The sequence below is a fragment of the Solea senegalensis genome, linkage group LG13 (assembly GCF_019176455.1).
Source record: "Solea senegalensis isolate Sse05_10M linkage group LG13, IFAPA_SoseM_1, whole genome shotgun sequence".
NCBI lineage: Eukaryota > Metazoa > Chordata > Actinopteri > Pleuronectiformes > Soleidae > Solea > Solea senegalensis.
The window spans coordinates 15,403,629-15,475,717 of record NC_058033.1 but is presented as its reverse complement, the minus strand read 5'-3'; positions in this window follow the sequence as shown (position 1 = coordinate 15,475,717).

Below are 72,089 nucleotides of genomic sequence, written 5' to 3'. Positions count from 1 at the left end.
AGCTCACCGTGTCTGTGACAAAAGGACCAGCAGGTTGACATTTAAACAAAATACTGTTCAGATTTCAATAAAAGTCTATAAAGCTTTTAATAAAACAGAACTATAAATATTAGATTAGAGAGCTGGTCAATCATTGGCTGATCTGATGACTGGACAAATTAAGATTCATCACAGAGCATTTAATCAATTCCTGAAACAAAAGTCTGATAAATGTATACAACAGATGTTTAGAGCAGATCATATACTTCATGCATGACAAATTATGAGAGATGATTTAACGACATTGTTTATGTTGATTAAAGGATAATTGGCCAGAAATGGCTCTTCTGACAATCATGGAGGAGTTCTGATTTTAGACTGATTTTAACAGATTATCTGTCCAGATGATCATGTAGTGTGAGGGATTAACAGTCGTGATTTTAATGTCAATAACCAATGAAAGCGAGTTAACCGGGAAACGGATGTTGCATACGTTTGTTTAGAACTGGAACTTGTACAACTGTCAATGAAAACATTCGCCTCTAGTATAATAGTTGGTATGGACCACTTGTTGCTTAAACTGACCCACATAATGTCTATTCTCAGCATTTCAACCTCTTCACAAAAGAGAGAAAACTGAACTGCACTGCACAGACTCAGGTTTTACTACAGAATTCAAACGAAATCGCTGAACCTGTGAACAACAGCTGTCCAGCCAAGTGGAAGCGGGCGCTATCAGTGTAAATTGGTGGCGCTGTGCCGATCATTGTAAATTGCAAATATCTGTGTGTGCCAGGAACATCTGTGCACTTGCGTTTCTGGTGAATATTATTAGAAATGAAGTTGGGCCGGTTTCCTTGACTATAATGTGTTAAACAATGATTACATTTAAGTTTAAGAGCTTCCTCCTGTTGTCAGTGTTTAGTCCATCCTACTCTACTGAGTGCTACACTTGCAACACTGTTAGCCAAGTAACAATGATTAAGATTGTTAATAAAGTAATACAAACTGTGATGTTTTGTTGTTGATGCTGTTTTTCATATTTATTGGAACAAATTTGCAGGTAATTTATTCAGTTTGGGTTTGTTCTTTTAAGTGGCAGCTGGATTTGATCATGGATGATCTACCTTGTGCAATATTAAAGTTAAAAAGAAGGAGGTTTTTTAACAAGAGAAACATATTTTATTGACTCTAATTATCCTCAAATAACATTGTAGCTTCTCCAGGCAAATGGCTTTAATTTAATCCGGTAACCTGGAGCTGTGAAATGAGCTTATGTCCTTAAAAAGTGCTCCTACTGCGCTTTTCTTTTCTTGTTTTCATAGAGCTTTTTTTTTTTGGTGCATTTAAAAGGTCTCCAGGCTAAGATACAAAACCAAAGTCCACAGCTCATGAAGAGCCTGAGACACCTTGTTTGCTTCCCTGACACCCACATTACGAAACCTAATCAGCCTTCAGTTCACTTTAAAACTCAAATATTTTCACATTTGAGCAGAAATTAAAAAAAATAAAAAATCTAACATCCCAGAATCATTGCAGTGAATCAGGGTCTATGTGCAGTCAGTGAGGCTTTTCTGTTGATATTCTGGCTTCACCTTCGCTTCAGTGAGACTGCAGATGAACTATAAATTACTAACTATGAGAGTGAACGGTTGTTTTGTTGTTTGTCTCTTGTTGTATTTTGACCCTGTGATTGACTGGCAGACCTGGTCAGGCCGTACCTTGGCTGCAGCTCTTCACTACCCCGGAAGAATAAGCTGTATAGATAATGGATGGAATGATGGGTCTAAAAAAACAAAGACTTCAAAACAATAAAGACTGCTTTTGTCAAACAAGAGCAGTGACGGTTCTCACAAACGCCCTGCTATTTCTTGTTGAGCACTACCAAACCGAAACTCATTCTTTTCTCTCACCTCACAAAATTCAGTGTGGATATAGTGCTCGACACAAAGGTCTAAAGTTCAAGTATATAAATAAAACAAAACAGCCAATGCCAATTTTACACTTACTACTTGTTTATAGCTTTTTATAGCTAATGTAATGCCAACAGTAGTTTGTGAATAAGCAAATATTTCTCTGCATTGCAATAAAAAGCAGAGAAATCCCAACTGGTTTGTGTGTTCACTATTGGTGTACATTTAATTACACGTAACAATCCCTATCTTGGATTGATATGTGTGAAAAATAAGAAATTAGAAGGTATATATTCTTAAAGTCAGCTTATCAATGTAAAGGAAGACTCATTTCATAAAAACATTCCTTACATGACGGTCTTAAATTTCAGTTTAGTCTAGTTTTGGACTGTTTTCCCTCATTTTAAGACACATAAAAGTTTGAAAGTAGTTCGTTTTATGTATTCTAACCAAGTAAAATGTGTTCACCCCATTGCCTGATTTGTTTTCTTAAAACAAGAAAATGTAAATCACTTTAATAATAATTGGCTTGTTTCTAGTAGGGCTGTTTTTGCAGTGTGATTATATACCTCCGTATGACTTTGTTGTAAGTTGAAAACAGCATTTTCAAACAACAACAATCTGCAAATGTGTCCCATTATCAGAAGTAATCTGCATCCATCTTGCAGAACTGTCAGTGTAAACAGCAAGCACGCTTTGTTCCTCTACAATTTGCTATTTTCATACATTGCTAATTGGAAAAAAAACATGGATTTTCTGGCATGGGACAAAATTCACTGATAAAAATAAAACTGAAAATTAAGTGTTGACAGCTATGTTTCTGTTTTCAACAGTCTCTATTTCTGTCAAAGGGCAGCGTTTTAAATAAAACAATAACAACGCTGGCACCTTTTTATACATGACCACTTTTGGAGCTCAAAAATACCATTGCAGAATTCATGCAACTTCTTTTTTTCTGTTTTTTTTTTTTTATCGCAGTAGTGTGCATGCAGCTTCTGTCCTGGCCCTCTGTCTAGCACACACCACATCATGTGCAGCAGTGAATATAAATTCACTAAGTTACAGTAGTAGATGTAGGTCCTGGCACAAAATCCTCACCGTGGGCAGAAAGGGATGCATCGTATCCATCAAAATTCAGAGCCAAGAAAGCACAGAACACAATGAGTCAGTAGCTTCATAGTTATCAAGGGAGAGTGAGAAATGGCACAAACTCAAGAGAGAGTCTTCGCTTCGCAGCCATCAGAGCCATGAATTGTTGAGAAAAATGGGCCAAGATCTTTTGCACATTGCTGTGCTATTCTGCAATTGCCAGTACGAGATGCTTTTTCCCCCCCAAGCTGCACTGTAAGTGTTGTACATCAGTACAACACAATACCAGGAGGCCATTGCCAAACCACAAATCTAGTGCAGCTTTACCTTTCCATGCCGACAAACAAGACTCAGAGCTACTGCAGCCAAATGACAAAGGTCATTGCTCTTACTCTGCAGTTTAGCTTTTGCAATGGACTTTTTCTTGGTTTGTTAAAATGAAAAACTAAACAAGCACATAAGTGTATATATGACATTTAAAACTAAACCTAAAACAGCCCAAGATACCAATGTTTCCCTTCAAGTGTCTTATCAGGCTCATAATCGGTTCAAAACTATTTTAAAAAACAAAACAAACATTCAGCTTTTTTTTTTTTAAGTTTGCTGGAAAGGTCATCACAATGCACTGATGGTTTGGTAAAGGAAGATCAGTTTTGAGAGTTAACAGTCATGATAGCAGTTCTTTATCAGCCGGTTAACATCACAGTGACAGTAGACATGATTAAAACCATAGTTTAATATGTTAGTTAGGGCTTGATGATATGGCCAAAACGTTTATTACCATTTTCTTTTAATGGAGCGGATTATATTGATAAACATCAGATAATTAAAGTTTGTTTTTTTCGGCCCAAAGCAAAATTTGAAGACACCAGATAAGTGACATTTGTTAAACAGAGAAAAAAAAACTAACACATAAAAAACAAACAAACACTCAAAGCCATACATGATATACCATATACATTGGCCTTGCTATTAAAGGAAGTTATATTGCTGAATTATTGCCAAGCGTTAAGATACTAACATTTGCACATTAACACTAAACACAAAACCGAGCTGAGGTCCATATTAGTGTAATTTGTTTTTGCAAGTATGAAGTTACAGTGCATATCAGATTATTGCACAGAGTGAAACTCGAACCTTGTGGCACTCGAGGAAACTCATTAGGATTCATCCCCTGGAGACCATGAATGTCTTTATAAGATGCTGTGGTTTCTGCTGGGTAGAGTGTGAGATACTTTACAGGATAAGGAAAAAGTCAGTGGATCACCACTCTCGTTGGAATTCATACAGTTGAGGCCATAAATGAGAGATCAAAATTTCAATCAGTCAAGCTGAATGGAATATTACAACACGGAAGAAAGTGGTTGACACACTGACATTGTCATCCACAGAGCGTTGATGAGGACATGGCTAAAAATACAAGTGTGATGTCATCATCATTTCATTGATGATATGCACTAGGAAATTGGTTGTCTCGACCAGAAGTCTTATCATTCACATCCTGATTAAAACAGTCAAACCATCCCTATCATCCTAACATCAAGTCAAACCCACATTGTAAATGCCAACTAAATCCCTATATAATAATAATAACAATGACAACATTATTATTATTATTATTGTTATTGTTATCATTACTACTGTCATATCCAACAGAGAGACATGATAGGGGGAGGTTACGATATCTCTCTGCCTAAAAGTCGACTTCCCAAAATGCTGAACTGAAAGACAAAGAAGAGACAGTTTAAATGTTTTAAGTTTCATCATCTAAATTTTAAAGACACTCTGCTACCAGCACCTCATTTGAACTGAGAGAATATGACGTGTAATGTGTTACCTCAGCGAAAAGTGCTGCAGGACTTAAACTTTTGCAGCATCAGGTAATGAGGCAGTCAGTTTCTTGCTGACAGAAAATTCAAATGGTGTGATATGCCAGTAACGTAGTCTGTTACGATCCATCACCTGAAAATTGCTTGTGGAAGAAAAGAAACAATTAAAAGAAACAATTTTGGCAGAAGCTAATGTAGGTACAGTGACAAAATGCTTGCCAAAAGCTATTTGTTATAACAATGTTGAAATTGATGCCTGTGGAGGTTAATATGACTCATTCTATAGTATACAATGTGAATATGGGCAAATATCTCAGTATATATATATATATATATACTGCATATATATATACATACACACATATATATATACACATATATATATATATATACACATATATACACATATATATACATATATACACATATATATACATATATACATATATATATATACACATACATATGTATGTGTGTCCAATTGTTTAAATGATCCCTATACAAACTAAATGTACTGTTATGTTTGTACATACTGGAAAACAACAGGAAACTGCATTGTGATATGTTTGCAAGAATCCATATTTTCGTTTTATCATGAACACCAGAATTACAATCATCAATCAGACACGGTTCTGATCATTAGAAAGACAGAACTGCAGGTAAAGTGGAGGATTGAGGATCTTCTGTCACCGGATATTCACTCTGCTAAAGGTCAATGAGCGAGGTGTCGACTATGTACGCCCCACCTCAGCTGCTGATATATATCTATCATTATACTGGAGGTTTTCTATAACTGCAATTTTTCCTGGTACACGCTTTTCCGTTGACACTGGAGAAAAAAGAGTGACAGAGTGATGTGTTGTCTTTGCCGTATTCCTTCAGTGTCTGCAGCAGTTCCATTGTTCTCTTCTATATTTATTTTGTGCTCTGCAGTTTGGGCACTGTTACTGCTTCTTGTTTAATACAGAGACATGTTTATGGCTTGGACACGACCAGTGTTTTCCCGACCTGTGCAATACAAAACAAACAAATCACAACATACTAGAACAAGTATTTGCAGAATAAGGTATATGTATTGTATTCACTCTGAAAATGTGAAGCTTAATTCTTTAAAAAATGGGAACCATGAGGATTCTATGCACTTTTCTGAAACACAAATTCATGGTAACAGCTGCACAATATGTTTTCAATTGCTCACAGTAATAATATTGTGTTTTTTTTTGTTTTTTTTTTCAGTATTGGGTTCATCACTTAAAATTAAATTAGTACAATAGTCACAGTCTCTTCTTCAGGTGACTGTTGTACATGAGGTGAAATAAGTATTTATGCTCAGTTGAGCATACATGTCACATACGTGAAGCATGTATACTTATTTGACGATGCCTAATTGGCTGGATTTAAATCAACACTTGGCCTCGTCCTTGACTGAGGCACTGCAGTGTGAATACCAACTCCATTGGTGTCACATAATTATTCATATTTTACAAAAATAAAATAACATTCTGGCCATATCACCGCCTTGCCAAACAAAAGCATACGCATTGTTAAAACTCGAGAAAGGCAGCTTAGTATCCCACTGTGTAAACCTTTATTTTGATATTTTAAATAGAATTTCAAAATAACACTGTTTTTTAGAAATGGATTGGTGCAGTTCACAATAAGAATTGAATTGGCTTGTATTCACCTTTAAAGGACATGAATGGCACACCGCTGTTACATCATGGCGGTATATGACTGTACGTAAGACAAGCACTGTGTCATCACAGTTGTATCGTTTGGCACAGCCCTAGACGAACCAATGTCGAGTACTATTACATGAATTTTTTTCAAAGCAAAACTGACATTTTTAGCACCATTAATAACAAACCTCACAAGGCTAACAATTGTTGAAAAAGAAACATCCTGAACCAAGATCGTAGACCGTTTATAAAAAGTGGATGAAGTGTTTGTGGTTCTACTAGGATCACCAAAATAAGCTCTGCTTGAATAGAAGTCTGTAGGAAAACTTCTCTATTTCAAAACATGTTACATGTTATTCTCAACCACTAGTTGCAGGTCTTCAATAGACAATGGTATAAATTGTGTAAATTATGCTCCCATTTAGAGGAAATAGATGATAAAGTTAGGCACATATGAGTGGGCCCATGTATGTATATTAATATACATATATATAAGTTACATTTTAACATTAACATTAAATTATATAGTCTGGTGTACTGTTTTAATTAGAAAAATAAAAAGGTCACTTAATTTTACAATTATTTCTGTGTATGTTTTCAGCGTGAAGTATACATTTTTCCATATGTAAAAACACTACTTTTACTTGAAAATTCTGTGAAATATCATCAAGAATATGCCTTATCATAATGGAATATTGTCTTGTAATTTTAAGGTCAAACCTGATACTGAACAGGTTCATTTTTCTCTAGATCGACCCCATCTTAACCAGATGCACAGACGCTCACTGGCCCCCCATCTCTTATGAGTTTGACACCCCTGGCTCAAATAATCAAACTGCATTTCACATTTTTTAACATTTTTCCCTCTACCTCATGTACATTACTTATGTGGAAATTGGGTGTCAACGTACAGTATGTACCTGTAAATGCCAATAACTTCATACAAAAGATTTGCAAAAGAGTTGCATTAAATAAATTAAATGCAACTCCATAGGCACAATCTATAATGATCAGTGAGGTCAGACAAAAAACAAAAAAACAACAACATGGTGAGAATAACAGCTGGTTAACATCTCTGTTCATACGATAAACAAATCATGAAGCATGACAGGACAGGAGGAGGCTGCTGCTCCTTCTTCTGAAGTGAACCAACGAGCACCTTGACATTCAACATCACTACTGGGAGAATGTTTAGTGGGATGATTAGACTGAGGCTTGTATGGATAAAAAGGCCACCGCATACCAACAACAAACAAAACATCATCAAAACAGTGAGCCACAGCCGAGTGAGCAGCTTGATTAGGGGCTACGCTGTATCTGGGCTCCCCGCCGCCGAATGGAAAATGAAATCTCAACGTTATCATGTTGGCTGTCTGCCAGCTAAAGCTCGGTAGAAGAATCTATTAAAGAACAAAAGGCTTCAAAGAAAGGAGAGATGCAGCTTTTGGGTGGAAAGCCCATAGTCAGAGCACAGACCTTAACCCAGACGAGATGTCGTTAAAATGAACTCTGAGCTGTTCGCACCATCAGACTTTCCACGACTGAGTCCAAGCACTTCTGTACCAAGGATGGTTCAAATGTCTGTCTGTGTAATGCGCGGGTCCAAATCACAGCCACTAGAAAGAGCTCGTTTGAGGTCACTGCCTTTATTTGAGGCTCCAGTCGTTATTCAATCCATGGGGTTTTTTTTTTCCAACAGCTCTGGTGTGCCCAGTAAACATGCTCGTACTGCTTTACACAAGTTCTGAAATACAGTAGTCCATAATGAGCCTGAAATGTGTCTCTAAATGTGAATGTAATTGTATTTTAAATGTATTGACAATGATACAGACAGTGGTAACTGTGAAGCAACCCTCGTGCTACCACTTTAATGTTCGGTACGACTGCTGTGTGCAAAACAATAATCATTCAATGCAATTGTTTTTTCTGTGCGCATACATTTTTAATTTTACACATTATAGCCTATTTTAAAACAAACTTCAACGAATAGAGACCTCCACAGTTTATAATCAAACGAAGTACGTAGAAACCCCTGAAACATCTAGACTTTCAGTCCTCCAACAGAGTATGATTTGTAGGAATCCCTTGATATAAAACGATCTCACCGCCACAGACGCACTGCTCTTCAGTGACATTTCGTCATCTCAAAGCAACCCACAAGTTTTGCTGAGCAGCAGCAGCAGCGGCGGCCCCTGCCACAACAAGTGGTGATTAATTCTGTTGGCCTCCGAGCGCCGAGTGGTTTTCGTGACAGAAAACAAAGACTATCAATCACTCGGTCAGAGCTCCAACTGTGAATTCCCACTGACTGAACTCAACGCAAGAGAAGAAGAGCCAAGAGATTCAGGTGTAGACTGGGAATGAAAGAGACATCGCTCTCTTTCCATCACAACTGTTCTGAATGTTCAAGGTAAAATAGTTGCTGTCGCTAAGGAAAGAAAAAAAAAAAAAAGAAAAAAAAGTTATATTTTGATCATTTGCAAAGTCGTCAAACAGTCTGGGTTGACTGTTGAAATAATGATGACTCACTTCCTTTACACAAACCCTTACATTTCTACAGGATGGTTGGAAGAGCCTGAGCTGTGTGTGACTCACGCTTCAATGTCACAAGTGTAAGAAGATCCTCACATGGTGAATTTAAATGTGAATTTAAAACCATACGCTGAGCTGCCGCTGTGTATTAGGCTGCAAGTCCTGTTCAATCAGCCTTTTTATCTGTGCTGGACTACGGTGACATTATTCATATGCATTCTTCAGTCTCCACACTGAAGCCACTTGGTGCAGTTTATCACTCTGCCCGTGAGCTTCATAACTGGTGACAGGTTTAGGACACGGCGTTGCACACTCTACAGCTAAGTTTGATGGCAGCCATTGGCAAAAAAAAAATAAAAATAAATAAATAAAGAGAACAACACTACATACTTTTCGTTTACAGGGCACTTCATGGCAATTACCAGATATAATTTTTCCCCTCCCGATACCGATTCGGATACTTGTGCTGTGGGTATCGGCCAATACAAAGTACCGATACCAGTGTGTTATAAAAAAACAAACTATATCATACTACGCCTGCATGACTGTGATATGATTATCATTGGTGGTAATGTTTGGCTCAGAGCTTCATGTTTCCATGACGACTGACCGGGAAAGGACGCGCGTGACATCATTTTTACATGACTCCAGATTGTTAAAATGAGTCTCTGCTAAACTTTAAAAACAGAGGCATACATACGCAGGACACAGGTACGCTGGTTAGTTGTCGCGCTGCTCTTTTCGTTTAATAAACGGGCCGCTCCAGTTTGACTGTAGGCCCGCTAACGGAGCTAGCGCAGCTAACAACGCTAACTGGTAAATACTGCCAAACCGCCGACACGACGAGCTAACGTTAGCTCCTTGTCTATAGGTGTCGGGTGATCAGTGATAAATTACGTGGTATCGGATCGGTGCATGGACTCCAGTACTCGCCCATACCGATGCCCACATTTTCGGCAGTATCGGAGGCATTTCCGATACTGATATCGGAATCGGAACAACTCTACAACATATCTGTCAGATCTAATTATCCCTACATTAACTTCTCAGTGCACCAGGTCACAAGATTACAAAATTTGGAACACTCAAAAAATGAACAAGTGGTATTAATTAATAAGCCCCACAACTGTCGCAATGTGACTGTGAGATTGTACTGGATGTGCTTCAGCAGACTTTTTTATTATCTATATATTTGACACCGAGGTAAATATCTTTTTTCTACTGTATTTATATTAGTCAGTATCTTACTATATGTATTTTAGTACAGGCAATGAATCTCTTTTATTTTCTGTTCTTGGTTGGCAGAGCTGTAATGAAAGCAGTTCCCCCCCGGAGATCAATTAAGTATTCTGACTATCATTCTGATTCTGATCTACCTGCTTTTTTTTTGCTGCTGTCTTTTACTACACTGAAAAAATTAAATGGCACACAACTCTGAAGCCCAAAAAAGTACTCATTTAGTTTAGGTTTATAAACCTTTTTCTTTATGTTATGCATAATGTTAACAGGGCAACCTTGACAAAGAGAGCTTGCCATCAAATCGATTCAGTTCAATTCAATTTAGCAACAAATCACAACATTATAGAGAGAAGAGAAACCCAACAGTTTACACAATGAACTATCACTAGGTATCAGTGTAGAGAAAGGAAACCTCCCTTTTAACAGGAAGAAATCTCTTACGGAACCAGACTCAAACATCTGCAGCCATCTGCCTCGACCGGTTGGGGTGAAAGGACAAATGGGGGACCGGGGAGAGAAAGGGAAAGAGGGATGTGAGGTATAGAGACCAGAAGCAGATACAGTGTATAACCCTTGTGTTAAGTTATAGGTTTAGACGGGACATTTCTGAATCGGTTGACATCAATGCCTCATTTTAAATAAAGTATGGTGACGTTGATTTACAAGACCTAAGGAACACAACTGTTCTGCAAGCATATAACTAAACATGCCGTTACGTCTGGATTAAACATTCACGTTAATAAACGTGAATCAAGTTTTGTTCAAGAATTGAATCCTGAGTTGAATTGTACATTGTTTTAAAGGCAAAAAGATCAGAGAGTATATTTCACTTTTTTTGATTTACCATACTTTTTTATGTGCGTAAGTTGTTAAACAGGTATTGGAATCATTAATCACTCCAAGAAATCATAATAAGAGGGCAACTAACATATTAAATTAGAGCTATAATTATGTTATTTTATTAAAAATATGAAAATATGAGCCATTTAAAACAGACAGAAAGATTTGGCAGTAATTGTTGATGGTTATATTTGGATTTGTTTTGTTTGTCGAGCACTTTGGTCTTAAGTACTATGGGAACAAAATGATAAAACGTCTTAATTAAAAATTATAAATGATATATAAGATAGAAATCCAGTATATTAGATTATAAGTATAGGATATATCATATTATATGAGTGAAAACATTATGGCACGGCTATACAGAGTGTAGAGAGATAGAATATTGCAATGCATCTGAACAAATCAATTAACAAAGATGTACTTACTTAAAGATGTGACGTTTGTGCAAAGTGATGAAGGTGCAGAGGTGCAGGTTATTTCGTTTACATAATAAAGACCCAACAATGTTCTCATTTGTTGTGTTTGAACACAGAACAAGAAGCGAAATATCCCTAAAGAATCTTAGAGGGACACTCAACATTTTGTTGTACGAGACAAACAGCAAACACTTCCAGTCAGGGGGGAGTTCCCAAAATGGTCATAAAAAGACTCTATGATGCAGTACAGAGTGTTTTGGAGCAGTAGATCTAAATTTTTACGACTTAGCCCAAAGAGCTCACAGTAAAAAGATGTGCGCTTTAGGCTTTAAGGCTTTGTTCCTCCGACACTTCTGATAGAAGCATAAACCAGCTTTGAAGACCCTTAAGATCTAGCGTCACATGAAATCATCAGCATCCAAACCTGAAGAATTCACTTACCTACTTAGATCATGTCTGGAACTTAATTAGCCTGTGCCTCTAAACCTTCCTCAACCCACTTTAACCTCTAAAAGTGTCATCATACCACTGCTTATGTTGTGATATTTTGCACATAATTACAGGCTCTGTTCTTGCCAGCTGTCACCTTTATAAGAAGTGTTTTGGTTTTTGGTTTTTTTTTCTTCCAGCCACTCATGCAATAAAAAACATACACAATGTTCTTGTCACTCAAAACGTTTTAGAACATTTTTTTTTGTGCACTAATGATTTTGTGGGTTGGTTTTGTCAGCTTTGAAGTGGGAAAAAAACAACTGCCAGTACTTCCGTTATCCATGAGGCGTGTATGTCTGTCTATACTACATCATCAGACAGTGAATTATGAAAACCTCCAGTAAAGATGTTAGTGATGTTCACAACATCTTTTTTTATTTAAAATGTATTTAAAACCTGGACCTGGAGTATATTTCACATGTTGTGTATTTAGATTATCCTCAACATTTCCAAAGATGATTGAATCTTAAAACACACAGTCAGAGACAAATGTGGCAAGATATTGTTCTTCTTCTTCTGACTTCTTCCTTTAGGGGGCGCTGTACATAAGTCAACACTAACCCACATACATATTTGACCGTTCTTCTCAATGTTAGACAACCTTCTCCAAGAGGAAGCGGAAGTTTGTTGTTCCGTTGTTGCCTCCATCAGTAAAATTTAAGTGACTTTCGGATTCACGTGACTCTACTTAGCAGTAGACCAACAGGTCCTGTGTCCCCGCTGAATTAAACAGGGTATGTCTAAGAACGGCGTAGGTTTGGTGGGGACACCGCAACCCCTAACCCTAACCCTAACCCAAAGGGGAAGGCAACAATATTAGCCTGTGTGCTTTAGGTATGGCCCTAAAAAGTCACCGCTGTGCTGTCAGAACAGCACATCGCCTGCTCACAGCGATATTTCTGTGATACATTCACTGACGCTCGTAAAATCTGCTCGCTCTCGTCTCCTCTCACAGCATTTGTGCACACGTACACACTGTCCTGTCTCTAATATTAGTAGGGACAAGCTGGCTGTCTCCAAATATTGGTGGGGACGTACGTCGTCCATACGCAAACCTACACCCTTGATGTCCAGGTGTTTTCAGGTGAAAGTTACAACTTCCCTAAAATTCCTATGCATTACCACATGTAATAAAATTAATAATGAATTTGAATAATGAATGTAATGAATTTTTTAGTCTCAATTCCTTACTGTGAAAAAAATATTTTTATTATGAGATATTTGCTGTTGTTGTTGTTGAAAAATGAGATTGTGTCCCTGCTTTTCATTCTAGTGAATATAAAAGTATGTATTTTCCATCACTTACTGTCACTGTTTACGTGACGGTAGATTGTGTTTGACTCGTGCAGATTATTAAAAAAGCTTTGTTAAAGGAATGAAAGAATAATCCAGCCTTTACATATTCAAATGTATTTTAAATTGAAAAGCTGTTTAGGGTTTATATATATATATATATGTATACATATATTTATTCAGCAGGAACAATTGAAAGTAAAGGCGATCTCGTTCTCGTTCCCGAATCTATTAATGAATATTCATAGGTTGGTAGAGTAGTTAGTATGCAAAAAGATAAGCTCATAATGCCATGCACTACACATCCCCTAGCAACAGGAATCCCCCTGGCAGCCACTAACCGAGGTGTCAACAAGCAGCTACTGATTGCCAGTTTGGTGCAGATACTGACTCAGTCAGGTCAGCCCGTAGCAAGGCTTTGCATAAGAGCAGGAAGCTGGGTGTGGGCAGGCACGGAAAGCGGAGTCTCGCTGTTCCAGGGAAAATGTTTTGGAACACGTTCACATATATGATGTCAAATACTTTGAACGATAATGCTTAGTTTGTCTCTCGCTCGTTCCCCGGTGTCTCCCTCCCCCTTTCTCAAAACATATTGTAACACACTGTGTCCCATATACAGTATATGTAGGCCTGCTCGAGCACGTGTCTCGCAAACGTGAATTTTTGAACAAATCGCATGCTCCGGTATTATATAATTGTATCATTACTGAATCTGTTATCTGGGTTGTGAAAGAAAGCCTCATTTACAAAGAATGGCAATCAGGAAAAGTAGACTATGAGTATGAGTAGGCACCAACTCAGTTCAGGCTTTTGTTCTGTCAGGAAGCTCGGTGCTCTCAGCGAACCAGCCCAAAATAAGCAGAACCACAGTTCCACGGCCCCCGTGTCGTCAACACAACAAGTGGAGGGCATTTCTAGCAAAACAGCTCTTTGAATATTCAATGGTATTATTCAACGTTGTACATCTTCCCATTGTGGGAGTAATAAAGGACTATCTTATCTTAAATGTCATCACTTCTGCAAACACACATGCAGTCCACTAAGTCAATTATTGCTGCTGCCACCACGTGATAATAGATGCACCACGGCATAGGTAGACACTCTGTTGCAGGCAATTAAAAGCTGGGGTAGGAAGGACACCTCGTGTGTCTGTGAGGTGACACTTTGACAGAGCGTGGCTTTATATGAGACTCTTTGATAAGAACGTGTCGGACCGCTGCATGGCCTTCATCAATTGTGCTGGTATATTAGGAAGAAGGAGAGACAACATTAGATTCAATCAAAAAAGTTAATGTTCCTCCTTCCTTCCTACCTCCTCTCGTCCACCGTGATGTCCCCCGGTGACATCACGGTGCACAAAGAATAAAAAACTAATTATTTTTTTCACTCTTCAGGTTATTGTGTGAACAAATTAGCAAATTCAAAGTTTGCTTTAGGAACTGAAAGTGTGCCGGGGCTACAATGATGACCAAGTACTGTAAATGAGTGTAATAAAATTACACTTGTTGAACACAGCAATGCTGCATTACTTATGTACGTACCACATAGTGATTCATATTCATGTCCTTTGCAGCAGTGCTTCCCAATGAGATGAGTTGTGGGGTGCTAGAGGGATTTTTCATTCTAATGATCCATCTTATTTCTGTGGCCCATGATATCTTGTGTGAATTGTGGCTGAAGCAGAAACCTTCCACGGTAACTGGATGCTAATCGCAGAGAGCTATTGTGAAATTTAACATGTGGGAAAATGAAGCTGCTACTCCTGAAAAAGGGATGATGAGATCATACGGTCTTCTTCTACACAGTAAATGTGGCAGAAAGTAACGCTAAAAGTGTGAAATTGACACCGAATATGATTAGAACAATCGGGATTGGTGTAAAATTTAACTCTAACAGTTAAATATAAAGAGTTTTACTGAGTTACTTTATACACTGCTAGACTGCTTTCCGGTGTATGAATATCACATTAGAATAATGTGACACTACAGTGTTTGTACTTATCAAATAATAATAAAAGCAAAGAATTACATTATCTCCATCGCAGCAGACTGTGTAGCCTCGAACAATCAGAAAAGCTCTGAGGAGTATCAGTATTTACACAGCAATAATATCCCTCGCGGTTTGTTAAAGGAGGTGGGACACATTCTTATTTATTTAATATTTAAAAGGCCAAGTCAGTGTCTTAGCGTCCACGTCGCCAAGCCTCGGTTTTAGTTTCACCATCAGATGGTTTACATACTGCAGAATACTCATGTATCGTAGGAACAGCGTGATCCTCAAGCCATGTTACTGCAGCAGCCGCCACCGTGTTTTTCCACCGGAAAGAACTCTTCATTCACAGACAATCATTTCTCCAGCAGGAATAAGGGGGATTGCATTAAAATTCCGTGTACGCGACGCTGGATAATGACCAGTATAAAGCTGCTGCCGCCGAGGACTGACGTAGACCTGGTCTGTTAATGAGGATTGGCTATTGTGATGGATCAGTGACGATGACCGCAGTTTAAGTCCTGCAGCAGCGATGACGCACGATGTCGAGCACAGCTGAAGGATAAAGTTATTCAGACATCTGCCCGCCGAAGAAGCTTCAAACTTTCCCGATGTTTTAATGGTCCACCGGATTCATGCTGACAGTGACAGAGAGTCGTATGTGTGTGTGTGTGTAAGAGCGAGAGAGAGAGCGATCACCACAGCTGCAAGTGTGTGATGAGGACATTTTCTGTTTTTTTAATTATTAATCAATTATTTTTGCTTATTTTTAAGCATAAAAGTTCTATTGGCCATTTTTCCAGGATAACTTTCAATATCTGGCAGATATTTACAATTTATTGCACTTTAAAATACTGTTTTAACACATTTAAAATCAACTGTCGTTGTACATTGAGATTTGAACGGTATAAAACACATTTACACTAAATAGTTTGAGTCTTTGTCTCAATGTCCAAAAACAGGCCAAACGTTGGAAACTATGTACAGACATTTTCCTCTCTTGCGACTAAGACTCTGATTCACCAGCATTCTGAAACAGCACGAGAGAAATTGCTATGATAACCATGGCTTAAAAGAGGAAGGAGATTGGATGAGGCTGCAGCAGAATGTAATTCTTACATCTAATGTCACTCAGTGTTTTTTTTAGTGGGAGGTTTTAAAGCAGAGATTTCAGTTTACAGTTTACACAAAAAATCGGATCCACAAAAAATCTTCGCAAAGAGATACAAGAAGCAAGGTTGTTTGAAATCCTGTCCATGTCAGGATAGGAATTAATAAATAAAGGTGTCTGGGGGGAAAAGGGAAAAAAAAGAAATGGTTTAGTATAGGAGTCTAGGAAAGGCCGCACTGCAAAGACACATGCAAACAATGTCACGTGTTATCATCATGAATTACAAGAGTATTTATTGTCATGGACTAAGTAACTAATGTAACATCATTACCACTAATGAAATTCTTTGTGAACATACCAATCCCATTGTAGAAATCACTGTACAGTAGTCAATACTAAATAAAGGCTTTATTTGGTTTGGAGCGTCTGCTTAAAGCTTTGCTTTGAAGTATTATTATACTATACTATAAGTATTATTGGTAAATACTATTATATTATAGTATGTATTATTGTGTATACTTTATATACTTATACAATAAACATACAAATCTAAGTTAAATTTCAGAACAGATAAAACCTGACAGCATAACAAACTTTATATGATGTGTGCAAATGAACATTGTGCATTATTACACTAAAAAAACAAAAAAAACAATTACTAAATAATAAATGAATGTATTTGTTTAATATTTACACAAAGTCCCATATGCAGCAAACGGTGTGATAAAATCAATATACGTGTACCTTAATTTCATACTTGTTTTGCAAGATGTGTATGTATCTCACGGGATTCCCATGAAGAATTAAAACTTAAACTTAACTTGTGTACAGTTTGTCATTGTGTAATTGGGGAAGGCAGTTTTTTAACGAGGATCTCATCGTTCAGTCGCTGTGTGGTTACATGTAAACAGTCATCAGTGAAGTCAGTGTGTAAACTAAACAGGTGGTGGTAGAACCAGGTAACACTTGTGAGGCTGTTTCCTCCACACAAGCTGTTTGTACTTTGTTGCTCTTGTTACGACTTTGAGGACGGCCTTGCGAGCGCGGAGAATAGCCGCCCTCGGGCTATACATTGTTTAACCAAGTATCGTTATCCAAATCATACTGTGAGGAGGCCATTCCGTTAATGTAGATTGTTCATCCTTGTTTAAACGTGATAATACAGTCTTTTTCTACCCAATAAATCAACATAAGCTCTGTAAGCACTCTAATAGTACTTAAAACTGCCCTTATTTCTTTTACAAAGAGTCAATATTTACACAAGCAGCACTGAACGGGCCTTCGCACCCCCATGTACAAGTACATTTTGAGTACTTTTTGTTTTTATATAGTTGGTGAAAATATGTTTGTTTTTTTTTGCTGCAAGTAGTAAAAGCTCTGTGTTCTAAGGGTTAACTGAACAAATGGAACAATGTGTGTTACTGAAAGTGTAGACACGGCAGAAGCCTGCTGTGTGCTATTCCTGCAAACATACCTTTTGGACATCACCATGGTTGTCAAGGTAACACGAATTACAGATCAAAGGAAGGTGAGGGTGTGGCGTCTGTCTGGGCAGAAGCGCTGCTGGCTAATGTGTTTTTAACGATACCTAGTTCCTGCAAAAATGAATAGATCGCCCTCAAACTCAGGCAGATCGAACTTTTTCTGACGCACAGCAAGTTCGGCCAATGGCAAGGCCCTGAAAGGTGAGCTAAAAAAGTAAAAGAACTAGACAAACATGATGAAAAATGAAAAATCAGAGTGGATACAATCGGGTCGGTGTTTGGGCCCTAATGAAAGAAGGTATGAAAAATTATAATAGTCTCCAAGTGTAGTAAAAACTCTGAATATTACCTCTTGGATTTTACAAAGAAGCAGTATTTACATAAAAGTGGTCATGAAAAAAGATCATTAAAGTATCTCCAAATGTAATAAAAACACCCAACGTGTTGCTTTTTCATTTTAGTTGCTGGTTCATTTGTCTGAAGTCGATGTCACTGCAGATTGTGATGTGGTGAACAACACCAGCACCTCTTTTCTTCTCCTTCCTCTCCCTCCACGGACGTCGCCTGCTACAAACTATTCCCTGATCTATAGGGACTGAGCCAATGCACTGGTAGAAGTAAATAATTAATCAGGGCTTCTCAAATGTTACATCTCACAGTTGAAGGAACATGTCCATGGATCCCGAACACTGATACTTTGTACACCAAACTGTGTAAAAAGGTCAGGGAATAAAGAAAAAGAAACCTGTGCAATGTCCAGTGCAGTCACAGCTGTGGATTTGCTGATGTTGCTAAATCAAGATTGTAACATTAGAAAAAAAAGAGATCATAGGGCACTGGATATCTGGAGCACCCGTGCCCATGCTACTCTGCCGATTCTAATAAAGGTGAAAAAACCCCAAAAACCATACAATGATCAGTGATCATGACCACTGATAACATAGTGGCAGTAGCTGCAAGTCATTTAACGCAATGCATACGGATTAGTGCAAATAACACAGGGAAAGGATAGTGGATCAGAGGAGTCCAGGTGAGGATGTGTGTGTCTTTAAGGTGTCCAGAAGATGGAATGTGTTTGTACATTGCCCAGGAAAGTGTTTTGTGTGTGTGTGTGTGTGTGATTAGATCAGAGGACACATTCAGGACAGATAGTGAGTATTCAGACCTGAACTTGGCACGAGCCGCATGCAGTTGGATGATGTTAATGCCAGATCCGAAGAGGGTCAGAGAAAGACGACATACAGTGACAATGGACAAAAATATCCATTGACACTGGTCCTGGTGTGCATTACTATACAGTAATACTCAAATGAACATATACATTGGTAAATAAAACAGGCAAAAAAATCAATAAATCAAATTACCTTAATTAAAAACAAATTAAAATTATGGATTAGATCAGGCCCATCTACTATTGGGTGTTAACATTTGGTGATGATCCCTGCTCTGCCCTTGTGTGCACATTTCTTGTATTTAGATTATTTTATGAATGCATTAATATCCAATATCAGTATTACATGCGTGCACGGCATGAATCGATAATATGTTAATAGAATTAAAAGTGGTAGGTGCTGTAGTCAGGACAACGGTGATGCGGGCCAGGTTTAGATACACAAACATGACATCGTGGCGACGGGCAGATGCACATGATATGGCTGAATCGCTCAAATGGGATTTGATGTGCTGAAATTTGTTCAGCTGCCAATGTGGAGGGAAGGTTGGCAGTGATTTGAAAGAAGCGAGAGATTTAGGAGCCAGAGAAGGACTGACGAAAGGGAAAGAGTGATGGATTGGTATAAAAGACTGCACGTACCCAGGTTCAAGTTTAACTTGCTAAAATGGAAGAGAAATAGAGTGATAAGAAAGATGAAGGCAGATATCAACAATTCAGTTAACAAATACTGTAGAAAGCGATCGCGGACTGCGACTGGAAAGAGTGAATTTAAAGCTGTAGTGTGTCGATTCAAACCATAGTCAAATGAGTTCACACAGTGCTGATCAATGCCTCCACATGACTCTCTGCAGTGTTTCTCAATATAGCAGTGTTTAGCTCTTGTGTCACCAAAACCAAGAAAATCAGAAATGTAGAGAAAATACATAACTACTTAGAACCATAATCCTGGACTTTCAATTCACAAGCTATACTTTATCTCCAAAACTGACACTTGTATTATTTGTTCTCACTTTGATAGTTTCAAGCACAAATAATCCACATAAATTATCATTTCCTTCTCTTAGTTTAAATGATGTCTGAATGCAAACAGGAAGGGTTTTATTCACCACACACAAAAAAAGGAATATACAATGTCTAGACATTTAAACTTGAACGATCCTGTTAAACACTGATTGGTGGATTCCAGAGATCCAATATTCTTTTCTTTTCTGAAGTTTAATTATAGGATCTAAGTTTGTTTTCCCAAATGTTGACACAGTATGACATATAAGGCACACTACAAGTGAACAGTACAATATCCTAAAGTAGTTTTTATTGAATAAATCCTTTGTTTTAGGAAGAATAGCAATAGATGTGTATGATTTACATTCAATGTGTGGTTTCCAACAAAGTTTGTAGTCTATGATGAAAAAAATCATACATTTTGTTTTACTTTAATTCAATGACAACTTCTTGAAGTCAAACCCCATTTTTAATTTGATGAACTCTTTTTCTAGTGTTACAAATAACTGCATTAATATACTAAATATATTAGTATCATAGGCAAACAACAATTTATCCGATTCCGTGCACATATAATTGAAATGAAGTATAAAAAATGTAGGTCCTGATACTGAACCCTGTGGCACTCCACAATGTCTTCACTACATCTACATTGTCTACAAATTCCATCCCTGCTCAAGATATTGAGCGATTACTCCCAAATCCACATTGATGATCATTCAATACATATTTAACAAAGACGTTGAGTCTATTTACGAGTATTTTTTTTTTCAATTATTTAAGAAAACTGAGGTAGCAAAGAAATAGGTCTGTAATACAGGGAAAGTAACTGATCTGTTACAATAAGTAAATGGTTCCAGGACACAATCAATGATTTATTTTATGAGCGACATATCAACATCATTAGAATCTTTAGATTTTTGTATTCTTAAGATTTCTCACTACTTCCAAAACGAGGGTTTTATCTTCAAACACGTTCCAAGGAACATTGAGTTGCAGTACATGTTGTTGATTATCTACTTGGAGGGATATCTTTTGCCAGAATTGGGAATCTGGCAAAAGATATGAAAGATGCAAAAGACGGTTCCCAAACATTTTTTTTAACTTATTAACCATGTTCTCAATATTTTCAGAAAGATAATTATCAGTTTTATCAATATATGATGGGAAATTTGTAATTTTGCGATGTTTAATCCATTCCTTTAGCACATACCTAGTTACCTTTATAATATGTATTAATAATATTAAAGTGACAAACAGGTTGGAGTCTGAAAACACAAAAAATGTTTCAGAAGTGTCTTCTACTGCTCAAAACAATTTCAAAACCGAACATCATCACCAACAACAGCAAACTCTTTTGGTTCTACACTGTATCTTTAAATGCAGGGAATCAGACAAGTCACTGTCCAGCATTTTGAATATTACTATTTCCAAGAAATTCAAGGGAGGATGTTCTCCATGTGACAACTGACAAAGCAAAGGCATGTGATATCAACCCCTGGTCCATTTTTGTAGAGCAGTAATTGCAGGCTTTGTCTCAGGCTTTTCTCTCCCACAAGAAGTGCTGCCTCCACTGCTGAGCAGAACACTCTCTTTCTGCTACCCTCAATCAACCAACAGGAAGGAAAGATGCCAGAGTGTGAAAAAGGTCAGGAGGAGCTGTCACCGTTCCTGTCCACCCTAGATGCTATCTTTTCCAAAGACTCCTCTGGGATTGAGGTCACACATCACGTCTAACCGTTTGTTCTCATGAGATATCACACTTCCTAAAAAAAATCACTTGTAAAACACTGCAATCTCTTGCTCCTCTGAGTTCCAACTCACTCTGTCTAAAAGCTTAAATGTCTCTTCTCACCACCGTTTTTGTGGGGTTCACAGTCAAAAGCAAAACTTAATCATCTTCAAATTCGTGTCCCGCATAAACTGTGACTATTACTTTGCGATGTGACGCGCTAAACCTGGATTCAGCTTGTCAGTTGAAATGTCACAGCGTCACCTTCAAACTACAGCTGTATAGCATCAACACAAGTCTGTAAAGTTATGAAGCATTTCTGAAGCACAGACAGTGTTACAATGCAGCAGCAGGAGACGGTCACTTGTAATGTCTTCTTGTATTTCAAGGACACGCTCGCTCACTCACTCACTCGCTCACTCACTCACTTTCTTCATCCTCAACATGTGGGTCGCGGGGGAGCTGGAGCCAATCTCAGCTGACATAGGTGGGGTCACAACCTGGACAGGTTGCCAGTCCATCAGCACATTTCCGGTGAGTATGAGCTGCAAGGGAGGGTTTTGTTGGCATATAAATTGGCGTTGAGAGTAGCTGTGCTGCATCATGACCAGTATGACAACACGTAACAGCTGAATTTAAAAAGACGTTCGCCATACTAGGAATACATGGTCTACACAGAGGGAGTTGATATGCCACCCTCCCATCACATACAAACTCAGAAGTGCATGCAAAGCTGTGCTCTGGTTTCTAGGCTGAGGCTTTGTAACGGTTGTTGAAGCATTGGATGTAAGACAAATACATGTGTGAAAGGACCACCACTGTCGCCTATATCTGCAGTGTTAACCGAAGACTAAGCTGCGAGTGAGGTTTCTGAGGAAGGGGATGACGAGGGGGACATTTCTGCAGTGAGGTCACATTATGTTATAATAATGCACTATGCTGGAGAGCTGCTGAGAGCAGAGTAGAGTGGTTGCACGTGAATGGTACATCAGGTATCGGAAGAGTCAAACAGAGCTTGGTTGGATGGAAATAGATGTATTTCCAAGCACAAGGACATATGCCAAATTTGCTTCTCACTATATGTGTATATATATAATACATAGCAATTTGCTATTGCTAATATAAGCAAATGTATATCTATATATATTGTGATTGGGGCCATCGTATTTAGCTATCGTTAAAACTGACCTAATCTGGATCCATCTAAATCCTCCAGCCCATTTTACTTAAGAACCAGAACCAGGACAATGCTGATAAACTTATCTGTCCAGACATCTACTCCATTTATAAATAACATTAAGTCTTAGACATAGAACTGGTGATATTTGCTATGGGTATATGGTTATGTGTTAATCTGATTTGATCATTATCTGTTCAGCAAGATCACGATATTGGATGATACATGATATTAAAAACTAGACTCTGGCTTCTGCGAGAGCTCATCAGAGGAGTCTACCCTGTTCAATTCTGTGTTAGCTATGTTTACATAAACATTTCTGTCTCATGTCGTGCAGCAGCACTGCATCAGCGGACTTAAACACAGCTGAAAGAGAGAAAATGGACATTGAGAGACGGGAAGAATACAGTCAGCAGAACAAAACGTGCTGCAAAGCTAATGTTTTGAGGGAAGAAAGTAACACTACAAAGTACAGCACCACTAAATGAAACACTGAAATAAGTATCAACAATGAAGGAGTGCATCTCTACTTCCATTTATAAGAAACCTAGTTTCTCTTCCTCTCATTTGCCTAAATTACTGTGAAATGACACACAAACAAGCACATTCTATGGCAAGCCAGGAAGACACTGACCCAGAATGAGGAATGGCATTGTTTATTTAGCGCTACGTCGCACTGCTTTGTCTAAATAAATGTAATGTTCTTTTTGAGAAAATATTTAAGGTACTATTTCCTATTAATCACATCCCACGTGTGAATGACATCTTTGCAAATGAGAAAATCATTAAAAGATGTTTATTTTTATGTTTATGCCCGCTGGATTTTTTTGTGTTCAGGGAATTTAATGTTGAATAAAAACATGTAAATGCACGACAGTGGGAATACTTTTCCATTTCTCTTTGAAAGAAATACAGCCGCACTGGTTTGTTCATATTAAACACCCACATTCAAATTTTATATTATTAGGAAAAAAAACAAACTGCACAACAAGGTCATAATATCTCTTCATTATGTTTTTTTTCCCCTCTGAAACTGAGCAATTCTTTATCAGTAGCACATGGGCCGTAATACTAATAATTTTTTTTTTTTGTCACTGTAAAACTGAAATGTTAAACAGATAAAAATACTCATGGCAAACAAGCTCGGAAACAACAACATTCATACAATTAGTAAAAGGATAAATCCTTAATTGGAACTTGTTTTGCAATTTGATAATAGTTTATGGTAATATTCAAAATCAAAAATGTTTCTTTATACATAGCAGTTTGCAGATCAAGAATAGTAGAGGCAAAACTTTGACTAATTTAACCAATATATAAAAAGTACAATTTCTGCATTAAAATATCCTAAAATGACAAGGTGAATGTAATGTGTTTTTGAGTTTCCATGACTTCTGAATTCCACAGAAGGTATACTGATCATTTAATTGGATGCCTTTTAATCGTATCGTCAACTTTATGGAGCGGCTGCAATGTTTTACATAAAGTTTGTCTCTTTACAAATCTGAATACTAAATATTGAATATTTTGCAATTGTAACATATTAATACTACTCAAAGTAGTGATCTCACAATAGAAGAAATACTCTCAGCATCTTTCAAATACCAGTATTGACATAATTTGTATGCGTTTAATTTAGTAATATAGACCACATTTATTATGAGCATTCAGATGTACTTCTTTTTTTCGCATGCCTCTGCTTTCCTCAAACTCCTCTGCAACATCCTACATTCCATATTCTCATGGGTTTGCAGTTATCACACACAGAAAGTACAAGATTCTGGGTAAACAGTTGTTCCACCAGCTGTCTCCGACTCCTCCTGTCTGTCAGCGGGCTCACAGTCAAGTAGACACGTGGACAGTAATGTGATTCTCACTGTTAAGAATTGCCTCTGTAATGAGGAAGTTATGAATAATACAGTAACCGAGTACTAACGTGGCCATTATTAAGCCCTAATGTGCTCTTATAGTTCCAGCACTGAGCAAGGCGTGCAGCTAACAGTGACCACACATCGGCCTGACCTGCTTTCCCCTTTTCATAGAAATATAGGCTTGATTCTATCCACTTTCTCTGATGGAGATATGGCATCGTCATATGCAGTTTTTCCAACCTTCATTGTTGCCAGACATACTGTGATTGATGACACCCGTTGTTTTTCAGTTTTTCTCATCTAACCAAATGGAATCTGTGCATAATTGCTCTACAATACAACTCCAAACGTAAAGAAAATACTCAAGAAGAATTATGTTTTTTGACAGGCAGATTCTCCCAGCGGAAGCAATGACTGCTGTTATCGCCACTTAATAACTTCTTCAGAGTTGAGGCAGAAAAGGACTGGGTTTTTAAGAGCAACGTGGGATTGAACAGTGACTCCTTATGACAAACGTGGTTTCTGACCTCTCAGATAGAGCACTCGCGTCTGCTGTCATGGATACTGGTATCACATCCAACCTTAGATCAATATAATTCAGTTTCCAGCACTGAGTCAGTCATTAATCTTAACATCAAACATGTCACACGCTGTGCAGCCGCTGCAGTGACATTATCCAATGAGCCAAGGCCTAATGAACAGAGGTATAATGATAGAGAAAACATTCCTCCCACCATCTTATACAAGATTCATCGACATTTCAGAGACTTTGGTATGAATCGCTTCAGTAGAACATTTTTAGTTTTGAACTTTCGACAGTCCTGGAGGTAAAAGCAAACCTCCTTTGTGCTGCTTCCAGTGAATGATGCTCATTAAAAAAGTGGTGTCTTGATGCTAAGACATGTCACAGATGTAAGTGTGCTTTTCAGACTATAGTTAATGCATTACATTTTTGAAACAATATTAAAACTGTAGTACAGTGTTACTTGAACTTGATGTCCGACGTGTTCACATAATGCCGAGTAAACCCATCAGCGCCATTTAGATCTGGTGTCACCTACGCTGCACACAGGAAGTGATTCGTTTGAACAGCAGCGCTGCCTCATATGGGTCTCAAAACATCCCGTCACTCAGCGGCTTGACGCCCCGCCCACCCCTGCACTGCTGCTGTATACAGACAAATGCTCCCTCAGTCAGGTCTGATAATAATGTTACTTTACACAGACAGAATAAGTCAGTCAGTCATCATCTAACCGCTTTATCCTGCGCCAGAGGGTCGCGGGGGGTGCTGTGCCAATCTCAGCTACATCGGGCGATAGGCGGGGTACACCCTGGACAGTTCGCCAGTCCATCGCAGGGCCACACACAACTAGAGACAAACAACCATTCACTCTCACACTCACTCCTACGGTCAATTTAGAGTGTCCAATTTACCTATTCCCCACATTGCATGTTTTTGGACTGTGGGAGGAAGCCGGAGAACCCGGAGAGAACCCACGCACACACGGGGAGAACATGCAAACTCCATGCAGAAAGGTCCTTGTTCCAACCGGGGCTCGAACCCGGGTCTTCTCGCTGCAAGGCGAGAGTGCTAACCACTATACCACCGTGTGGCCCCCACAGACAGAATAAGGTACAACAAAAATCACCAAAAAGTTACGCACTGTAGCTTTGAGTTTTGGTGGTGGACTATTCAAATTGACTGGTATGCTTTAGTAGATCGTAACGTATTTTTCATGATTTGAAAAATCATGGGTTTGACAGATTTGACACCAAATAATAGGTATATATGCAGAACAACTTTGACTTTATCGGGCAGAATGAGCTCCACCAATCAAATCTGGAGAATAATGAGGCACAAAAGAGAGTGTAATTAAGAATTTAGGTGAGGTTGTTACTGGAAAACTGTCAGCAATGGCAAATGGAATTGCAGTTATAAACAGAGCTCCTTCAGCTGCGCTACACTCTTTCCACATCTGTGAATGAACGTTTTAATCGTGTATAGTGAGGGTTTGCGTTACAGACTTAACTCAGTTTCTTCAGACAACACCAAACCACACACACACACACACACGATCAGACCTACCGTTGGTTATGCTGAAAATGGAGCGACCGCATGGTTCACCTGCTCCCATGTGAACGCGCGAGTATTGCATTAGAAAGAGCAACGGTGAAACAATCACAGTGGCACAAAAATGATATCTGGTCTCCAGTGAAATTGTTCCCAAATTTAAAACTCATGCACATATGTTTCCATTCACTGCTGTTGAGCAACCCAACAAATCACACAATCAGCAAACACTAGGCATAAGTCTAAAGAAAATTCTCTGAAAATCTCTCAGAAAGAGAGCTGACGAATCACAGCCCATATGAGTGGGCAGCAGTGTGACTGGCGGCTCGTGTCGTTCAATTTGGTGCCTGTTTGCAGGTGACGTCTGTGAACTTTGAAAAGTGATTAGGAACTGGTTCAAATTGCAAATCTTGAGGTTTCACAGCCGGGAGACTGTGTCTGGGCCGTTTTCACTTTGTCCATCATTCACCGGATCTGTAAATGTCATTCTCACCCACTCATTGTCCACCCCTCTATCCTCCACATGAGGGTCGTGAGGGGGCTGGAGCCAATCCCAGCCGACAAGACCGTGGACAGGTCACCGGTCCATCACAAGAGCGACATACAGAGAATAACAACCATTCACACACATTCAAATCTACACTCAACATAACATGTCCAATTAACCTCTGCATGTTTCTGGACTGTGGGAATTCATCCAGAGGACCCTCGTGCGAACTGGAAGAAAATTATTCCTTGGCCGAACTTGGATTCAAACCAGTGACCTTCTTGCGGTGGGGCAACAATGCTAGCCACTGCACACGCCACGTGATTTGTCATCACATTTGCTTAATCTGCTTCCTCTCGGCTCCTCTACATTAACATTTTATCCATGCACCATCTTTTCCACAGCAACAAGCATAAACCTTGTAATGCAATATTTCAAGACTCTTTCATATTTTCTGTTTCCATTCAGGGTTTTTTTTTTTTTTGCAAATCAAAATGATGGAAAATCCACCAAGTGTTTCAGAGCAATTGGTTGTTATTTAGTACCAATTTTCTTTATGTGAAAGCGTGGCATTCAAACCTTAAATGATGCAAGCTGTTTAAGAGATGCTCACTTGCCATCGCCATCAGTAGCTAGATTTTCTTCCCGTCAGTAAAGTGCACTCTCTTCTACACATGCATTGTTCAGTGAAATGTCCTGAGAGTGTCTCACTCGTGCTCGTCTCTGTCTCAGGGAGCTCTTGGCATACTTTTCCCAAACAAAACGTAAACACCTTCATCACTGCTGCGCTCCCACTAATTAAAAGTCTTGTCTGTCTAATGAGAGTCGTGCCTGTCAGGTTCCACCACACACTCCATAAATCACCGTTCGTCGGGCCTGCTTTATTCCGCCGTACATACAGAGGAGGTGAAAGATGTGCCGCATGCACCTCAGATTTGTCCCGCCGTCGTCTGTGTTCTCAGCATTCTGCATGAGAATTCATTGTCCTCTCACATCTGCCGAGTCATGACGTGAGTAATGTCTCGAGGCAGCTTGAGCTAAATCATCTCCTTTAGTGACAGTGTTTGCTGAGCATTATTTCTCCTGGATACAACGAGGCAACGGCAGTAATCAAATTATACCGCCCCCATGTAAAGTACACTAGGTGAGATTAGTGTGGAAAAAGTCTCAGTGATCAATGGTGAATCCAAATCAATACAGATGATACCCACCCACCCTCCTCCTCCTCCTCTCTCAACAACATTTTTGAGCCAAACACAAATATATCAATTCTCAGATGGTTCAAGACGGCACAGAAGTAAATGTTTTACAGCAAACTGAGCCACCAAACAAACAGACATCCATTCACATTCCACTGAAACTGTGCTATGATGAAACTACAGTCATTTAACTTGTCACTTAAGGCCCTGGTGTTCACAGACCCAATGCGCGCCATGCCAATTACGCACATTGCATCATCAAGGCGCAGACTTTTGCTTTGGGTGACCAAACTGAACTTCCGCCCCACCTGTAGGTCATCTGGCCTCGACCTGTGACCCTCGAACCGGCTGACACCCCGACTCCCCTGCCTGATGGACCTGATGGAGGGAGCTGTAGCTCTTATGTGGTCTCTTCTTCTGCGTCCTATACCCTGCGTCCACACTTGTATCGCCACCCGATGGTGAAGTGAGATACCACAGGACCCGTGAGTACACCAGGGTCCGCGATATGTGCCGCACACTGCACCAGGGCCTTTAAACTGTGGCACGTACTGTTTTTCCCCAGGTGTGTGTGTCAGTGGCCCAGCTTGGTCAATTTTGATTACGATTTTTGATGCTGCGTCCTTCAAATGAAAAGAGACACTGTCAACCAAAACTAAAATAAACCAACAATTAAACAAAAACAATTATCTGTTCTCTTCGTTGCACATATGGTCAAAATTTGACACACCAATTTCCACTTCCTATGACATATCAGTCATATTATACTATATGTTATACATTTTACCATAGTATAAAATGACCTTTTAGATGTAATAGATCCTAGCAGATTTATTTTTTTTTAAGTACTGTAAGCTTCTCAAGATGATATTTGATTATAAATTCTGAACCTGTGGTCAAGGGAGACACAACAAAGATTCACAGACCAAACTCTATCCTTTATTTCAAAGAGAGCAGTTATTTTTGAGTCATATTTACTATGAATTTGGGGAAGATATGCTGTTGAGTGTTGACAGTCTTCATCAGAAATATTATAAAAAAAATATTTATGATAACAATATAGGATGAATGCACATTTTAATGATTTCTTTCCACATTTTGCAAATTTCCTCTTGTCAGTTTTGTCAGCGACCATGTTTTTTTGTGTCACGTCCAGCATCATCATTACGGTTATTTTCTTGCCATTATACTGCATAAAGGAGAGAACCATTCTTTGCAGAAATAATTTAGTGTGGAGAATATTTCTAGTGTGAACAGTGGAGGCGGTTGTATGTATTTTTTAGACTTGGCAGAGTAAAACTTGCAAAGATGCAGTACATCACTCCGCATTAAGATTCATGGCTGGATAAAGTTATGGGACACAGTACTGCAAACAGTATACGTAATATAAAAACTGACCAGTGAGGAAAGATAAGTATTTCCTCTTATTTATTTATAGAGCTATTTTTGCAAAACTCTCCATATGTTTCTCTGCTCTGCTTCCCTGAAATATGAGCATGCCTCAGTTTTGCCGTTGTTTTATTTTACACGTCTTGCAGTCGTCACTTTTACTGTTTTAATTAATTGAGCTATGCACTAATCTGTTAACTGGTATATGATTTTATGAAAATTCATGAAAAGGAATGCTTTGTTGTGACTGTCTGCTGAGGAGGACGGTTTCATTTGCTTTTGTCCCCTATTTTCACATCAAATCAGTAGCATTCTTATTTTGCGTATAAGTATAATTACTTCAGACAGTGTGATGAGCTTCTAGGCTTCCTATTTCTTTTTTACTTTTTCAAGGTTTGAGTTTGAAATGTCCCTTGCCAAAATTCAAACAGATTTTTCAGAATTTCAGAATAAAAGCGACAGCCTGACATCGGCTGCAACACACAAACAAAGTCTTACATGTTGCTAATGGTTGTGTGGTGGACTCTAACGGTGCCTCAACACATGCTGTGTAGCTACTGACGATAGTGTGAAGAGACAATCCCACGTCGAGTGTGTAGACACAGTTATAGAGAAATAAAAGCCCAGTGAGTGATTACTGTAGAGATATGACAGTTGGAGAGAAGATAAGACAGCCAGCCAAGGACAAGCAAAGAAAGCTGGTGAGAAAAAAATGATAGAGATCTTCAGAGGTGTGCTCATAAAATTAAAAGGTTATTTTAATTTTATTAAAATACGTTATTTTTTATAGTATTTTTTTATTTCGTTTTTATTCTCATTATTAATATTGTTACTTGTTTCTTGTCAGTATTTAAAAATAAATAAATAAATAAAATCATGGATGAGTTGCCAGATATTTTCACTTGTTTTCCCTGGAGCACATTATCTTGCTGCCTCATTGCGTTTATTATCACCTGCTTAATTTAATTGTAGGTAGACCTGCTAACTCGAGTGTGCAAAGGACATGCTTATCTTTTCTGAGACGCAGCATCACCAGTGATGTTCATTGAATACAAGGAATATGAATATTTCGGCACAAAGTCCACAGAGACACTTCTGCAAGTGGCTGTGAAGCAAAACGCAGGCAGACCCAGAGATGTGCTGCCAGCAACTCATAGACAGAGACATGGAGCCAACAAAAAAGATGCTAAAAGAGACAAGACAAAACTGTCTGGAAACACAGAGGTTGGACAAATGAAACTAAAATTAAGGAATAATAATGAAAGCAATAAGACATAACAGATAAAGGTGATGTCACTGAAATAAGAGTAAAAACAGATGAATGAAAAACAGTATAAACTACTGGACTGTTCATTTGTTTTCCGCCACTGTCACGCAGCAGCTTCATCAGTCATGAATTACACCAGACATATGAGATGAGACAAGGTTCACCATCTATAGAGCGCCGGACGTCATGTGGCTCAGTTTGTTTACGCCACCACGGTGGCAGGAAATGCTTCTGTAAACGTGAACAGTGCCAGTTTCAAGCTGTCAGAGTTCACTGCCCACTTTAAAGCCACGTACATCATAATAACGTAAAATAATATAATATAATACATGGCAGAGATTGAAACACTGATTATATATAAGCCTTACAATGACCTGCAGTAACCTGACATTTTCAACTTCATGATATACTTTCCCCTTTCCTACTCTGGATTATGCATACTGTATATATCACATTAAAAATGTTAAATATTAGATTATGTACCTGATATGAACTGATCATTACACAAGTAACTGTTGCCTGTTGGTTCAAAGATCCACCTGTGACGACAACAGCATTCCACTAACAAAACACAGTTTGACTTTTATTTTGAAGCAGGCACAGGAAGTGCAATGGGCCAGTGAGTTAACTTGTTAACGCTAAATAATAATGTCTACTTAGTGATAGTGAACTTGACCTCTGCATTTATCACAGAGTTGCAATCGAGATTGGGTGCCTTGCTCGCGGGTTACCCCAGCCCTTGACCTGTCCCCGGATTTAAACCGGTGAACCTCCAGTTATGAGGGCAACTCCTTTCCACTTGGACGCATTTATTGTGTGGCCCCTCACTCAGTATATCCAAGTCAGTTATGGCCCTGTCGAAAATAAATGAATAAAATACCTCACACTTAAAGACAAATATAAGATTGTGTTGTAAGTTTAAAGAAAAAATAAAACAACAAAACTTAACTGAAGAGACTGGAGTGACTCTGTTATTATAAAACCTTAGAAAGTACGACGACTCCTCTTTGACTCATTAACATGACTTGGGTGCAGGATTACTGCAAAGTAGTGATTAATTATGCATCCAAATCACTGACTGACTGTTCGGTTAATGCTGCACAGATGGAAATGAAGCTTAGAGCCATTTTCTTTGGCTTAAAGATTTCCTTCCATATGTGTGTTCAAGTCTAGGATACACCTGTGAGAAAGAGAAGCCACTAATAATTGAGCCTGTCTTACAAAACTAAACACTGCAGTAGACTTATGAGGATAAGAATTCAGCTTTATGTGAATAACATAGCCATCATCCATAGACCTGGGCCGCTATCGCTGCAGCAAGTTACAAAATCGTTGGTCTGTGTCAGCTTTGTGTTTCTTTCATTAACAAACGGAAAGTCAACAGTCTATTGCCACTGCAGCTTATTGTGCAGGGCCTCATTTACGGTACAGAAAGCAGGACGTTATTGGCATTTCTGATCAATAATTCCACAATAACCTTTCAGCATAATGTTAATCAAGTGATCTAGGAGAGAGAACGACTTCAGCTTTTCTTTCGGGTTCAGTTTACAGCCTCACAACTGAATATGCCGCATCACAGGAGGCTTATTACAGGACAGTTCAGAGAGAAGAGCGGGAGCTACTTTGTTCCACGACAACAACTCTACATACAAGGTCATTCAGTGGAATGTCTGCTACTCCAGTCCTGGCAAATATTCTTCAAAGAAACTTCAACAAAATTAAAGCATCAAAAAGCGAGACAATAAATGCAATAATGTTTGTATCATCAAAGAGTTTTAATAAACTGCTGATGAAACTCAACAATTACTGTAGCAATCCTGCCTACAGAATCAGAGTGAGATGGAATAGTATTAACTTTACATCATCATTTTGAAATGTATTTACTGTAGATTATGCTTTTTTTGACTTGGTGAAGCCAAAATTATTGGAGACATATCAAACAAACTCATAACAAGCACTTGCCTTCCATTCTTCTTCAGTGATAATAGAAAGGTGATGCACTATAAAGAAAAAGGAACAAGTTCTTAAAGATCCTGTAAAGTTTTTCAAAATGTTTTAGGTCTGTCTAAAATTAGAACTTCATGAGGAGCCCTAGTCCTCAAACATGGTGTTGCTATATAAACTCTCCTGCACTACTGACTTTGTTTTACTAACTAGCTGAGATGTCTTTGTCCTGTAAATGTGTCCTGGATGTTAAAACCCACAGACAATCTCTGATGTATCTAAAACTCCTAAAGATGAGGAAATTAAGTAGACAAGAACAGACAGAGGAGCAGAGTCCTGCTGTGAGGCTGCAGGTGCTGCTGATAAAGAGGAAGAGGGAGAGAGAGAGGGTGGACGACTGCGGCTCAAATGCCTGTGATTATGTGCAATATGCCGTTAAACTGACACCACGTTGGTGAAAATGTCAGTTATCTACAGGTTATCAGAGCGGTTACAATAATATTCTTCCTGAAAAGTTGCCGTACGTACAGTTAGTGCTTACGTACAAAAATATTCAGGTATATATATATACATATACATATATATATATATATACATACATACATACATATATATATATACATATACATATATACATATATAGATATATAGATATATATATAGGGTCAGGGTTATCAGTCAAACTAATAGTTGTTTATTTATTTAAAAATATATCTTGTGTGCAAACACAATCTTGTTGTGGGCAGTAATAATTGAATTTATTTTACATATGATTTGAAACCTAATATATTAGTCACTAAAATGTGATAAGGATAATAGGATCACCAACAATTTTGAGGATCCAATAACCATATAAAATTGTGTGTTAAATAAACACGTCCTATAGCTTGGCAAGTGGCAGTCATAAGTATTTAACAGCTCCAACTTGACAGATCAAAAACGCCACTATGCTGGACATTCAAACCACAATGAAGGTTTAACCCAAACCAAGCCAGTATGTGTCCACTGACCCTGCACTTACAGTCAAACTACACAAACCACGGCATAAATAAAGACAAAAAAAAGAGCCAGAGCATCAGAGCAATATTATGTCTGTCAATCACACAGCATGGTGTTCAGTCCAGACTGGGTTTAATAAAGTCCAACGACTTGTTTAATGAATGGGATGCGACTCCAGTGGAGGGTCTGTTATGGATTACCAGGCTTTGTTCCAAAGGTATATACAGTGAGAGACTTTACTGGATAAATCATTTTGCTGTAAACCTGCTTTGGGGAAAAAACAGTAGCCATAGATGATAAGTTGTGTTTATTTTACAATACTTTTCTTGCATGCATTATTATATATTATAATATATAGTATAGATTAAGTTCTTAGGTAAGCATATTTACAAATTTAAGATAAATTATTTTGGTATCACACTACAGACTCTCATATTTTTTTAATTTGTAAAATGATGACCTGGAGCTTTTTTTTAATCAAATTCCACATTTCAACCCTTACGTGCTACTACCTGCTAAGTATAGCCTTACAACATTTTCTGCTTGTTTCATTTGACTGATGTTACTAATTTACCAGAGTTAAGATACAGTTTGGTTTGGAGAGTGGAAAGCTTTCTTATTAAAGTTTGCTCCCGAGTCCTTACAGTTAGGTTAAAATATGTGCCAGTCACTGAAAGAACAAAACTTACATAATTACCACAAGTCAATATACCCTATGCAATATTAATGATACTATTGCTGGCTCTCACTTGGACTCCTGGAGAACTGCACTGTTGGAGGTAAAAAAAAAAAAAAAATTGTATAAGGTGTAGAAAAAGGTCAGTTTAAAATGAAACTATCAACGATAGCCGGTTCAGGGTTCAGGGCTTTCCTGTGAATCACTTCTGCAGTTACCCTGACACTTATAAAGTGCATTATGCCATTGGAAATACCAATATTGAATAAATGAACAAACTACAAGAGGACTTTTGATATTCATGCATGACCTACGGAAGCAACTTATATAATGAAATGCCATGCAGATTTATATAATTTAAATATATTATTTTACGCAATTCATCCTAAGATCAGTGGCTTTATCACATTCCACCAATTGCATGTATTTTCCTTCAGACTTGGATGTCAATTAATAAAGTGCCATTACTGAAGCCTGCACTTTGTAAAATATACTTTGTTAGTTCTGACCTTGTCGCTGTCATCAGCAGATCCAACAGCACTGCAGAATCGTCTTCATAAAACTCTTATCAAACTCAAACTTAATCAGTAAGGAAGTGAACGTTGTTACTGCCCCTTTTTTTATTGGGACTTAAGAGTAATGGTCCCAGGACAGTTTAGTGTGACTGATAAATCTAATGCATTTCTAAGTGTTCTATGGTGTTTTAACTGCCTGTTATCAAGTCAGTGTGATGACAGCGCATAGTGTTCCACCAGCCAACTTGTGTTAGCTCTTAATTAACAGCTATAGCACAAGCCAGTGTGTTATAAAGTCAATCACAGTTTTGCTTACAGGTTTGTGATTGCTGAATAAACTATACTATATATAGATTAATCTCTAAGTAAAACAGAATGTCTAGAAATGTGCATTATTTTTCTCTTTTAAATTAGCTGTTCATTGAAATAACATATTTAGTGACAAGATCGTTTTAGCTTCTTGAGACATGAGGAAAAAATGATGAACAGCTATGAAATAGAGGCAAAGTTAATGATGCACTCATATATGAGGTATAAACAAGGGTACATATGTTAGCCGTTCTTAGTCACATATTCCTTGAACAATTGTGTCCCAGTTAATTCATGGTATTTTTCTGTTTTCTTTTTGTCAGCACTGCTGCATTAGCAGTTTGTATTTAATGGCGCATTTTGGTAGTTAAGGTAATAATGAAACATTCACAGAGTGTAGTAAAAAGTAAGGGTGTTGGGGTCAGGGAGGCGGTTGGATCGAAAGTAATTTGTCCTCAAAACTGACACCCTCGGTTTATGTACCTCTTGCTCTACTTGTCTGGGTTTAAGTTTTAGTAAAGGAAATGCATGCTCCTTCTCAATTACCATTCCTGGGAGCACTGCAGTCAGTAAATGTGACCATGTAGACTTCCATCAGCTTCAACAATAGTTTCTGACATTACAAAAGATGAAGGGGGATGGGTTGAAAGAATCTTTTCATATCAATTGCTCTAGATCTACTATTTGAAAACATGTTCAGATAAAACGCAGACGTATCAAGTAATTTACAACTGACAACAGTACATAGTGTGCAAATGTACACATATACCGACTACAAAAGGTCCTGGATACACGTTAAACATAATTTATTTATTTACAACTTGCACTCAAGCAATTCCTTTTTGGCAAATAAAAATGAGCTAATAAATAAAATTCATCATATGAGCTCTGTTTTTGTAGATGTGTGCTGGAGGTTTAGCAACCCATGACACATTTAATGTATCTTTTTTACACAACATGCTTGACTGTATTACTTTACTAGCATTGCAAGCTAACGCATCATAGTTATAGTTGAAACATAGTACCAAGGTGGACTGAAACAAACCAAGCAACTCCTTTTGAACATTTTCAACCTGTCTATGTTTGTGCCATTGTTCTCAATCACTGTGTTTGTTACGGTTGTTGTGACTTTTTGATAACTCATTGTAAGTGGCTAACTAAGTTGCAAAGCTAGCAGGCTAACGCTATTGAGAGCAGTGCACCCAGATTCTTGTTATTTATATTTTTCACAATGATTTTCCAATACCTTTTCTATGGAGAAGTACTAATAATGACAAACAACAATGGTAAGATTTTTATAATGCGACCAGTGATAAGGTGACAGTGAAAACGCACTAAAATGCAGCCATGCAGTTTTTAAACAAACACATTTTCCTTTCGAAAACATGGGTAATGTTAATGACAGGATTCATGGATGTGGATGTGGCCTAAAAATACAAAGATTAGATAAATCTGAGGTTTTCAAAGTGAGAGGGTGGTTGTCCCCCAGGCGGCTACTAACATTTTCTAGAGTCTCGGTGAATGGATTTAAAAAATGATGCTAATTACTGTATAACAAATGATATGCGTAATGTTATGTAACACATTACACATATTACACGTATTCTATGGAGGTTTGTAGTTTTTTCCACTTAACCAGATTCACAAACTAATTAAAGCCTAAGGACAGACTCTTTTTTTTGTATCTCATGTTTGAAGTCATGTCAAACAGCAATATTAGATCCTCTGAGCATGATTGCATATGTATGCATATGAAATGCTATTTTTTTTCCACGCATTTTGTCTCAGTGGAGCCCCACAGTGTCAGACTTTGAAAAAACCCCTGAAGTAGATTCTCACTTCAGTTCAAAGATAATCAACTAAGACAAGTGTTTGAGGAGCAAACAAGAAACATGTCAGAATGAAATGAACTGTGGTGTGTTGATTAAATCATTGGTTCATGTTTACTAGATATGCCTCCAAGAAGGTTCTGATGAAAGAAATGAGCATGCTGGTCAAACAAGAAGAAGATTTTCTAAACAGTAATTCAGATGTTATCAGTTTCTATCAGTGTTCCTTGCCACGAGATGTGGAGAAGAAAAAAAGCATCACTTGGGTAGAAGCAGAAGGACATTTGAAGGAAGGTAAAGGACAAGTTTCTCAGTCTTAATGTGAATAAACAGGTTTTCATCAGTGTGTCATTGTGCACACTTTTGTTTGAGAAAACCACAACATTCCTCCACCAAAAAGAAAATACCACAACAATAATACATGGACAGCAGCAACAGCGAGCACTTGTTAATCACACACTTATTGATTTTGGTTTTGTGCTCTTTATTCAACAAGTGGCTCTTTCTTATTCGGCTTCTGCGGTGACCTGGACGTTTGTGCCACCTGTTGTTTGCAAACTCACAATATAAATCTTATTTGAGATTGAGTATGAGTCTGAAAAGGGTCTAGTCACCTCCCACTTTCAAGAGGCAGGACCAACAGACGTAGATGAAAATGCCTCCGTATGCAACAGAGCAAGTCACTTAAAATGGAAGCAACAGCCATATCCATAAGACAGCTGCTCTTCGGTGGCCACCCGCCATCTTGAATGTATATACATATATACATATACATACACACACACATATATATATATATATATATATATATATATATATATATATATATATATATATATATATATATACAGTGCTCAGCGTAAATGAGTACACCCCCTTCGAAAAGTACCATTTTAAACAATATCTCAATGAAAACAAAAACAATTTCCAAAATGTTGACAAGACTAAGTTTTTTTAACATCTGTTTAACTTATAACATAAAAGTAAGGTTAATAATATAACTTAGAGAACAAAATGTATAGTTTTACTCAAATTGGGGTGATGCAGAAATGAGTACACCCCACTGAAAGTCTCTGGAGCAAGGCTAAATCTTAGACTACAAATGTCCAATTTAACAATAATCAACCACAGGTGAGTCTCATTATTCATCACACAGGTGTCCAGCAGACAGTTGACTATAAACCCCTTTCCATTTCATGTTGTTAGCAATGGTACCACATGGAAGAGAAATGTCTCAAGACCTGAGAAAGAAAATAATTTCTTTACACCGCAAAAGTGAAGGCTACAAGAAGATCAGCAAAGCTTTACTTATCAGTCAGAATACTGTAGCAAAAGTGGTACAAAAATTTAAAAAAGATGGAACTGCAACCGTCTCACAGAGACGTCCAGGTCGTCCACGGAAGTTAACACCTCGACAGGAGCGTCTCCTGATGAGAAGGGTCAAAGAAAATCGGCATTCAAGTTCACTGCAGTTATCCAAGGAAGTAGAAAGCCAAACTGGGGTGACTATTTCCCGTGACACAATATGGCATACACTGCAGAGGAATGGCATGCATGGGTGCTGTCCCAACGGAAGCCTCTCCTAAAGCCCAGGCACAAAAAAGCCCGCCTAGAGTTTGCCAGGGCCCATGCTGACAAAGATGAAGACTACTGGGACTCTGTACTTTGGAGTGATGAGACCAAGATAAATGTTTTTGGAACTGATGGCTTCAAAACTGTATGGCGTCGCAAAGGTGAGAAATTCAAAGAAAAATGCATGGTGCCTACAGTGAAACATGGTGGTAGCAGTGTCCTTATGTGGGGCTGCATGAGTGCTGCTGGTGTCGGGGAGCTGCATTTCATTGATGGCATCATGAATTCACAGATGTTTTGCTCTATACTGAAAGAAAAGATGCTGCCATCACTCCGTGTCTTTGGTCGTCGTGCACTTTTCCAACATGACAATGATCCTAAACACACATCTAAGGCCACTGTTGGATTTCTGAAGAAGAACAGGTGAAAAGTGATTCAGCGGCCAAGTATGTCTCCTGATCTGAACCCAATTGAACACCTATGGGGAATTCTGAAGAGTTGATGATCACTCTCCATCCAGCATCCAGTCTCTGAAAGAGCTAATTCTTGAATGGAAAAAGATTGATGTAGCAAAACGTTTCCAACTTGTTCATTCCATGCATAGAAGACTTGGTGCCGTCATTAAAAATCATGGAGGCCATAAAAGTACTAGATTTAGTAGTTTTTGTTGTGGGGTGTACTCATTTTTGCATGGCCCTTATTTCACTGAAATTGAAAAATGTGTAATCTAAGTTATGTTATTGACCTTACTTTCATGTTATAAGTTTAACAGATGTTATATAAACTTATATATATTCAACATTTTGAAAATAGTTTTTGTGTTCATTGACATATTGTTTAAAATGGTACTTCTCAAAGGGGGTGTACTCATTTACGCTGAGCACTGTATATATACACATATATATATATATATATATATATATATATATACACATATATATACATATACATATATATATATATATATATATACACATATATATATATATACATACATACATATATATATATATATATACATACATACATATATATACATGCACACATATATATATGTATATATATATATATTTATATATATATATTTCCTTTATATTTCCTTTATTATTATTTTGTTGAAGTTCTTGGTTTCCTGTGTTGTGAGTTCTGCTTTAGTGGCTGGCTGGTCCATGGGGCGGAGCTTCTGAGCTACTCACCTGCAACTCATCTCCTTGTTTCCTTCAGCTATATATATACACATTGGTTTCTGAATCCATTTATTCTTTTATTCTATCTATTCCGTGTGGTAATGACCCTATTTCCGTGATTTTCAGAGACATTTGTTTTGTGCATTTTTATTCCTTTGACAATATTTCTAATTGCCCGTTTTTTTCCCTCTTTTTCACTTCCCCAGAGTTGTATTTTCGTATTTTCTCCTTTTTTTCCCAAAAACTTTCTGGATTTCTGTTATTTTGGGTTCAGTCAGTTTATCGTTTACATGTCATCATTTATAATACATTTATCATCAGTTTTTGCTCATTACCAACCAGGGAATTATCCTTTTTTAATGCCTCAACCTTTTCTTTGTGTTTCCATAAAATGTATTTTTTGGATATTTTAACAGAAACCAAGCTGATGTTATTCATTTACAACATTAAAATATGTATTATTAGGTTCCTTAGTTGAAGTAATAATGACAAGTTTCTCAGTTGGCAAGTTTTTCACTAAAACAATGTTTTTCACAGTGGTTGACAAATACGATTTGTAATAAACAATTATTGAATGATGCACATACAGAACATTTCTCATGGCTTCCACAGCAACTTTGCCAAAATGCCCTCACCATCACCACCAAACTGACAGCACTAACTCTGAGAGGAGTTGACGTTTGATGGACTCTGTCTGACTGATGAATCCAGAGCTCCAATTCCATAACGTCAAAGGTTTGCAGGGTTTATTTCTCTTGGTGTGTGCAGAGTTTATGTTGAGGTTTGCTGCTTCTTTTTTTTTCCCTTTCCACAGGATGAGACCATCACTATATGAGACAAGCATGCACACTCAAGTTTTAGTAAACCTATTCCCATGAAGACCGTGAACAACATCTAGTGAGCTGCTTGTGAAATATGCTGGATGTCACAGGAGTAGCTGTACATATGCAAAAAAACAAACAAACAACCCACTGATTTTAGAATTACTGTCATGATGAATCTGGATCTTTTTTCCCCACTTACAGTTACATGTTTTAGAGCTATACTGAACAAAAAGCTTCCTTCTTAATAGCAATGCATCCACCATATTTCAGCATACCTGTCATGGTGTTCTAGAGGGAGTAGCAACACACAATGTGTTGTATTTTGACAAAAACTTGTCAACTCAGTTCCTCTCCAAAACGGCACGGCATCGCATTTTCATCACATTTTTCAAATTGCAAATGCCATTCACAAGCTTTTAAGTCTGTATTAATGTAAAGCAACTCTTAGCAGCAAATTGTGATTCGGAATCACTTTTTGAAATGCTAATGCAACAGTATTTGCACTTAAATTTGCAGGAGTTGCAGTTTAGTTGTCTTCTCTGTTTCATACAGACTGTGTCTGAAGGGTTTGGGCTGCCACTTTAACATATGTTAACAATTATAAATTACAAAGGCAGAGTAAGTCTGTGACTGTCAGAATGATTGTCACCACCTTCATTCATTTATTTCACTTCCTGACTATGTTACTTATCTCTTTCCTGTTTCCGGTTTTCTTTTCGTTGCATAATGATATAAGAGTGTTTAAAGACTGTGTGTGTACGTGGATGCGTACAGAGTTAGTCGTCAAGTGAGAGTGCGTGAGCAGTGCAGTTCAGTGTGTGCGAGTAAAGGCACTCATGGAATGTTTGGAGTCGGTGGAAGCAATAAATGGCCACTCCCCTCCAGATCAAGCCGTGTCCGTGTGTCTCATCCTCCTCCAGTAAAAGTGAGGCTGTTGGCCTGAAGCGTCTTGCAGTGGTTACAAACAATAAAGAAAAACAATAGTGGCCAATTGCTGCAATGCCTCTGCCTGTCTTGTGAAGATGAAGTTAAATTAGTATTAGAAATTATGCAAAAATGGCTATATTTAATCATTTAAGGGATAGTTTTACTGAAAATGCATCTACACAGTGTGGTTTTCTCCTGATGATTAATGAACAGAACAACTGTTCGGGGTAAATCTGCACTCCAAGAAAACAAACAACCACCAACCAACTATTGGACAATGAGAGCTCAGTGTAATGTGGAGTCCACACTGTGTGGGGTTTTAAGAGTGGCTTTGGGGTGAGTTCAATCTCCCTCAGAAGTGTAATACTTCTGCAAACACAATTGATAGTTTGGTTTGGTTCACTAACCAAATACCCGCCGACGATGCATTCAAGGAGAGTTGTACATTTCATTACTTCTGCAAACACACATGTAGCTCAAAAAGGATACACTCTTAATTACAGTACGTAGTCATTATGTCACTGGGGAATTATGTTTGGATCAATCATTTATGAAACTCATTTTATTAATGTGATGAATATTGTTCTTGCAAATGTTGTTTGTTTATCTCCCTTTAAAAATCCTGTGTCAAACCTTGGTGCCATTATGACCAGTATACGTGTGTATTGTTTTTGGTTTGTTTGTGTTGTGGTTCACGGAAACCTCCAGTATAATCTAATGATGTTCTATTAGAGCGTATGAGGTTGTCCTTGAAAGCAAAACATTGCCACTCTAAAGCAATATTCTATCATCAATGAGAGAAAAAAAATAAGTATCTGCATATTTGCGAATATGGTTTTAATCAGTGAACACCAGTATAAAATATAGGATTAAGGCAAAAGGAATGAAGTATTTCAGTTGGGAATAGTTCTATAGAATATCCAGTGTTACAGTATCTCAGGAGGAAAGGAGAGATGATTTCCCAGGAGTTCTGTTTTCTGGGATTATGTTGTGAATTTTAAAACATTATTAGTAACTGAATTGATTTTTTCAAACGTTTACTAAGAAACTCGGTCTCAGCTCATCCGTACTGCTTGCATAAAGCTAATATGAACATTCTCAAAACATCCTTATCAATTTAATAATACAGAATTGTTTTAAATTTTGTTAACCTCTGTTTAAATCCGTTTGGAAAACAGATACAAATCATCTCGTTTTCTTTCTTTCTTTTATGGTCTACTCTGCAGTAACATCAAGTGTCCTCTTGTGCTCAGACCTGACCCTTGTTTGCATGCTGCCTCTGACTCTTATCCTTGGATTGTCGTCACCATCATCAGCACCCAGCTGCACTATTCCACTGCTCTTCATCCATTAATAAATTGTTCAAACTGCTACACCTCCTTGCCCGCCTGCTCTTGGGTCCAGACCGACTCGTCACAGATTCTACCCAATGGGCTTATTTTTTTTCATATTATGTAAGTGAAGAATGTTTCATATCCAGTTCAGAGTTGATCAATCACTTCGGACTGGAGAGTCATAATAGACGGACTGTATCACTGAATGGTCGAGTCACATAAAAGAAAATATATATGGTCAAATAAAAAGAAGTCGATTAAAATGCCAACTGGATGCTTTTTCATTTTGCAATACAACACAAGACTGGAGACAAATGATGCCAAAAAACTTTGGACACTAGTCTCTTTAAAACCACCTCCATCTCCCCAAGTGGCTTGTCTGCTGTTTACAAGGGCTCCAGCACTAAAACAACTGACAAGCAGCTATATACATTCCCCTATAGCCACTTCCTTATTTCCCCCAAAAACCCACAGGCAGCTAATTCAGCAGTTCTGACTGCCTGACTACTGAAAGCCCAATAAAACAAACGTTTCTAATTACAAAACAACAATTTAAAAGAACCACTCAGTTTTTATCGCGTTCACATAAAATCTATGAATAATAATAAAAAAACTATAAATGTTGGAACCTTCAAACTTAGCTTGGGCACTCGTTGAACAGATCAGTTACCTAAACTATTAACAATACATTATCAAAACACATATTTATTTTATAATAGCCTAAAAAAATAGGGTTGGGCACTAAAACTGGGACCAATTCTGTTCCTGACCCAATCAGAACACACCTTGTTAGCTTTGCCGCTCTGCAGCTGACTCGGATGTCCCGTAAGCTGCAGCTGTGTGGAGCTGCCCCCACCATCTGTCCACGGGGCTCCACCTCCACCGAGAGGTAATGTGTGGAAGACAGAGGAAGCAGACACGTTTCAAACATCCGTGTGAATCCACACAACTGGGTCAGGGTGGCAGGTGAAGGGAAAAAAAAAAATAGACACAATAATGCTGTGAACATCTGCACTTTTCTCTAGGAAACAGATCTGACAAGTGTGTTGCATCACATCACTTTATGTTAAATCTATGCACTCTAAAAGTGTAATAAATTGATACAATTGTTAGGTTTTATGTATTAGAGGTGTGGCGCAAATGTATATTTGTTATGTAATTAAGGTATTATTCTCAAGTTCTCATCGTCTTAGAGATTGAAAATATGCCATTTTTAGTAGTAGCAGAGCCCAGCTCAGAAGTTGCTTCCTCTCACAATACATGTGTTGCCCTGCACTTTCATTTTCATCTTCTGCTAAATACATTGTATTTATTATTTAAATGTTTTTCGAGCCATGCCCTCTTTGAAGTTGCAGTGCGTGACTTTTGGTGATATTTTTGTTGTTGTAACACATACGTGGTATGCAGTGTCCTGACCCAGGGAGTGTTTGTATGTATACAGCAGCAGTGCAGGGACAAACGGGGACATTTAGTCAAACCCCCTGCTCCTATGAACTATGGGTTAGTCTGAAACTCAACAAGGGTAAACTTTGTATGATCTTCCTCTCACGCCTTCTTGAGTCCAGCTCCTTGTCTCCTGATGCCTCGGCCGAACCACAAGAAAGTCTCTCAGACAGCTGCACGTCCTGTAAACATTCCTTTTGATAAGTGCGATGTGAGAAACGCAAACCTTGCCAGTCACCTTTTGCATTCCTCACAGTACTCGTCCTTTCTCAAGAAAGCTTTTATAAAAGACACAAAGACAACTTTTTTTCTTTTTTTTTTGCTGTAGACTCATACATTTCCAGATTTCACAAACACGATAGCTCCCTAAAAAAATGATAAAAAGACCAGGGTTTTCTTTATAAACATATAATAGTAACCTGCATTTACAAAGACTAATGTCTCAAGAGATGAGAAGAAATGAGACCAATATAAGACAACAAGCAAACAAGAATTATTATTTCTTTTTAACTTTACCAAATGATACAGTTTGATTTCATTAAATTTGCCAAAAAAGTAACTCCCATGCTACTGTATATATATATGAAGGAATGCATACACTGGCAGGTTCAAAGCCACCGCACTGCAGCAGCTGGTCTGATGCGCTCCACTAGGGAAACACAGGTTGGAAAAAGGAAGGAGGGAGCTTTCATAGCCTGAAAGTGTTATTTCTGTTTCATTTCTATTCCTGTCTCTGTCAATTGTTCTTGACACCTGCTCTTTCAAGAATGCCATACTATATAGATGGTATATTGTATATGCGCACAGAAAACGCAGTGTTGGTGGCAAGACGCGGTTGATTTGGGTGGAGATTGGCTTGTTTCCTTAAAGCTACAGAGCTAAAGAGGAAAGCATATTCACCTTATTCCTTAGGCCACCACTGACACTTCTTCATTTTACTATTTTGACTACTGGCACATTCTACGTATGTTATTTGACAAATTCACGTTCACCTGTTCTCATGAGAGCCTCGTGTTTGTTTCTAATGTCTAGAGTTTTCTTATTCTTATTGTTAAAAAAGAAAATGTTCTATTGGCAGTGGAATGTTTCACCGCATCACTGACTCACATCTCCTGGTATCTTTTATTTAGCGAAACATTTCAAATTATAGTGTTCAAGGATTTAGCAATACTGTCATACAGACACACTTCAGAACTGGTACTTATCTTTTAACAAGGTAACGTGATGGTAATCACAGAGAACGATGCCATTGCAGTGTTAACACTGCAATTAACACTATCAATTACGATTAGAACATTATACAATTGTGATTTGTGTTACATTGTAAATCTAATTTAGATTTAACAATGAGGAATATAAATACTTGTTATTTTAACACTGATAGACTGCTTTGCAGTGTATAAATATCACATAAGAACAATACAAAGCAACAGTGTCTTATAATAATTTATAATCATTTCTACAGTAGCACTTCCAGGCATAAAAAGTGGATAATTTGTGAGTGATGTGGTAGCTGTTGCACTGGTAGTAACTTTTCACCACTTTTCTGTGAAGATGTTGCTTGTTTCTACATCAATTTTAAGATTGTAACTTTCAAATGGTATTAAAGGCATTCATTAATAATGCAAAGTCTCAGTCCAACAAGCACATCTTGTCATAAGTGTATCATAATGGAGACGCTGCAGTTTTAGCCCGTTTCACACTCCCGCTGCTCCTGAAGCATGTGACAAAAATAAATCCCATGGCGTCGCTTTCAAGACGGCCATATAAACAGATTTAGAGAGCACAAATAAGAGAGCGTGATGATTGCCTGATGGGATGTTATCAGCAAGACGAGTTATTCATTGTGCCATGGGGAATTTATTGTGGACCTCACATGATAGATGTGCTGTATTCCGTTGCTTTGAGCAACAAAGCCGAGCTGCCATGAAGTGTCATTTTCCCCCTGACTGTACTGGGAAGACAGAATGGATCAGTTATCATTGTCCTCAGCTCAAGCCAAGCTGTCATAGTCTATGATAGAGTAAGGCAGCAATCATTGGCCAAAGAGCCATCTCGTATACAAGTGGTTCAAGCCGAACTTTGCTAGTCTTTTTCTTTTCTTCTTTTTTCTACGGAGCTCCCCCTACACTTACAGAGCGCATATTCTTACAACACCATCGTAACCATTCATCCGCCCATCGTCTAACTCTTTATCCTGACTGTTGTCCCCTCTCCTGACCATGTGCATTTGTCCATGCCGGTCAGCATCCCTTTTGCACGCTCCATCGCTATCACCCAATCGTTTATGTTTCCGCGTTCCCTTTTTCGCTTCCATTTTCTCTGCTTGTTTTTTTCACCGGCTATGCCATGATGAACAACTAAAATAACGCTATCACTGCCTCGACCTCATAGCCGGTACTGCGCAAAACCTCCTGATTTTGAGGACTCCAGGTCGGCGGCCCTGATCTTGCAAGGCCAGTTTTCCACTAACAGACAGTAGGGGGCAGTGGAGACAGCCCCCAATCTCACCGCAAGACATTTACCCATCACAATGACTCTGAAGATGTTAAATTAGTAAAAACCCTGCATAGTTCTGTTCCATACCAACTCAAACATAATAGAGATTTAAAAAAATTAAAGTTTTCAACATACTTTTCAACGATTCACTCCCACACATCTGTGGGAGTGAATCATGAAAAGAGGAAGTGAGTTGTTTCTGCAGGAAAACCAGCCAAGTTGACAGATGCTTGATCTCACTAAAAACATGGCTGCAAGTGAGTGTCCCAATAGTCTCAGGGCAACTGAAGTCTGATGCTGTGAGAAATGAGACGAATCGCCCAAACAACTCACCAAGTCTCCTTCTTCTCTTCATAAAATCTGGCAAGCCGATACACCAAGAGATGAGATGCTGCCCTCTACAGTTTGAAGTCCTGAACCACATTTCTTCTGCCCCTTGAAGCTGATTTAACCCTTAATCAGCCAAAGCATCCGAAAGATGTATTAAAAAATATATAATATAAAATAAAATAAAAAAAAAACAGAATAAATATTTCATTTTTCAAGACAATTGTAGAACTCATAGTCTGTGTTGTACCAATTGTATTGGTTTTCTTCATAATTTATTCATGGCGTGCGATGTATCTCAGGCTGAGAGAAAAACGTGAACCAGTCAAATAGATCTCCCTTAACTATAAGTCCCTGTCAATATTAAATATTAAACGTTATAATTGTATCTAATAATACCTTAATTACAGTATATATTTTGGGTTATTCGTTTGTCTTTGTCTCCAGGCTCCATCGAGTCTGTATGTCGAGTTGTTACAAAAACACCCTCTTTCAGGTTTTTAAACCAGCTGGAAAGACACTGTAATGCCACCTTTATTGCTCTGCTTTCTGGGATATGTTTGGCATATGGTACATCTGGTGTACCCTTCACGGACAGGGAAACTTTGGTAGGAGCCAACGATAAGATGTGATGATTTGGGACACGCCCAGGACGTGGTGCTGTGACCCATTTTGACAACATCCGGATGACAAATCCACACCTGGAGGATACAGCCTTGACTACTAGGACACAGCTGATATGTCCAGCACATTTTCTTGCTGGAAAATTAAGTTAGGAGACACAGGAGACACAGCTCTGCTGTTGCCTTCTTTAGTAAGTTGGGTCAAAATCCTTTGCTCAGATTTACCCCAGTCTCAAGATTTGGACATCTGAACTAACAAATACTGTATGCTGTGGTTGTAAAACCAGTGATTTTCTCTGGACTTTGTTGGGGGATATTGAACATCAGGTTCCAGTCAGCAAAAGCTGTTTAATAGCAAGATAAATTTGTGAACATGTGTATACATACAGATATACACATATATATATATATATATATATATACACACATATATATATATATATATATATATATATATATATATATACATACATACATACATACACATATATATATATATACACATATATATATACACATATACACACATATATATATACACATATATATATATATATATGCACACATACATGTATATATATATGTACATATATATAATTTCTTGTCAGTCCACTCTGTATCAAACTAAAAAAACTTTCCTTTATTGTAATAATCAAAGAAAAATAAATAAAATAAATAAATAAAAGCTGTTTAAAATCTCTGCTGGCTTTACCGAATGGCATAATGCATGAAGACTATATTTAAATACAAGTAAATGAACAGCTATAAAATGTAAGGAGATAGCCAGGTGCTGCTCCCCAATGCCACTGGTGTGAAACTGCTAATGTCAGCAGTTCTGGTTCTACCTGGGCAGTTGCCCTGGTGAAAACAATCCTCCGCCTGTGGCAGTGCCCCGTGCAGAAAATGCCCCCAAATGCTACACAGATTCAGACATATCAGGGATTATTAACAGACCTGAGAACAAGGTCAAAGACTTGCAGAAGAACACAGAGCAAGTTAAACTTAACTTCCACTTCATCCCCAAGGCTCTGGAAATACTTAGGAGATAGTTGAGGCAGGCTCTGTTGAAAGCTCCCCCGCCGGCACGCAAAGCTTTACTTTTGATGTTAATTCCTTGAAAGCTGTTTCTTTAGCTGGGGATTAGAGCATGAAGAGCTAGGCTTACCATGCTCTGGCTAATAAAGATGAAACATCTAACACAGGTACTCGTACATGCGCTCGCTCGGGAACAGTGCCTATAAAGTTGCCTTAATTATAGGGAACTCACTTCGCTTCAGTGACTATAAGAATGGGACAACATTTGTACTTTTGGAGATACCGTGGTATTAAATGTTGAAAATCCTTTGTGTTCTTTAGACTTGAGGTAAAATAATGAGTCGACTGTATAGACACATTCCCGTTCTCAGTTCTAAGCAATCAAAGCTGCCCGCACTTCATAGTAAGCTCACTGTCTCCCCCCCCGGCTAACGTCTCCTTATCACACAGCAATAGACTGACAATTATGAAGTGTGTCCATTACAGCGGTTGATTAGCCTCCGTGAGTGACTGTGGTAACTAATGATTCTGTGGAAGCATGCGAAGAAAACCGACACCGCAATTAACGCGCTTGGCCAAAATGTCCATGATTAATAGGTGTTTCACGAGATCATTCGTCCCTTTGAATATTTGAAATGGTCCCCACGCACACGCACACACACACACACACGCGCCACCACCACCATCACGGAGTCCTCTGCTCCGACAGTTTAAAAAGTAAATTAATCAGTCCCATCACTGCATCCATCCTGCTTTCAAGTACAATGAATGGCTTCCCTTTCATCCGTTACTTGGCCATTTTCCAATAATTATACCGCAGTGATTTATTCTGGTGACCTTTATTTACTCAAAGTACTGTGTAAGGTATTATTCAACATCACATCATATATATCGACGGGAGGACAATGTCAAATAATTGCCTCAATAAGCTTCATAACCTGCATGTGCATTAAACCTGTGAGCTGAAGCAAAGCATTGTAACCTCCAATCAAGATCACAATTCACCTGCCTGGAATTGTATTGTTTATTTATTAGTATTTATTTTAATCTTTCACAAATACATGCATGAAATGAAACTGTGATTCATCTGTCAAGCATATATAGTTGAGTTTTTTTTTAAAAGAAATATATATTTGACAGTACAATTACTGACCACTAGATTTGTTGTTTTTGCAATGATTGTGTGTATATTTACAGCAAATGACTGCATATCTGCATCAAAGACACTTTCACAATACTATCTATGATTTAGCAGTAATTTCCTGTATATATCCAGTACTTAATGGTAGGTTTACAGTATTTGTGCCATATACTAATGTGTTTTAGCATTAATTTCCGGAAAACACACGGTATACATGGTTGGTCCGATTGAATACGATGAAGAAACAGATACAAATAGCAGTAAATATCGACTCATGTACGATTGACAATGAAGTAGAAATCAAGATACCAGTCTACAAATCTACTCTACTATAATAATAGCAAAAACCTAATAATAAATAAATAGATTTCCTCCTGTGTAGTGCAAAACAAGGAGATAATACGTCAGAAAAAACATCAGGAACATCTTTATAAATGAAAGTGGAAAAATAAAACATGTAGACACATGACATTTAAAACATTCTAGAGCAGAATATTCCATATAACATTTCCAAACAATACAACCATTTAAAGTGCCATGCATTGTGAATGTTATAGAAACCTCTTTTACTAGGTATACTTTAATAATATATGACCGGTTCTGTCTTATGGAGATTGCTCCATTATTAACATTATGTGGTCATGACTGTCAGCTTGCGAAAAAGTTAAATCTTAATGCAGGAAGGTGCCATTAACATCACTAAGAGGGTGGTAAATCGTATTTATTTCATTTAGACTGATGTGTGGAAAACACATTTGTCTCACCTGTCATAAATAACTGTCAAGCAGAAAGAAAAAAAGGTAAATAAACATCTGCATAGGAAAGACTCATGGTCACTTAACTCCCTGTCATGTTGTAAATTTGACACATTGTTAATTCAGACATTAATGTTGTAGCTCCAAGCGGCCAAATTGCCACATTGACAGACAAGTGCTCATTGTTTCATGGTCAATGATGTAATCGCTGATTGTCAACAATGTTGTCCTTGCATAATTGTCCCCACCCAGTCTCCCTGGGCAGTAAATCTAGCATCGGGTATAATCTTAGCGTTGATTCCACTGGTATTTGTTCCGTGTGGGAAGCATAATCACAGTGTAGAAAAGGTCATTTTACCTGGTATAGAGTTTTTCCTCTGGGCTCAGGAGGAAAAAAATAAATCTTAACACCTGCTGTCGCTAGAAATGGGTTTTGGTGGTGAATTTTCTTCATGGGAGTCAGGTTCATTAAGCTGGTTCATTTAGTGCTCAGGCTAAATTTAAATATAATAAACTATCTTATTCCTTAATTCTGCCCAACCTTTATCATAATTTTTCATCATAATCTTTATTTTCAACACTTTTTTTTTTTTTTTATCTTAGGGTGTGTGTAACTCACATGGTCACACAGTAGGGTTCAATTGTTTGTCTTTTTGATTACACCTTTAAAATATATCTGTTATTTATAGTATTAGTTAAAAGAAAAAAATCAACAACACTATTTAATTCTGAAACACCCAAAATTGAAAGTTGACCAGCAACAAGAAACTAAAACCAGTGGCAACCGGTTGTAAATGGTCTGTATTTATATAGTGCTTTTCTAGTCTTGATGACACTTTACAGTTTTACCATTCAAAAATCAAATGACATCACGCTCCATTAAAGTAGACATTAAAAATCAAGTGAGACATGAGTGGGATTATTTTCCTTTGCTTCCTGAGGAACCTGGAAGATGACATCCACGTTTTGTATAGAGACTGTACAGATTACCTCCCTACTTGATCATCAACAAACATCACAACAGGCGCAAAAATAAACATTAAAATTTAGATTATACTCTTATTTATATTTGTCAGATATGTATCATTAAAGTAAATGTAATTGTATTTTGCTTATTTCCTTGGAACTCAAAAGGGTATCAAGACAATTTTCCTGGATACGGAGAAATTCTAGTATCATGACAGCCCTACACATAATAACCATAGATGACACATGAGCTGAATGATGGAAAAGTGCATATTGTCACATATTTTCACATAAATTGTCTGTTGAGTTGAGATGGACTTGGGCCCAAATGCAGCCTAATATTATATCAGAGCATAAACACGACTGCACATGCTGTTCACACAGAGGCTGACATGGACAAATACAAGTCGTGATGTTTTAGCACAAAAAGAAAACCATTCAAATTAACAATGCCTCTGTTCTGTTCATGCAAGTCGGTGTGACAGTGAGCCAGTGTGCACCGTGAAACTGGGGAAGCTGAATGGAACTGAGCCACTATTCATTTGGTTATTTATGCCTGCAATTTCCCTCCCAATCAAAATGGTTGCTGTTCAAAGGGTGAGTACACACTTTTCATATGCGAGTGCAACATATGGACAATATAACCATACTAAATCAATATTAGACTAGACCATAGTCTTGTTTAGGATAGACAAATGGAACAATATGATTATGTGTGTATAATTCAACTATAATTTATTTACAGTAATTATCAGTTTCTTACACAGAAATATCCTTTATTACACAATAAAACTCGCCAGAGATTATCTAATGTTAAAAGTAGCAACTGTATTTAAGTAATACTGGTCATAAACAGCTAGAATCCAGAAATGACTGTATTTTTTAGGCTAGATATGTTCTTAGTATTACAGTATTAAGAATGTATTGTCCTGTGAGAAGCAACAACCATTAAAATGAAAACATTTCATAAGCTCTCTTTATTTTTATGTATATATATATATATATGTATATATATATAATTTATGTCATCTCCCAGCCCTATATAAGAGAGGTAGTTGTTTCATATAAATATGTCTGTTTGATTCTAAGGCGAGTATAAATGCAGCTGCGTACACTAAAGCACTGTACCTGCCCTGGCACTTGATTCTTATAATTAATCCATTGTTCAATGGCATAAAACACATTGCCCTGAGTTGCATCACATAAGAATTCAATTGTTATGCTCAGGCAAATCAAGGGAGGAGAATTGCATTACTCAGTGATGTCATCAGATAGGTTACCATGGAGAGGCACTATTAAAACAGTGGGGATGAATGGAGCTTGTATTACGGAGACATGTCATCAGCACATGTGCAGAGGGGAGTTTTCCCATCACGTGCCAACATTCATTTGGAGGCCTTAAAATCTACTGAAGCCCATAGAAGACACACAAACACAACATTAAACACTTAAGGAATCCTTTTTATATTATAGTATACTGTATTTTCCCCTTTAGCATGAATAATGTATTGTTGCTTTTAAAGTAAATGACTTAAATAACACGTGTGGTCCTTAAAGAGAGCTATATGGTTATTTGTGGATGCTGAAGGAACAGACACACGTTCATGGCTCAGTCCCTCATTCAGTGTCTTAATGTGCACAAGTATTCCTTACCTGCTGTTAAGAGCTTTTAACCTGAAGTTCAAACTGATTCTATAAAGACCATTACAAATGCCAGCGATTTAGCTGCTACACGTCCAGAAAGAGGCAAATCTTTTTTCATCCAATAAATAAACCAGTGAACAATTCTTTGTTGAGAAGAGAACCTGACTCTTTGTCTTATTTGTTTTTTTTTTTCCTTTTTCTCTCCACCACTAATATATAAAATGTGATTGATTGTGTGTATTTTATATCCTGTGTCAGGAGTAAGGGATTGAGTGAAGTGAATTAGCGCGCTTAATTAGCCTTGAATTATTGTAACAGACTTAGATAACATTATTGGACAAATTGACCTGCATCCATTAAAAAAGGTTGTAGATTTTATTGGACAGCACCCCAGTGTCACACTGTGCATACATTAGCTGTTAAAAGGGCAGTCGCCACTTGCCAAAACTTCACCGAGTGTGAAGCTTGTTATTGCACAACGTCAAGTTAAGAGCTTTGGAGAAGCAGCGGTCTGTAAAGGTGTGGATCTGATGGGGACGTGGCTGTGCTCAGCAGATACAAACTTTTTAGCTCCTAGTTCCAAGGTTCCACACACAACACAACACAACATAACCTCAACTGTCCTTGTATTAGTTTGGTTTAGTGTTACTTTATACAACTGTTTCCTGTGAGTCAGGAAAAAACCTCACACATTTCTGTCGGAGCCGTTACTTCATGCAGAGTGTCTCTGTGTCTGACTGTACAATGGATTTTTTATGACGCGATTTTTTTTCTGATTGCTATTTAATTTGTGATTAAGCCTCAGTTCAATAATCACGGTGTGATATCGCTAAGTTATTTAATTGTGATATGACAGACTCCATAGTAGTGGCAGGTAATCAAAGTAACTGTTTTTCAGTTTCAGGATACTGAGGTGGGGCCACACGGTTGGTGTAGTGGTTAGCACTCTTGCCTTTGCAGCAAGAAGACCCAGGTTTGCGACCTGGTTGGAACAAGGGCCTTTCTGCATGGAGTTTGCATGTTCTCCCTGTGTGTGTGTGTGTGTGTGGGGGGGTTTTTCTCTGGCTTTCCTTATATGGGGATTAGGTAAATTGATTGTAGGCGTGAGTGTGAGACTGGACAGTTGTTTCTATATGTGGCCCTGTGATGGACTGGCGATCTGTCCAGGGTGTACCCCACCTATCGCCCTATGTCAGCTGAGATTGGCACAGCACCCCCACCCTCGTGAGGAGGATAAAGCGGTAGAAAATAGATGGACGGATAGCCGTGCGAGTTGTCTTTCAACTTAAAGGTTATGGGGTCGCTTCCCAGCTCTGCTAGTCTACATGCTGATGTGTCCTTGAGCAAGACACTTAACCCCACGTTGAGTATGAAAGATGAGTGATAGAAAAATGCACTGTATGAATATGAATGGCAAATGTTATCAAGACTAGAAATGTGCTATACAAATGCAAACCATTTCATTTTAAATATTGCATTTTCAGGCTCTACAAACTAATGTCAGGGGAAGGAATGATGGACATGAGATGTTTAAAATGAGTATGAATTGCATTTTATAGTAATACAATACTGTAAGCAATTGCTGTTGCTTACAGTATTACAGCCAATTTCCAACAGGAATACACTGTATTTACATAACACGGTTTTATACTGTATTTAGCAATGCATTGTGGGCCGATCCACTTGAAGAATTTAGCCCACAGGCTCTAAACATGGTAAATTATTTGTTTTGTATACCACTTCTCGTCTTGGTGACCACTCAAAGCGGCTTTACACTACAATTTTACCAAACCCACAACATTCAAGTTGAAAGACAACTCACTCTGCCACTGAGCTACCGTTGCATAAACATAAAGAGTATGTTAATGTTTTAAATCACAGCACACTACAGTATTTTTTGTGTTTGCAAATGAACAAGAGCAACATTTGTGAACGTGTGCTACGACTGATCAACACAAAATCTTGCTTCATCCTCATCGATCGGATCCAGTAGCCCTATTTCATTCACATTAGCACAACATTGTGTGAAGCCTAGATATTAACGCTTTGTACGGGAGATTTTTATTATTTTATTCTGCTAATGTTAATATAGTCTTTCTTTGGAGAACAAGTGAGAACCACTGCTGGAATAAACAGTTACAGTAGGATAAAATGAGAAGAGTCCAGCAGGCAGTGGAAACAAACACCATATTTAGTTGGTGGTTATTTCAAACAGACTAACAAACAGATATTGTTGTGATGAGTTTCTTTTTACTTCTCTATCAAATTTGAATTAATGTGTAAAATGGAGGCAATTGTGCAAATCTTTGTTTGGTAAAAGACACTTGAATACAGTAAATGCATTACAAGTGTACTTTTTTATTTTCTGTTTTTGAAAGATGCCAGCAGATGTGTAGACTTTTTTCTATGGTGGCAATAATGTTTTTCTTGTCAGATGTGTAGACAAAACTTTGCCATGATATTGGTTTAAATGAGGCACATGGGAATTCATAAAAATACACCTAATTTAACTTTGAAGTGGGTTTTGCCGTGGTGCATTCAGGCTTTTCAACTTTGTACAGACATAAAGTCAAATGTGTCCAACCTCGTTTGCGTGGCGGAGCTGAAATAGCATGTGATGTTGATTTTTGCAGTGCAAGGTGTGAGAACTTGAAGTCATTTTACTCTCATCTGACTATTGTCTCGGAGAAGTCTGCAAAAGTGAATACCCATGCACATTTTAATTCAACTCATGACACCACGTTAAGACATTTGTTTTAAGCATTGATCAGATATTTTTCCTGTACATTCCTGAGATATTTGATAGAGTTTGTTGCTGAATTAGGGTGTTAAACCCTGGAATGAGGAGAGGAACCGTCCCACCCCCCCTTTTTTTTATAACTGTCTGCTCACCAAGATGAAGAAATGTACTACTGTGTGATTTCCTTAAAAAAATGTCTGTACTGAAAATTGAAGATGTTCTCAACAAAACATTCTGAAAAGTAGGACATAACTACCAATTAGCAGTTATCTAATATAAGTAAATTGTTTCATTAATGGGCTCAATCAGAAGTTTCAGCTCTTCAATGGAACACTATGTTGATTTTGTAAATTATGTTCCACTTTAGGGGAAACTAGACAATAAAGTTAGACACATAGTGAGAATCAAGTTGATTGACAGATAGCATCACTCAAAAGGTGCCTAGTTGCAGGTATTGTGTAAGTAATTAGTCAATTTATTTGTATATAAAAAAAAAAAGATTATTTAGTTGCCTTTGTTTCTGGCAGGCAATATTTGGCAGTTTTTATGCTGGTAAGTAGTACGCAGTATTCATATTGACACTGCAGTGTTTATAAATAAACATTTTATTTGATCCCTATCTTTCATAAGTATTTATTGTTTCTCTTTGCATAGTTTTATGGCAGGTGTCTGTAGCCCACAGAACAAGATTTCTCATTTCAATTGCATTAAAACTTGATTTGTTAGATACTCAAACCTTTATTTAAAAATAAAAGTAAAGTAACCCCAAAGCAAAATGACTGTTTACTGTAATAGATTTAATAAATGTTTAGTATTTACTGAAGGAAAAATATTCATCAGTATGTATACTGTAAAATACTATAGATTTCGGGTTTCTCTGCTGTCTGTAATTTACTATAAATGAAAAAAACTATACTGTAGTTTAATGAGCTGCAAGTTTTTTTTTACAGTATAAATAAGGTAAAACATTATTTTCAGTTACAGAATATGGTAAAAGTATGGCAAAGTCAAAGCTTTGCAATAACAGTGGACGATGTGTATGTGACAAAACAGGATGCATTTCAACATTTTAATTTGATCATGACCAATTTTCACAATTGTTATTACACTGCCTTTAGTAAAACTAATTATCAAGCTTTTATTTTGGAAATGACATAGTTTTTACTCTTATATTATCTCCTTACTGGCATTTCATTTAGTAGTATACTAAAGTATACCACTGTACTTATGCACTGTAACAAGAGCTGTACTTACCACTGTAACAAATTTAAAAAATACACTTTTTTAAAAAAAATAATAATATATAAAAAAATAAAATATATTCAGCTTACATACCTGACAAATAATGAACATTTTGAGAATGACATAAAGACTTGTGTCAGTGTATTACACTGTACACATTATTGATTGAAACATGGCAGTGAGAAGGAAATAAAAGTTGAATTTTATTCAAATTTTATTTTTGCAGTTTTTGTAGTGAGTATTCGTAGTATTTGAAGTAAATATTTACTATAGTTACCGTGGTGACGGATCACAGTGCATGCATACTAGACGGGAGAACAACAAAACGGTTCGCTGAACTTGGAAGTGTAAAAGTATCATCATTTACTTGACTTTGCATCTCTTTGTTTTAAAAAAAAACAACCGGGTTTGATTTATTGAGGGGATTAACGTCGTCTTATCTGTCCTGGTCTCTGGGCTGTTGTGTTGGAACCAAGTTATGAATAGCAACATTATTGATGAAGTGTCAAATGTGCAGCGTTTCTGGCAGATGGTCCCTTGAACTTGATAAGATGCTTGAGGCTCAGGGCCATGTTCCATTTAGAGGATACGAGTGCAACACCACTGTTTTACAGCGAGCACTTGTTGTTCATTACTGTACACTGTTTGTTGTATCATCAAATTAAATCCACATTTCACGTGTGAAAGGAGAAATGTGCTGGTATTGAAGTGAGCCAAGCATCTTAAGTATATTTTTCTTTTCTTTTCTTTTTTTTTGCATGTGTTCAATCACGATAAGTGCTTTATATTGATTCATCCCCCCGCCACTCCTCCCCTTAGGTCTACAGAAAAGGTGGACCTCTTCTTATCATGCTTCACCTTGGTAACGACCATTTGCATTTCGCTTGTTGACACAAGTTACGCCTGGACTGTTAGTAGCAAGGAACAGACACAATAGCTTTCACTTGGTGTCAACCTTGAATGTGGCAGATTCTGTAGAGTAACATGTTGTAACACCTCATGTTTAGAATATATATCTAATAATGCCAGAGACTAACGGAGGGTTATGAATGTCCCTCAGTTTTTTCCATATACATACGATATATACAGAGGGTATAAGAACGTGCAATATACAGTGTCTTATAGGCAATCTGATGGAAAAAAAAATATATTTTACCAACTATATAAACATTCTCACCTGAGCAAAAATTCTCACAATCTTTGAAATCGGATTGGATTTGTGAAATACGTCACAGTTCAAAGTTCACATGGCTTGTTTTTAAGAATTGTTTTTAACAATTATCGCTACGTTATATCACGACTAAAAATGTGATATAAAATGAGTCATAACTTTGACTCAACAAGACATAAGAAGAAATATGTAGCATACTCCCATACTTGATGAAATAAATAGATAAAAAATAATTAATAAATATTGATCAGTGTTTTTATCGGCATATGTTTTACACAAACCACAAATATTCAGTTTAAGTGACTATTAATAAAGTTGGAAATTCATTCAGTAAAAAAACCAAAAAAAACCACTGATGAATGAATTACAGTTATTTTTTTAATTGCAGCCTTTGCAATATGCTAATTTGCATTTTTCAAATGGTCACTTGAATTAGAAAACAATGAATTGCCTTGCCCTAATCAAGTTAAAATGAAGTCACAGTTATGGTTCGGCATTTAATTATGATGGTTACAGTCAGTGACTGCATGTGAATGCATTAACTCACAAAGATAGACATGTTTCTCAGTGAGAGAGTTAGGGAGAGAGACACAGACCGTCTTAGGCTCTCACAACGTGACATTAGGACGCGCACTTGATGTATGAGATTTACAAGTTGCACTCATCCGTCGCTGATATTTAGCATTGAGTCTAAATGTTAAATACGAATAGGAAATATGACTAATTTGGATCGAGGGCTGTTGTGAAGAAGTGAATGATAATCTCATCAAGAGCCTGTAGATAATCCTCACTTCTAGAAAAATCCAAGGCCCTGGGTTTTGAGCTGCTGTCAAATCACAAGCAGGAGGTTTTTTCTCCTTTTTTTTTTTTTTCTTTTTGCCAAAGTGTGAAAAAGTTTGATATGGACTTGAAGAACTTGCTGCATGTTCACATATATTCTTATTCATGTTGACATGCCATTTTGGAATAATATGAAATCAAAGTGTCACGTCAAAGTGGTACAGTCAATGAAATATTTGCCCAGATGAAGGCTTCGGCTTTTTGAAAATAGACTAAATTGCAATGAAAGTCTTTTTTTAATCTCTCATCCTCTCTACTGCCTCTTTTCTTTTCTTTTTTACTTGACTATACTTTTACAAACATACATTTTAAGCAGCATACAAATAGACAGTCACATGCCATATGTTGTATCAATGCTTTTAAAACTTTATAGATACTTTTTGCTTACTGAATAAAAAAAACAGCCCTGGATCGGTGATCGAAATACAGTGATGCACAGTAAACAGATTGGATTTACCAGTAAATGTCATCATTTTACAACTTAAATGTACCTCTAAATATTTTTTTTATTTTTTTAAATCAAAGGCTGAAGGCCCTGGTATACATCCTTGTCAAAGTCCAAAGAAGAAGAGAACAATGCTACAGCTCCCTTGGACATGTCTGGTTCAAGCGGCTCACAGCTGAAAGGTCCATTGGGCAGGGGAGTCAGGCAGTCAGCCGGTTTGAGGGTCACCAGGTCAGGGCTCAGATGACTATCCTTGGTGACTATTTCCTCTGTTGTGGAAATGTTTTTTTTTTCTCCCTGAGAGCAAGAGTTAGTATCAACAAATACTCAAATACTCTACACTTGGTTGACCTGTTCACAGGTATTTGCACCTCCTCCTGTCCACTGTCTTCAGGTCTGTGAAGGTTCTCAGTCATCCATGTCATAGACATCTTCTGTAGTTACAGCTGTTGGTGAGTGGACACATAAAAGTTCTGCCACTTCATTTCACATTCCTACAGTTCTTTATGCATTGAGCACCTGCTTCAAAATGTGAAATGTACATCTACTCAAGATGACAGCCACCGGGAATCAAGGTCCTGGTGTTAACCCTTCGTGCTCACGGGGCACAAATCTGTGCCGCCAGTGCACCCATGGTAATTTGCCGTGGGAATAATACACAACACAACATGTGGACAGCCTGGGGAGGTGTTTGTAGGTCACATGTTCATGCCTTTTTTTCATCGTCTTATGTGTTGTTGAGACATGTCATGACTCATTTCACGTACATCACATTTTTAGTAGTGATATTAAGTAGCAATAATTGTGCAGACGTCACAAAATAGACAGTTTTCATTTATTTTTGTTCATATAAACGAGCCACGTGAACTTTGAACTGTGACGTATTTCCGAAGTGCACAAATTCAATATGATTTTAAACATTTTGAGTACTTTTGGCTCAGGTGTGTATATATATTTTTTTCCATCAGATTGCCTAGGTTGTGCAACAACACTGCAAATTGCACACCTTATATTCTTATACCCTCTGTACATACTGTACGATTAAACATATGGAAAAAAGCAGCCAAAATGCTTTGTGTTCTACAAATAAAAGGATTCTTTTAAGGCTATTTAATCCAAACAATATACTTTTCTTAGGCAATTTTTCACTTCACATAGTTTTGGGTTGAATTCCTGCCAATACATTTTGCACACTGGACCTTAACTGTAAACCTGTGGTTTATGTTTTCAGAAAAAAATATAGAAAATTAATTGCATGATGAAAAGCATTATCATAGCTCAAGTATTTAATATATACATTTGTGACAGCTAATTACTATGTATCTTTTTTTTTGGTCACTTTAACAAAAAAAGTATTTTTGTGCTATGAAGTCTATCACATGTCCTGATATCCACCTCAACATCTCTTCCTTGTGTAGAGAAAATCCTGCAGTGTGTCATCCAGCTGAGAGGGTCATTGCTTGCCAGTTGCTCTCCACTGAGCAGGCGTCCTGATGCTAAGAGCAAAGAGGAGGGCAGGGAGGATTGCCTCCGACTCTGCCCACCCAGGCAATCAACTGTTGGAGGATTTGTGGCTCAGCCTGCCCGCTTCTGCAGCCTCTTCCCAATACCTGTCCGCCTACTCAGCTCGCCCTCCAACCTGAACTACATCTCTCAACTGACTGCCTCCACACAAGCCACAACATGCTGAATGAGCTTTGTCGCTTATCCACTTACACGACTCTGTACTGCTCTACAACACTGTGTGTCACCTTTCCAAAAAACAACCACATTTGCATACGTTTATAAAAGCAATTGGTACTATTATCCACTATTATTATATTAATTTTGTCTTGTCTTAATGTATCATCAGTCCAGTGGGTTGTTTTTTTGTCACTAAAAACAACCATTAAGCTCTAATATGTTCAAGGTGATTTATTTTAACCCTTTAACACCTAAGCCTCAAAATGTCTGTCTGGACTTTTAGACTTTTTTTAACCATAAAAGAGCCAGAAAATGCCCTTTGAGTAAGTACTTTCAATATCTGGCAGTTATTTACAATTGACTGCGTGTTAAAACAGTGTATTAACAATTTAAAATGAAGAAAACAAAAGGTTTTATTTAGAATAAACACTGTAATTGTAGATCTTGCTTGTTAAAATATAAAATATGAACCATATAACACATATTTAAAATAGTGAGAAATAATGAGTCTTAGTCTCAAGGTCCAGAAACTAACAACATAACAACCAACTCTCTCCTCTGGTGACAAAGGCGCTTCCTGCAACAGCGTGAGTGGAATTACTGTTACAACCACATGTTGGCTTTGACTTGCATCTTCAGAAACCGCTGGAATTTTTCCGACAGCACAAACTGTTGCGTAATTATGGTAATGCAGAGTGCGCTTGCACAAATGTTTCATCTGCGATACACTTGGTGTTTAAGGGTTAAACTCAAAATGATCAATAGTTAAATGAAAGGTTACTTTTTTTGTTGGTGTTCATGACGTTTTTGAATTTTTCTTACTCAATTTATAACAAACGGATTATCCCCTTTCTTACCGGAGTGTGGCGTGTATTGTATCAGTCAGGTCTGATACAAATATTCTTACATGATTTATGTACATGAGCAAATTAATGTTATTAACATTAACCAGAAACATTTCAATTATGACGAAGGTAAGTTACAGTTATAAATAGCCAAATGAATAGTGGCTCAGTTCCATTTAGCTTCCTTATTTTCAGGATTGAAATCTGGATTGAAACGGACAAAGCCCGAGAACTGTTTTAGCTGCCACTGATCATTGGTCAGCTGCTATTTCCAACAATGGCACACTGTTGTTAAACTCTGCGCCTCCTCAGTGTTAATTCTCATATTCAAGCTCAGCAGAGAGCATTCGTTTTTCCCAGGTTATTTGATTTATTCAAAAGAATTAAATCCTTGTGTCAGCTTTTACCGGAAGTCCATGCCGTACGTGTGCATTTTGTAACACAGTGGCGGAGGAGTTTTATTATCGTTTTATTCACAGACACTTCGGAAAACAAAGTCCTGCTGACAACTGGCATTGAAAACTCTCCCGGGGCCGGCGGGTTTGGACCAGTGGTAGACGATGCTGATTGATGAATAAAAGGTTGCTGTTTTGTTTTCCTGGTTGCATGAACCTGTAGCTTTACAACACTGAGAACTACAGGTTCCCTGATAATGAACTTCTATTACAGAGCAACACCCCAAAGTCCCTTTGAACACATCACTGAAGCCAAACGTGCTCTGGCACCACTGCTGCTGCTGCTGCTGCAGAGACAGCACTGACCTTTTCAATTAAAACACATGTGTCAAAAGGGCTGTTTGTGTGTCTGTTGGTATCTACAACTGATGTTCCTATTACTCAGAGGAGATTAGATCACGCAATGTTTGTCAAGGCCTACGTTTGAGAAATATAATGTGGCTTTGAGCCATGAACATGGGCCATTTCCTGGTGCAAATTAAACAGCAAAGGCTGATAATTCATTTAGTCATTAGAATATGCACCTGCAGGCGTTAAACACTGACACAAATTTAGATATGAATCCATTTTGGCACGTTTTTGACACTGAGAGATTTAAGACAATTTTTATGAAAATTTAAGAAAATAAGAAAAAAACTACAGGTACTGTATGTCATATATAAGAACGTACACCTTGTATTTACACTATCAAATATAAACATGAGTGATATTGAGAAGTGCCAGCTGCCAGTGGGCATTTCTAGTTTGATTATTATTAGTTAAAATGTGCTGCTATGGCATATACAACAAGGATAAATGCACTTATATTAATTATGTTGGCATGCAGCTGCAAAAAGAAAAATAAAATAAGGATTTTTTTTTACTTCCCCCCATACGACTCACCTCTCAATGTGCTGTCTAAATGCCTTATACTGACAAATTCATCACAAATTGTGCAATCTATCTATTTTTAATTACATAATGTGTTAGCCGAGTAACAATAGTCGTAAGTAAACATTAATATTGTGCCAAAAAAGAACCCCAAAATAAGATTGCTTCATTATGAGCCCATCTTGCCACGTTCTGTAAAAATGAAAAGATTAGATCAATGCTGACCTCTACAGGTGTGATTTTGCACTGCTAGTTATCACTTTAAATTCTGGATCACATTAGTAAACCCCTTCCAAAAACAACCCAAAAAAATGGCAGTAAACATTATTCAGCATACTAACAAATAACATCTACTTAAGTGTTTAATGTTCTTTTATAGGGATTTATATGTAGACGTTTAAAGATAGGATGACAGTGGCCTATTATACATTACTGAACCAAACAATGAGCATGAGGGTGTGTAAGCAGAGCTAAGCAGAGCAGAGCAGAGCAGAGCAGAGCATAGCAGGCTTGCTGAGGCACTGATAGATAATGAAATGTCTCAGTGGAGCCAAAATGCAGTGGCAGAGCAACAGGGAGGCAGACGGCTAAAGCAAATAACTGGGCTCTCCTCTCTGCCTTCACTGACAAACAGCCACAAGCCTCACTGAACTGGAGAAAATAGAGCGGTGGAGGAGAGACATGGTGGCGACGGAGCACAAAGTGGAGATGACAGCCTTTAGGACACAAGTGACAGCAATTCAGGGTAAACTGAGTACAAGTGAGTGTCAGGCAAACGGGGGAAGACTCGCTGCTGCAACAACTATTAATGGCGACTGCCACATGAGTGAAAGAGAGACACAGGGGTCTCATTCACCAGGTCCTCTGCACTCGCAGCCGAATGGTCAGCTGAGAAGTATATAATGATGTTTCACTGCACACATTCTCTAAAACGCACTTATTTTGGGAAAAAAGTTGACAGACTGTGCTCGTGCTACTGCAAAACTTCTACAATAAAGTCCACAGGAGCAGTGTGAGTCGCAGATTTGAGTCAAGGACATGTTGAATGTGATACACAGGACACTATAAACACGTGGAATGACAGAAATGGACACTTTCCTCTCCCGTTATGCACCTTTTAGAATGATCTTAATCCACAGACACACTCCATGTCGACATTTCATCTACACCTGTCTTCTCCCTGTGGCTTTATTGATTGCTAAATAAATTCAAAACCTCTACCTCTGTGATTATATAAACAACCTCATCAAATCCATCCATCATCACAACCTAGAAAATCAACCAGCACATACATAAAGTCATCAGGAAGCGCCAGCTGGAGGAGAGTGTTTGAGTGGTTGCCACGGAGACGGACAACATCTCCCCCGTCGCCTTTGCCTCGTCCAGTTTTGTCAAGACAACTATTATCAAACTCTTAAATACAAACTAGCAGTGGCGAACCGTGAGCACTACGGCTGGGCCTTCACCTCAGTCATCATTGCCGAGAAAATAAATCATCGCAACAGTATGATGAACTGAACGCGTTAAACAACTGCAATTATTTAATTAACGATGACAAGTAAGTAAACAGATAGACCATAACATCAATAACATTCCCCGCAACAAGATACAGTCTCACCATTATGGCTACATAGTTGAAATTAAATAAACATACGCCAAAATGTGTTAATTTAAAATGAGGTCACCCCATGACGCTGCTGACGCCGAGGCTCATTTCATCACCATGGACAGCGCTATGAAATCACGGCGCACAACAAACCACACATTGACAAATAAATTCATGAGCATGCTCAAACTACAATACAATTTCAAATGCACAAGCTGTGCAATACAAAGACTATTTGTTAAGATTCAATGAAATGCGGTGCACGCGTGTCGGCCCTCACTTTCGCCGCGAGGGGGTCCTTCCGCACACGCTCAGTTTTTTGTATGTGTTATTCTTCCTTTTCCCTAATAGGAGCGTCAGAGCCACGCAACACAGTACCCAGAGTCCTACCTTACATCCATTCGTCGGTCTTTCCTTGTCAAGTGGGCGATGGCAGCGTAGTAAAGCTTGTCCTTTGACTTGAGCTCCAAAAGAAGTCCTTTCTCTATGGACATCAGTACCAAAGGCGATCCTGTCCGGTCCTGTTTCTGGCGTGCGTCTTGATTGGCTTCAGAGCCGAGTAAGACCGCTCCACGGGGGAGGGGAGGCAGGTGAGGGGATACAGCTGCGGCATGCTCTCTGTCAGCTCGTTAAGTGTCAGAAAGTGCAGCAGGTCTGATGGACTCCTTGCCTCAAAGTTTGCCAAAGTTTGTACATGACTGTCAGTTCAATGTTGAGCCTGCGGAAGTCAATGTCTGTAGCTTTCGCAGCCTGTAGCTTTCACTGTGCAGCTTCCGGTACGCTGTGCGCACATCTCCAACTAATAAGAATTTTCGGTCCTGAAAAGCCTTTCCACTTTCATAACCTTTTCTTTTCATTCGGGTTCTGGAGTTGAACTTCCATTGTTTTAATACTTGACGTTTTTCTGTGAAAAGGCCGCCTTGACAAAGGCAATGCTATCAAGCTAGCCACAACATCGCTCTCTCAGCACTCTGGGGGGGCGTGTCGTGTGGCTGTGGTCTGCAGTTCGACCTGCACTGTTCGGACTTCACGAAGGCCGAGGATCGTGAAAGGATAAACAAGGATCGTCAAACCGTGATCGGTCAATTTTCCCATCGCTTTCCAAACCAAAACACACAGCTTGGACTTCTCCGGGATTCGAGAAGTCCTAACCAATGAATGAACCAGCTAACTGGGCCTAATAGAGACGGACGATTCTGATTGGATAACATGTTTCAGGACAGTAACCCTTTCATTGCTGATGGGAACTTGACAGTAAACTTAACTTTAGAACATAGATGAAAGAAAATGTATTAAATGTATTGTGTTAAATTAAATGACATAAATTTTTTAAATATATGTATATAGCATATATACCTATATGTATATATTATATATATATATATATATATATATATATATATATATGTATATGTATATATGTATATATATATATATATATATATATACATATATATATATATACATATATATATATATATTATTTAATACTCATATTTGTCCAGAATTAATGTTGGGCCTTTTCTGAAGGCGTAGAAGGCCCTGACGTTTCCCCACTGCACGCTGCCTGGTGACATTCCCCGCGTGGCAAACAGGAAGTGATTTGTTTTGTGTCAGACACACAGAAACAGCAATATTGTGCTTAATAAAGCAAGACAGCTGCAAAGAGACTAGAGTGTGAGGAGAATTCTACTGCATGAAAAAACACTTTGTTGGGATAAATGCTTCTTGTCTCCACCCGCCCCTGCACTGCTGCTGTATACACACAAACGCTCCCCCAGTCAGGTCTGATAGTATTACCTGGTACAAATGGTGTTACATCAAATGATGCCACCATATGAATCAATGCTTTGACACTTAACTACAATATCTTTCAGGTATTAGACCTTTATGCTGTGAACTAGCCCTCATCAAGTCTAATTTTAGATGAGAACCACGACCTCATATGGTCTCTGACACACACCTGACACTAACTCACCATGAGAGTGGTGTGATACATCTATAAAGGTCAAAATGATTAACCTGATGAATGTCACGTCATTAAGATTTGGTTTGTGACAAAGGAAAAAAAAAAGGGATAATTTACACAAACATGAGGTAAAATGTCCAAAGCAATGATATATTTGTACAATACACTGCATAGTTAACTTGTGTTGTTGTGCCAGTGAAGAAAATTACATAGCAATAATGATTGTTTTATTGTTCACATTTCAACACAAATTAAAGACTATGATGTTGAATAGGTGTTCAGGGGTTGAGAGAGTATGTTCTGTGTGAGAAGACCAACTATTAGAGAACGCAATGTTTAACCTGAACATCCTGTAATGTTTCATATGAATGGTATCCAGGGCAACGGAGGATCTACTGTGAGATAGAGAGAGAGAGACAGACAGACAGACAGACAGACAGATAGATAGATTATATAACACTTTAGGTAGCAGTTATTTGAAATGTAATGAAGACACTGGGAAGAATAACAGTGAAGTGATAATTTAGTGATGAGCTCCAGTGAATCAGTGACTCCACACTGAAGTTGAAATAGACTGCGTGACATTTTCTCTATAAAATGTATGTGACTGATCCACGCCACATTTATTCTTCGACACATCTCTTTAAAAGTTACTTTCATTCAACTCCATTTTAAGTGCCATGCTTCATTTACTACTTCATTTTTAATGTGCATCTGTCCAATGCTTTTTCCAATTCCAAAAATGTGGCATTTCCGTCCTTTCTCTTTAGTTTCATTTGATGATTCATTTCATGTACGCATGAGCAAACGTTTCGCGAGAAACACTCTAAATCTGCTTGTTCAGTCACATGAGAATTTCCTGTGTAGCATTTGTTTCGCCGGCATCTTAGAAAACGTGATTGCTTTTAAAGCCCAAAAATGATTCGCCTCTTATGACCATTAGTGACTGAATGGATCACAGAAACAGTGACAACCAGCTTATTGTTTTTAGGTTAGCTGTAGGCCTTGCTCAAAGGGACTATATGTGTTGGTATACTGCATACAGCACTTTCAAACCTCAGCTGTTTACTTACCAGAGGAGAACATTGGCATCAAACTCATCGTCTTCCTGCCTTCAAGGAACTCACTCACTCACTCACTCATCTTCTAATGCTTTATCTTCCACATGAGTCACAGGGAGAGAGTTAAGCTACTTTGAATTCATAATTTTATGTACAACTTACTTAATTTGCATATTGAGTTCATATTGATGAAACATTACAAGTTTAAATTACTCAACAGAAATAAAACGTTGCTGTTGCTCAAAATGTTTAAGTTAGTAGAGCTAAAAAGTGTGTTACCACTACTTAATCCAATTAATTAGGGTGAAAGGTGGAGTCTATGGGAAAATTAGCCTATTTCAACTTATTTGAAATGACATTTAATAATCCCCTGCAGATTTAATGGTCAATCCTTATCCTACTTTCAGGCGTTCTTCAGACATGTTGTCAATTATGTAAATGATGTTCCCTTTAAAAGGAAAAGACACAATAAAGTGAGGCAAATACAGTTTCCATGGATACTGTGAGATTGACAGCTTGTACAGTTCAATAACGTCCGTGAACTTTTGGTTTCAAACACTGAAGTCATACTGTAGATCTCCAGCTTCTAAGCGGGAGTTTGTTTTGCAACCAGAAGATGGCGTCCTTTTTTGTCTCAAACTGAGATTTAGCATCTCTCTTTAAGGAACGACATCATGACCTTGGAGAGTTCACATTATGAAAAGTACTATTAAAAAAGGTGTTGCGATGGATGACAAACTTAAACTTTTGCTACTTCAGAAACAGTTTGTTGGATTGGCAACTTTTTCCCAGAGCTGCTGTCCTCAGTGAAGCTCTCCCTTTTTTTCATTTTTCTTTTTTAATTTGAGGCTAGTGATTATTTTTTTGACAGCAATATTCTTCAAATCTGTTCCTTAGCATATCGAGTGAGATGTGAAAGTTTCTACCACATGGTTTTAGAAATGATTCATATTTAATTAGCCAGACAAGCCATTTATCTTCATCCTCCATTCTATACTGTATAATACCCTGCAGCAATTATGTGGAATCCAAACCTTTTTTTTTCCTGTGTACAAGAGGAAACTAAGAATAATCTCTTATCAAAAAATGTGTATCTTTCTCCCATATTATTCATTATCTGAGGAAACAATGGTGAATATTTTTGATAAATTAAATAAGTTTGCATTGCTGTTTCTTTTATACTGCTATATCCCTGAATGACATCATTGTTTATTTATTGTCTAATACATTATACAGTATATTAGATTAGATTAGATTAGATTAGATTCAACTGTATTGTCATTTCACATGTCACAAGCACAAGGTAATGAAATGCAGAAGGCATAACCAAAAATGCATAGCAGTGAGGTATAGACACAACTAATTACATATGGATATTATTATAATCATTGGAATTATTCTCAATATTATCTTTATTATATATAGTGTCTAAATGATTTTTCAGTGTCTATTATTTCATATGGTTGTGGGTTTCTACTACACCCTTGCTCATATACTCATATTTTGTTTGTAAAAAAAAGAAATGAATGAATAAATAAAAAAAGGAAACTCTTGATTCCATCACTAAGTTTAATTAAAACCTATCGTGTTATAAACTTTATCTATACTTTGCGTCTGTGCATCAAGCTATGCGACGCAAAACTGTGGCAGCGTATGTACAGCGCATAAAGTATTGCATCGTAACCTGATATTGCCATTGCACTGAAGGCCAAACAGTATTTAGTCATGCAGAGAGAGAGAGAGTCAGTCGTAAACTTCACTCATCAACAACAGAAAAGTTACATGCAGCTCAGGCTCTTCCTGAAGCACATTCAAAGCTAAAAAACGTCGAGAGGACAAACGAGGAGAGAGTTGCAGTAATCAAGACGGGATGTCACCAGTGGGGTGTGAGTGAGGGGCGGAGGTGGTAGTAAGCAGACCGAGTGATGTTATTGATGTGGGCAGTGAAGGAAAGTGGACCATCGAGGATGATGGTACGTTTACTACAAGTGTGTTTACTCTGAAGCACTGACAGGATTGAATCAGACAAAGGTAAACAGATGATACAAACACTCGGCAAAACAAAAAGTATGCAGGAGTAAAATAGACTTAGGTAGGCTTGGTTAATATCTGCCTTTTGTTTTTTTTTATTGGAGGGAGTCAGTCGCTGCAGAGGGATCCTACAATGAGGAGGAGAGGAGAGAGTGAGGGAGAAAACAGTGAAGAAAGAAATGTGTCTGCTCTTTTAAAATGTTATACTGACACTGGGAAGTAAAACGTAAACTTGAATCAGCGTGTGCGGAGACATAAAACTAAGCTGTAACTGTCGATGCACTGCGATGTCAAGGGACCTTCAATGTAAAATACCTGACAAGACAGTTTTCCTTCCCAGTACAGTAGGGGGAGCTAACTGCATTGTCTGAGCCACGGCGCACAAGTGATGGACTGGTTTCAAACTTGACTTCTTTCTGAGGGGACATTGAGAATGAGAGTGTTGCATTCAAGTGGGAAACTAAATAAATAAATAATGAAACGTAATTTTGACTCCATTTTTCTGAATTGTCTTGTTATTTCTATGAAATTTCCATTCTTTTTGTTTTTTGTTAACAAGATCTTTTCTCCATAAACATGTATTTTTTTTTCTTGTTAATTCAGAGAAACTATTAGCTACTAACTATAAATATTTATAAGCATTAGGCTTGTAGTGAGTAGCACCCTTTCCTTAGACCCGGTTTGTGACCTGTTCAGCACAAGGGTCTTTCATCATGGAGTTTGCATGTCCTCCCCATGTGAGCGTGGGTTTTCCTCCGGGTTCTCCGGTTTCCTCCCACAGTCCAAAGACATGCAGATTTGGGGATTAGGCAAATTGGACACTCTAAATTGACCGTAGGTGTGAGAGAGTGTCAGAGGGAATGGTTGTTTGTCTCTACGTGTCGGGATGTCCATGGACTGGTGACCTTTCAGCCGGGATTGGGGAAGACTGTGCGTCTGTGGATTTCCCCACAGGCATTTTCTTTAAATTTCCATAAATGAATGGGTAAAACTTAAGACACCAGACAGCGGAGCGCTTCCCCAGAAATAGGAATAGGAATACTGTCATGCAGTCCAGTCACACAGTTGGACCATGTTTCCGACCACGTTTCAGTGAAGCATGGCTTCACCAGCGCAGCACCTGCTGTCACGATCACTGTGAGAGCCACAGGCCTTTTACAGCGCAGACACCCTGACAGGTTTGAGCAGGAAAAGCACAGGTGTCACTGATCACAGGTACGACGGCTATGTTCACGTCATGTAGGTCAGGACAGAGTGACAGTGGCCCTGTCCAAAATCCCACTCTCTCACTCTCACAATAAGTAGGTGAGGCCTTCACATCACAT